Source organism: Gossypium hirsutum, chromosome A10, assembly GCF_007990345.1.
Source record: "Gossypium hirsutum isolate 1008001.06 chromosome A10, Gossypium_hirsutum_v2.1, whole genome shotgun sequence".
NCBI classification, from domain to species: Eukaryota; Viridiplantae; Streptophyta; class Magnoliopsida; order Malvales; family Malvaceae; genus Gossypium; species Gossypium hirsutum.
Genome location: NC_053433.1, coordinates 1,127,369 through 1,187,593, shown reverse-complemented (window position 1 = coordinate 1,187,593; position 60,225 = coordinate 1,127,369). Strand labels below are relative to the sequence as shown.

At 35.4% G+C, this 60,225-nt stretch overlaps 6 protein-coding genes and 1 non-coding gene across 8 annotated transcripts; 4 read left to right on the top strand and 3 right to left on the bottom strand.

Moving 5' to 3' along the window:
• Positions 1-364: 364 nt before the first annotated feature.
• LOC107925045 (phospholipase A I) lies at positions 365-12,042 on the top strand. The gene is made up of 19 exons (XM_041079469.1): positions 365-1,034; positions 1,181-1,328; positions 1,456-1,534; positions 1,625-1,778; positions 1,876-2,088; positions 2,187-2,432; positions 2,496-2,658; positions 2,748-3,008; positions 3,089-3,207; positions 3,470-3,631; positions 3,795-3,972; positions 4,063-4,199; positions 4,437-4,575; positions 4,745-4,951; positions 5,040-5,334; positions 10,684-10,866; positions 10,949-11,165; positions 11,247-11,336; positions 11,488-12,042. Exons 1-19 carry the CDS (start codon positions 543-545, stop codon positions 11,953-11,955), a joined length of 3,951 nt encoding a protein of 1,316 aa, XP_040935403.1. The 5' UTR covers positions 365-542; the 3' UTR covers positions 11,956-12,042.
• Positions 12,043-24,841: 12,799 nt separating this feature from the next.
• Positions 24,842-27,503, bottom strand: LOC107925227 (probable serine/threonine-protein kinase PBL23). The gene is made up of 5 exons (XM_016855865.2): positions 27,189-27,503; positions 26,195-26,373; positions 25,887-26,076; positions 25,415-25,806; positions 24,842-25,322 (listed from the first exon to the last, which is right to left on the bottom strand). The coding sequence occupies exons 1-5, from the start codon at positions 27,307-27,309 to the stop codon at positions 25,038-25,040; spliced, it is 1,167 nt and encodes a 388-aa protein (XP_016711354.1). The 5' UTR covers positions 27,310-27,503; the 3' UTR covers positions 24,842-25,037.
• A 2,055-nt stretch (positions 27,504-29,558) lies between these two features.
• LOC107925226 (pentatricopeptide repeat-containing protein At1g61870, mitochondrial) lies at positions 29,559-31,087 on the bottom strand. The gene has a single exon (XM_016855864.2). The coding sequence runs from the start codon at positions 30,986-30,988 to the stop codon at positions 29,798-29,800; it is 1,191 nt and encodes a 396-aa protein (XP_016711353.1). The 5' UTR covers positions 30,989-31,087; the 3' UTR covers positions 29,559-29,797.
• Positions 31,088-31,153: 66 nt separating this feature from the next.
• Positions 31,154-31,225, bottom strand: TRNAW-CCA (transfer RNA tryptophan (anticodon CCA)). Its single transcript has one exon. It is a non-coding gene; the product is annotated as a tRNA-Trp (tRNA).
• A 1,287-nt stretch (positions 31,226-32,512) lies between these two features.
• On the top strand, positions 32,513-36,019 carry LOC107925228 (tobamovirus multiplication protein 1). Of its 2 annotated transcripts, XM_016855866.2 has the most exons (11): positions 32,513-32,948; positions 33,241-33,331; positions 33,426-33,478; positions 33,662-33,754; positions 33,882-33,953; positions 34,044-34,116; positions 34,231-34,276; positions 34,370-34,433; positions 34,524-34,577; positions 35,142-35,219; positions 35,591-36,019. In XM_016855866.2, exons 1-11 carry the CDS (start codon positions 32,790-32,792, stop codon positions 35,681-35,683), a joined length of 876 nt encoding a protein of 291 aa, XP_016711355.1. In that variant the 5' UTR covers positions 32,513-32,789; the 3' UTR covers positions 35,684-36,019. The 2 variants fall into 2 exon arrangements, with proteins under 2 accessions (XP_016711355.1, XP_040935402.1); XM_041079468.1 differs by lacking the exon at positions 33,662-33,754.
• Positions 36,020-38,203: 2,184 nt separating this feature from the next.
• Positions 38,204-41,084, top strand: LOC107925118 (cytochrome P450 716B2). The gene is made up of 4 exons (XM_041079365.1): positions 38,204-38,356; positions 38,990-39,431; positions 40,100-40,311; positions 40,673-41,084. Exons 1-4 carry the CDS (start codon positions 38,204-38,206, stop codon positions 40,985-40,987), a joined length of 1,122 nt encoding a protein of 373 aa, XP_040935299.1. The 3' UTR covers positions 40,988-41,084.
• A 1,571-nt stretch (positions 41,085-42,655) lies between these two features.
• Positions 42,656-59,902, top strand: LOC107925046 (abnormal spindle-like microcephaly-associated protein homolog). Its single transcript, XM_041079364.1, is given in 25 exon segments — positions 42,656-43,370; positions 43,723-44,194; positions 44,298-44,383; positions 44,562-44,668; positions 50,334-50,492; positions 50,494-50,545; positions 50,647-50,712; positions 50,928-50,984; positions 51,151-51,267; positions 51,351-51,467; positions 51,692-51,799; positions 51,888-52,023; positions 52,395-52,532; positions 53,607-53,785; positions 53,949-54,863; positions 55,070-55,247; positions 55,363-55,604; positions 55,735-55,912; positions 56,022-56,263; positions 56,442-56,619; positions 56,734-56,975; positions 57,869-58,058; positions 58,352-58,577; positions 58,673-58,828; positions 59,515-59,902. Coding segments are annotated over 25 exon segments (5,271 nt in total). The 5' UTR covers positions 42,656-42,764; the 3' UTR covers positions 59,639-59,902.
• The last annotated feature ends 323 nt before the right edge of the window (positions 59,903-60,225 follow it).

Here is a 60,225-nt window from a genome sequence, read left to right as displayed (position 1 = left end):
TCATATTCGAGTTTAACCAAAAAACTTAGTTTTTTATTCGAATTGATTCGAATAACTTGATTAACTCAAATAACTCGAACTAGGTAATTCAAAATTTAAATTTTTTATTAAATTTTTCGAATTGAATCAGATTTTGTTTACATCTAATTATAATCACCATTGTCACTCACCATTGAAAAGAAAACTAAGCTTTGAAACGGGGTCGTTGCATCCAAATTCCAACGAACCAACCTAATTGAGCTGCGTTTCGAATTGTTCAACCAAGTAAAACGACGTCGTTCGGTATATCTCCCTTAACTATAATAACGACCCGGACAGCGGGAAATAAACAAAATGAAAAAAAAATGTCAGAGACAGAGTTCGTAGATTTCACATAATCATTATATGATAATCAGATTGTATTCCAGCTGCTATATGATAATGGGATTGAATCTCGATTAAATTTTTGAGGGAAGAAAATCAAATGTAAAATATAATAGTATTATCAACCGTTGAATCGTGATAAACAACCTTCTCCCGCGCATTTTAACCGTCGGGTCACTATGTCTTGGAGATTAGGATGGAAACGACCGTCGGAAATCTTCCGTTTATCGCTATATTACGGGTACGAAGAATCCGGGGAAGATCTTGACCGTACATCATCGCAATTGATAGGTTCATGTTCTTCCTCGTCGGCATCGTTAACTCCTCCACAAGATCAGCAAGAACCGGGGTTTAAGATTGATCTGGATTGGGTATCGGGAGATGACGTGGACCAGGTAGCGCTCCGGCTTCAATCTCAGTTAATGTTGGCGCTCCCTTCGTCACAGGATACGGTGGCGATTGAATTGAAAGAGACGGAAGAGAATGTGGTGGGGGTGGAGATGTATGTTGAGAAGAGGAGGGAACCGTTACGGGCGGTTACGGTGGTTAAGGCAACCGGGTCGAGTCAGCAGAGTGATGGAGTCGGAGTTTTGCTTCGGTTGTTACGGTCGAATTTGGATGATCATTGGAAAGGCATCACTTCGCTTAGCCTTTGCGGTTGCGGTTTAACGGTAAGGCTTAGCTTAACCTAATTTTTAACCAGTAACTGATTTTTTTTTTTAGTTAGAGAATGAAAATTTTCAAAATAAATGTTTTGAATTTCTGAACTGAGCTCAATGAAGAAACTTAGGCACTTGTAGTTTACATTTTGATACAGACACTGCCTGTTGAGTTAACTCAGTTGCCAATTCTTGAGAAATTATACCTTGATTACAACAAGCTATCACAGTTACCACCTGAGCTTGGTGATGTAAAAAACTTAAAAGTACTTAGGGCTGATTGCAACATGCTTGTTTCAGTGCCTGGTAAGAATGATCTTGTTTTTTACATCTAAATTTATGTACATATGTCGAGTGATTTTGAAGGTCAGATCATTGATGTTACTTCCCATTTGCCCATTGACTGCATTTTTTGTTGGTAATTTATGAGCAGTGGAACTGAAACAGTGTATTGGGTTGGTGGAATTATCATTAGAGCATAATAAACTTGTTCGGCTTCTTCTCGACTTCAGGTCACTTTATTGACAATGAAATCAATGTTTAAGCTTGAAAATGTATGGTACTTTTCTCCTGCCTAATGTTTTTCTCCAGTTGGATGGCAGGGCTACGATTGAGTTAGAAATTCTTAGATTGTTTGGTAATCCACTTGAATTCCTTCCTGAGATCTTGCCTTTACGCAAGCTAAGTCAGTTGTCCCTTGCAAATATCAGGATTGTGGCTGATGAAAATCTAAGATCGGTGACCGTGCAAATAGAGGTACAGGTCGACAGCTATTAGCTGTTTGTATGCTCATGCTCATGAGTTTACATGAGCATCTATGAATGAAATTGTTTTCACTTTGTTGATTTTACAGATGGAGAACAGTTCTTATTTTGGTACATCTAAACACAAGCTGAGTGCCTTACTCTCTCTAATATTCCGTTTTTCCTCTTGTCATCACCCGTTGATAGCGTCTGCACTGACGAAGATAATAATGCAAGACCAAGGGAACTGTGCACTTATTGGTAAAGATGAGAATGCATTGCGGCAGCTCATTAGCATGATAAGTAGTGACAACCGCCATGTGGTACACTGGATACACTTTCCTTTTTATGCAGTGACATCAGACATGTTGTTTTTTTAGTTCCCCTTCCTATCGTGCACTATTGTTCTGGTTTGTGTCAGGTCAGCCAAGCCTGCTCTGCTCTATCAACTCTTGCTGGAGATGTTTCTGTGGCCATGGAATTGATGAAATGTGACATCATGCAACCCATTGAGTTTGTTATGAAGTCTATTGCCCCAGAAGAACAGGTTTCTGTGCTACAAGTTGTGGGCACTTTGGCCTTTGGATCTGATATTGTAGCTCAGAAGATGCTATCAAGGGATGTTTTGAGATCATTAAAAATACTGTGCGCCCATAAAAATCCAGAGGTAACTTTCTGATTTTAAATTATTCTTATATTGAACTGTATTTAAACCCTTATATATAATTAGGTGCAAAGGCTTGCTTTGCTAGCTGTTGGAAATTTGGCCTTCTGTCTGGAGAATCGCCGCATTCTTGTCACCTCTGAAAGCTTGAGGGAACTTCTCATGCGGCTGACTTTTACATCTGAACCACGTGTGAATAAAGCTGCAGCTCGTGCTTTGGCAATTCTTGGTATATTTCTCCCATTTGATCCTTTTAACTTTCTTTAAGAACTTTTTGGAATTTGGATCATAGAGTCATCTGATAATGTTCTTTCATAGGAGAGAATGAGAACCTTCGACGTGCTATTAGAGGGAGACAGGTACCAAAACGAGGCCTACGCATACTCTCAATGGATGGAGGTGGCATGAAAGGTCTTGCAACTGTGCAAATGCTTAAAGAAATTGAGAAGGGAACTGGAAAGCGAATACATGAGTTATTTGACCTTGTATGCGGAACATCAACCGGTGGCATGCTCGCTGTTGCCCTTGGCATTAAGTTGATGACCTTGGATCAATGTGAAGAAATATACAAAAAACTTGGTCAGTATGCTGCACAAAGATTCTGTTTGACAAAACTTGTAGTCCAATTTGTTTATTCTTGCTCTATATTGGCTTTGTAGGAAAACTTGTTTTCACTGAACCTGTGCCAAAGGATGAAGCTGCAACATGGAGAGAAAAGTTTGATCAGCTTTATAAAAGTTCATCACAGAGTATCAGAGTTGCTGTACATGGATCTAAAGTATGGATTTCTCTTGTATGTAGATGAATTTGTGTTTCATTCTTCATTGCTTCTAAAATTGCTTTCTCTTGTTTTCCTTGAAAATGTGTCTATGAATTTGCATGAATTTCTCTTACTTTCCTTGAATGCATGTCTTGAATGCATGAAGAGGCATTGAACATCGTGAAAGCATAACTCGAACTAAGAAGAACCTTTTTGTGGTTCTAAAGGATATTTCCAGAGTTTTGCTTTCAACAAGACACAATAACATGTAGTGTTGCAGCACAGTGCAGATCAGTTTGAAAGGTTGCTAAAGGAAATGTGTGCTGATGAGGATGGTGACCTACTAATCGATTCTGCTGTAAGAAACATTCCAAAAGTTTTTGTTGTGTCGACATTGGTGAGCGTTATGCCAGCTCAGCCTTTTTTATTCCGCAATTATCAGGTTTGAGGTCAAGAGTTTCTTTTTCTATAATGTAATCTGAACTCTAATTGGATTTAAGTGTTACGTTGTTCATATAGATATATGTGGACTGTTTTATTATCCATTATGGTAATTTCTTTGCACCTCAATGAGTTTGTTTATAAATCTATTTCTTAATGTGCAGTACCCTGTTGGAACACCAGAGGTGCCTCTTGCAATACTTGAAGGTTCAGTAACCACTGTTCAAGGTGCTCAATTTGGCTACAAGCGAAATGCTTTTATTGGAAGTTGTAAACACCATGTATGGAAAGCTATAAGAGCATCTTCTGCTGCCCCATATTATCTTGATGACTTCTCAGATGGTATTTTTCTTCAGCTTGCTTAAATTAAGTCTTTCTTAAAGGATGTTTAAACTTCTTAACCTTTATTATATTTTATTTTACCTTATATAGATGTAAACCGCTGGCAAGATGGTGCTATAGTGGCAAATAATCCAACTTTATTTTCCATACGAGAAGCACAACTTTTATGGCCTGATACAAAAATTGACTGTTTAGTTTCAATTGGCAGTGGTTCTGTGCCTACGAAGGTAACTGCTTTGTTTTTGTGTAGTTGCAATCACCCTTTTATAAGGATATTCATGCAGAATAACAGGAAACTACATATATTCCAAAATACCGTTTTAAGCAGTTTTGATATTTTGACTGATTGGAGAATAAAAAATCAAGAGATTTAAATCTCTATCTACCTTTTCGTTACTGATCATATTGAGATTTAATATTCATCACTTCATTCCCTGCATTCATGTGCATCTCTTTGGTTCTAGGCACGAAAAGGAGGTTGGCGTTACCTGGATACTGGACAAGTGCTGATTGAGAGTTCATGCTCTGTGGAGCGAGCTGAGGAAGCATTTAGTGCAATGTTAACCATGCTCCCTGAGATCCAATACTTTCGGTTTAATCCAGGTACTTCTTGGTTCCTTGTGGCTATCGTAGATGAGAGTTTTATGTCCTTTTTACCTTGGCTGATGTCTCCATAACTAGCATCCAACCAGTTTTTATTTTGATATCCAAATTTAATCCTTGTGCAGTAGCTGCTTAGCAAAATAACTCAATTTATATGGTTGCCTTGCAGTTGATGAACGTTGTGACATGGAGCTAGATGAGACTGATCCAACAGTTTGGCTCAAGTTGGAAGCTTCTGTAAAGGACTACATCCAAAACAATACAGATGCCTTCAAGAATGCATGTGAAAGACTTCTTGTACCCTTTGCACATGATGAGAAGTGGACAGAAAAATTGAAATCTCAACATTTTGCTAGGGCTAAAACGTCAAATGTAGGTATTTGACCCTCGTTTTTGATAGTTTTCATAAGTTATAACTTTCAGGATGCTCTGCTGAACCTTTTATATTCTTTTCTCTTGTGTAGTACTAGATGAGAATACCCCTTCATTAGGTTGGAGGCGAAATGTACTACTTGTTGAAGCTTTGTCTAGTCCTGATTCAGGAAGAATAGTGCACCATGCTCGGGCACTCGAGTCATTTTGTGTACAAAATGGAATCAGATTAACTCTTTTGCATGACATATCTGGAGTTTCAAAGACAGTACCGACAACAACATTTCCGACACCATTTACCTCTCCTCTGCCCGCTGGAAGTTTCCCCTCAAACTCTCTTTCCTTCATTCCTGATGACCTGCAAAGGCTTGGCCAAATTGACATGATCTCACTATTAACATTAATGGAAGACAATTAATAATGGTTGCCATTAACATTAATGGGAGACAATAAATAATGACAACCACCAACTTTGGAAAAGTGGCAAGGGATAATTTTTTTTGGTCCTTGAGATAATGGGCTATTTATTGTTTGGTCATTGAACCTCAACTATAAATAGGCCTTCTCATTTCTCATTTCAATTCATCCCAACCAATCTTTCTCTCTTAGTTTTCTCTCTTCTCCCATTTGAGAATTCTTAAGGAATTCTATTTGTTTGTAATATTTTGGAGATAGTAAAGTTATCATCTGGTTTTAGTAGCCCGAGGACGTAGGTATAATTTACCGAACCTCATTAAAACTCTTGTGTTCTTTTTATCCTATTTTTCTTTCAATATTTGAGGGTATAATAGTAGTATTTAATTGTGCTATTAAATTACGTTAGAAGGAATATTCTGACTAAGGAAAGACTTGGTATTTAAGAGATCCTTGTGATCCACCTCTCTTCCCTGGGAATTGAACTTTGTGTGATTTTTTAGTACAATAATTTACACGCTTCCGACCCTATTGGAACTACAAGTGGTATCAAGAGCCGAAGGTTAATCGTAGTATGCTCTGTGGTTGCAGTTTAAACTGATCTTCCACATCAGAAAAGATTTCCTTAGGTATATTGAAAGATTATGGAGAAAACGGTCGGTGTAGGAGCTTCAACATCGTCCATGTGGACAAGACCGACAATTGCAAATGCAAGACTAGCCGTGGAGATCTTTGATGGCACGGGCCATTTTGGTATGTGGCAAAGTGAGGTTCTAGATGCCCTTTTTCAGCAGGGTCTAGACATTGCCATTGATGAAGAGAAACCAGATGATGTACAGGAGAAAGATTGGAAGGCGATCAATCGGTTGGCATGTGGCACAATTCGATCATGCCTTTCTCGAGAGCAGAGGTATGCTTTTTCAAAGGAGACTTCTGCAAATAAGTTGTGGGTGGCACTTGAAGAAAATTTTTTGAAGAAAAACAGTCAAAATAAGCTCCACTTAAAGAAAAGACTGTTTCGCTTCACATACGTCCCAAGTACCACAATGAATGATCACATCACCAAATTTAATCAGTTAGTCACTGATTTGCTGAATATGGATGAGACATTCAAAGATGAAGATTTGGCTTTGATGCTGTTGGGGTCACTTCCTAAGGAGTTTGAGTTCCTAGAAACTACTCTACTTCATGGCAGGAGTGATATATCTCTGAGCGAAGTCTGTGCGGCCTTATACAGTTATGAACAGAGAAAGAAGGACAAATAGAAAAACTCAATCAGAGATACAGAAGCTTTAGTAGTCCGAGGTCGTTCATACACTCGGAAGAAAACTCAAAAGGGGAGATCAAAGTTAAAGTCCAGACTTGGGAAAGATGAATGTGCTTTTTGTCATGAGAAAGGCCACTGGAAGAAAAATTGTCCAAATCTGAAGAATAAGGGAAAAGCTACTGTAGATGCTTGTGTTGCAAAGTATGATACCAGTGACTCTGAACTATCACTGGTTGCATCATTATCGTCGTTCCATTCAGATGAGTGGATATTGGATTCGGGTTGTACCTATCATATGTCCCCTAACCGGGAGTGGTTCTCTGATTTAGTAGAACTAAATGGAGGAGTTGTTTATATGGGCAATGACAATGCCTGTAAAACTGTTGGGATAGGTTCAATCCAATTAAAGAATCAAGATGGATCAACCAGAGTTCTGACTGATGTTCGGTACGTGCCCAGTTTGAAGAAAAATCTCATCTCATTGAGAGCATTGGAATCCAATGGTTCAGTTGTTACTATGAGAGATGGGATTTTGAAAGTGACATCTGACGCACTTGTGATATGGAAGGGCATCAGGAAAAATAACTTGTATTACTACCAATGTAGTACAATTATTGGAGCAGTCGCTACAGCTTCCGGTAACAAAGAATTGGACTCAATGCAGTTGTGGCATATGAAGTTGGGACATGCCAGCGAAAAATCCTTGCAAATCCTGGCAAAGCAAGGATTGTTGAAAGGTGCAAAGGCTTACAAATTAAAATTTTGCGAGCATTGTGTTCTGGGAAAGTAAAAGAGAGTGAAATTCGGTACTGCTATCCATAATACAAAAGGTATTTTGGAATATGTTCACTCAGATGTGTGGGGGCCTTCCAAGACACCTTCATTGGGAGGAAAACACTACTTTGTTACTTTTGTTGATGACTTTTCCAGAAGAGTTTGGGTGTATACCATGAGAACTAAGGGTGAAGTGCTTAGAGTTTTTCTTAAATGGAAAACTATGATCGAAAACCAGACTGGCAAGAAAATCAAGCGGCTTAGGACGGACAATGGAGGGGAATATAAAAGTGATCCGTTCTTCGATGTGTGCCAAGAGTATGGTATTGTTCGACACTTCACAGTTAGGGATACACCATAGCAGAATGGATTGGCAGAGCGTATGAATCGAACATTGCTGGAGAAAGTTCGATGTATGTTGTCCAATGCTGGGTTGGGCAAGCAATTTTGGGCTGAGGCTGTGACATACGCTGGCCATCTTGTTAATCGTTTGCCATCATCTGCATTAGAAAGAAAAACTCCTATGGAGGTATGGTCTGGAAAACCGGCTACAGATTATGATTCCTTACATGTGTTTGGAACCACTGCATATTACCATGTGAAGGAGTCAAAGTTAGATCCGAGGGCAAAGAAAGCTCTCTTTATGGGAATCACTTCTGGAGTGAAGGGATTTCGTCTTTGGTGCTTAAGCACAAAGAAAATGATCTGTAGCAGAGATGTTACCTTTGATGAATCTGCCACATTGAAAAAGGTAGCAGATAAAGATATTCAGACGAGCAATACTCCACAGCAGGTGGAGTGTACTCCAAAACAGGTGGAGTTTGAGCAGATGGGGATTTGCCCAGTTAATAAGTCTAATTCTCCAGCCACAATGGAGGAATTAGAGGTTGAAGAGGTTCTGACCCAAGAACCACTAAGTACACCAGAACCAGTTGCAAGGCCACGGAGAGAAATTCGTAAACCTGCTCGATTTACTGATATGGTGGCCTATGCCCTTCCCGTTGTTGATGATATTCCTATCACTTATCAAGAAGCAATGCAAAGCTTAGAAAGTGATAAATGGAAAAGCGCCATGGATGAAGAAATGCAGTCTCTCCGGAAGAACAATACTTGGGAGTTGGCGCAATTACCGAAAGGTAAAAGGGCAATCGGATGCAAGTGGGTATTCGCAAAGAAAGATGGATCTCCTAGCAAGAAGGATATTCGCTACAAGGCAAGATTGGTAGCTAAAGGCTACGCTCAGAAGGAGGGAATTGACTACAATGATGTATTTTCCCCTGTTGTGAAGCATTCCTCCATTAGAATTTTGTTGGCCTTGGTAGCACAGTTGAATTTGGAGCTAGCTCAACTTGATGTTAAGACGGCTTTCTTGCATGGTGAGTTAGAAGAGGAGATCTATATGACTCAGCCCGAAGGATACACAGATGCTGGTGGTAGAAATTGGGTTTGTAAGCTTAACAAATCGCTATATAGATTGAAGCAATCCCCGAGGCAGTGGTACAAGCGACTTGATAGCTTTATGAGAAGGCAGAAGTACACAAGAAGCAAATATGACAATTGTGTGTATTTGCAGAAGCTGCATGACGGATCTTTCATTTATCTACTCTTGTATGTTGATGATATGTTAATCGCTTCGAAGAGCTAAAAAGAGTTAGATAAGCTGAAGGCTCAGTTGAATCAAGAGTTCGAGATGAAAGATCTAGGTGAGGCCAAGAAGATTCTCGGCATGGAGATAAGTAGAGATAGACAGAGAGGCAAGCTTTGTTTGAATCAGAAGCAATATCTGAAAAAGGTATTACAATGTTTTGGTGTAAATGAAAACACAAAACATGTAAGTACCCCACTTGTTTCTCATTTGAAACTTAGTGCTTAATTATCTCCGAAAACTGAAGAAGAAAGAGAATATATGGCAAAAGTCCCATATGCTAATGCAGTTGGGAGTTTGATGTATGCGATGGTGTGTACGCGGCCTGACATTTCACAAGTTGTTGGAGTTGTGAGCAGGTATATGCATGATCCTGGAAAAGGACATTGGCAAGCTGTGAAATGGATTCTACGGTATCTTCGAAAAACCGTAGATGTTGGTTTAATTTTTGAACAGGATGAAGCACTTGGTCAGTTTGTAGTTGGATATGTTGATTCCGACTTTGCTGGTGATTTAGATAAATGTCGTTCAACTACGGGGTATCTGTTTACTCTTGCGAAAGCCCCAGTGAGTTGGAAGTCTACCTTACAGTCTACAGTAGCTGTGTCTACTACAGAGGCAGAATATATGGCAGTTACAGAAGCTGTTAAGGAGGCTATTTGGCTTAATGGATTGTTGAAAGACTTAGGAGTTGTTCAAAGTCACATAAGTTTATATTGTGACAGTCAGAGCGCTATTCATTTAGCAAAAAATCAAGTCTATCATTCAAGAACCAAGCATATCGGCGTAAGATATCACTTTGTGCGGGAAGTCTTTGAAAAAGGAAAAATTCTACTTCAGAAGATTCCGACAGCAGATAATCCCGCAGATATGATGACCAAGGTGGTAACAACAATCAAGTTTAATCATTGTTTGAACTTGATTAACATCTTGAGAATTTGAGCACCTTCAGGTGTATGGTGCTCGAGAGCGCATTTGTAGGCACTACAAAAGATAGCTTTATCGAATTTGGGGAGTTGAAGGAAGTGTGTGAAGATGCGATTATCCTAATCAAATCTTCAAGGTGGAGATTGTTAACATTAATGGAAGACAATTAATAATGGTTGCCATTAACATTAATGGGAGACAATCAATAATGACAACCACCAACTTTGGAAAAGTGGCAAGGGATAATTTTTTTTTGGTCCTTGAGATAATGGGCTATTTATTGTTTGGTCCTTGAACCTCAACTATAAATAGGCCTTCTCATTTCTCATTTCAATTCATCCCAACCAATCTTTCTCTCTTAGTTTTCTCTCTTCTCCCATTTGAGAATTCTTAAGGAATTCTATTTGTTTGTAATATTTTGGAGATAGTAAAGTTATCATCTGGTTTTAGTAGCCCGAGGACGTAGGTATAATTTACCAAACCTCGTTAAAACTCTTGTGTTCTTTTTGTCCTATTTTTCTTTCAATATTTGAGGGTATAATAGTAGTATTTAATTGTGCTATTAAATTACATTAGAAGGAATATTCTGACTAAGGAAAGACTTGGTATTTAAGAGATCATTGTGATCCACCTCTCTTCCCTGGGAATTGAACTTTGTGTGATTTTTTAGTACAATAATTTACACGCTTCCGACCCTATTGGAACTACACTCACCTTTTAGCTTAGATGGATTACTATCTGGAAAGAAGACAACATCTCAGCCAAAGTCTCCTACTGGACGCAGGGAACTATCTTTACCTGTACAGTCATTACATGAAAAGTTACAGAATCTACCACAAGTTGGCATTATACATTTAGCCCTTCAAAATGACTCAGTTGGCTCAATATTAAGGTACAAAATCCTTGCTTTTCGAGGCATTACTTTTATCGTAGCTTTGCCCCAATCCTTAAATGCTAACGCTTATTTTCTCTAGTTGGCAAAACGAGGTTTTTATTGTAGCTGAACCTGGAGAACTGGCTGATAGGTTTCTACAAAGTGTCAAGGTTAGCATGTTGTCAATGATGCGGAGCCAGGACCGTAAGGGTGCATCACCTTTTGCACAAGTAATAACTATTGCTAATTTGATTCGTTGTAGACCATACTTCCAAGTCGGAAACATTGGCCATAGATATATTGGACGCCAAACCCAAGTGTGCATGCTTTTCAAATGATTTCATTCTTTTAAAATTGTTAGTCTAATGTTATCAAAACTAATGAACTTTTTCTTGAAGGTTACGGAAGATGATCAAGAGATCGGGGCATACATGTTCCGCCGCACGGTCCATTCTTTGTACATTACACCTGATGATGTTCGTTGGATGGTAAGCATATTACTCTCATTTGATTTTTTTCCCATCAATGCTCAGTATACCTGATGCTGTAATCCAATGATTCGTGTTCTCCATAGATCATGAACTGCGGTGCCCCGAATTTAGCATTTAATGTGTCTGATACTTTGTTGAACAATGCTAGGTTGGAGCTTGGAGGGACAGGATCATAATCTTCACTGGAACTTATGGCCCCTCTGCAAATTTAATTAAAGCCTTCCTAGACTCTGGTGCTAAAGCTGTTTTATGCCCCACAGCTGAGCCTCAGGATGTGTTGATCAATGACTTAGGAGAGTACAACGTTTTGGGAAAGGGAAGGTTCGAGATCGGTGAGGAAGATCCAGAAGACGAAGACTCCGAAACCGAAACTGAAACTGAATCCGAACTAGAAACTATCAGTCCGTCAAGCGACTGGGATGATCATGACATGGAGAAGAACACAGACCATGGTACCAGCTTTTGGGATAAAGAAGAAGAGGAACTATCAAGGTTTGTCTGTAAATTATATGACTCAATATTTCGTGAAGGTGCAACAGTGGATGTTGCCCTAAAAAATTCTCTTGCTTGCCATAGGAAGCTGAGGTATACATGTCATCTTCCCTATCTTAAATAGCTAGTAAAATATATTAAGTGCATGAATAAGAGGCAACATTCATTTTTGTAGCTTTATAAGTAAATATTTGTTTCCAATCATTCATTTTTTAGCTTTATAAGTAAATATATGGGAATTTAAAATTTTATAATAGTTTTTATATTATGGAACAAAAAGTGCTTTTTCCCATCTTTCAAGCTCAGTACATCATAATTTGTTTCATGATCCGATCTGTCAAGTCATGTGTCAGATCTCGGGATTATCCTTTTTATTTGAACTTAGAATGCACTCCTTTCTATATGAGGTTGTGAGTTCAATTACATAGATTAATGCACTCCTTTCTGTACGAGGTTGTGAGTTCAATTACATAGATTACTAACATTCAATTTGAAAGGTGAGGTAGAGACAGTTTAGGTAAGCTTTTGCATTTTTCTTTTTTATATAATGTAGGTCTTACTACTGCCTATAATCTTCAAAACCCTTTACATACAAAAATAATAGGTACTTAAGTCAATAATGCTTAAATTGAATTGGATTGAATTGATTAGGAGAATGACATTAAATCAGTTAAAATATCAATCAAAAGAATGACATTGAATCAACAAATTGGCGGCTAGACCTGTTCAATCAGTGGTTCGATTCTAAAACATTTTTTTAAACACACTCAGACCCCTCCTTATTGTTGCAAGAACAACTATACCAACTAAATTAAAACTCAACCGATAGCTTTTGCTTTTTAAAATCAAATTTGGTCTTTGTTTCGGTGTTTCTATTAGACTATAAAACCCCTTTACCCAAGCAAGGAATACTACATTTCTAGACAAATACTTTATTCTAGAACCAAATTTATTATTCAAGTTCTTTTCATCTTTTATACCTTTTTAAAGTCATTTTAGATTTTATAGACAATTTCTAGGTTTTCTTTATAGTTTTATTGCATTCAGGATTCATTCAGGACTCTTTTGGATAAATAAGAACAAGACAAAGGAAATAGAGCTAGTGTCGCTATATCATAGGGCTAGTATTGCGACACTAGATTCTCTAATGCTCATGTTGCCACATCTTATGGCTACTGTCACGACCCTAAGTCCTCTTTCCATGAAGACTAAAATTACTAGTAAATACCGTCTTTCTATTATTTAGCCAAATAATTCGAGTGATTGGTCAAAAACTAAAATTAACTAAATTAATTATTAACAAACATGACAAAGAACAAAATAGGAAAATAACCAATTAACATAATAGGAAAATTAACTAAATTAACCCTTCTCCATTAAAAAATATTTATCTTTCAGTACAGGATTCATATAATATTTTTGTTTGTTTCTCTTTAAAATGGACTTATTAAACTTTTAAACATATAAATTTCATCTCCTGACTATATATATATTTTTTAATTTTAATAATTATTCAAAGTCAGAATAGGGAAAGCTGAAACCAATTTGTCCTTATCTCACTTAGATTTATTTAGCTTATGATCTATAATTCTATTGCTTACAACTTTTTATTATTATACAAAACTAGACTATTAAATTTAATTTCATATTGGTTCAACCTCTAACTCAATTTCTACAATTGTTGGTTAATTTTCAAAGTTGAGCTATTGTTACGATCTAAAAACTGTTTTAGTGTTTTTCAAAAAAAGGAAAAATAAAAAAGTATTGTTTTAGTGAAAATATTTACTTTTCCATGATTCTTTGCATTAATTTTCAATTGGATGTATAGAGTTATTATACTTTTGATTATTATTCAATTTAGTCATATAAATTCATATGTTAGAAGCATATTCATTTTCTTTACCTTAACGATTCTCATGATACAAATCATCCATCTTTTTTTCCATAAAAACGTAATATCTTTATATATCATTCATTCTAAAAGTACTTCCTAATTCTACTATTTTGATTAAATTAACATATATCATACATTTCTATCACAACATATTTAACTCAATTCTTTGAAATACAAATTAATATGAAAACTTAAATCTTTTATCAATAATTTCCTCCCATTTGCTTCTCTTCCCTTTTCTTCTTCAACTTTATGACTATCAATCTATCCTCGTCTTTTCTTCTAATTTTCTTCACTTCTATCTATACTTTTAAATTGATGAACATACTTTAGAGTCTCTACTTCATTTTTTTTCCTTTGGTGCCTATGAAAATTTTTAAAAAAATTGGAAGAAATAGTAGTATTACATGATAATGGACTAAATTGTAAGAAAAGTAAGGTATTCTTTGGCGGTGATGTTTGGATAAAGAAGCATGAAGAAAATCCGTCATTTTTCTATAAAAACATCTTTATTAATTAAATAATAAAATAATAAAATATTCTAACCAATCATATTTTGACACTATTTTCACTAATTATTATCGTTATTTTTATCTTCATTGAGAAATAATCATATTTCTCTTATAATTTTTGTCTTGACCTATGATTTTTGAATATTTACACTAAAATCATAACACTTTTCACATTTTTATAATTTAGTTCCTACCCTAAATGACTCCGCCATGTCATATTTCTTGATTCAACTCACTTTGGTCTCCAACAACCTTCAATTTTATAGATCTTATATCTTATTCCACTAAAAATCTATCACACATTATTTACAACCAACAATGTTTTTGGATGTTACATAGACTTCTCTCCATAAAATCACAATCCATTGTGTTTTTTTCTTAATAGACACATTCATGTTGAACAATGACATACAACCATGAAGATTTTCCTCACAAGGTTTCATTGTGTGTTAAATCTGAGTAGCACAATCTATAAAATTTACATGCTTACAGACCAAATCTCAAATATTACAATTTAGTTCTATGTTTGACACTATTGTCTCTCCCATGTATTTGAACACGATTATAACAATATGATCATCCAAATATATGTAAACCTTAAAAAAGATTATGCATACTTATATTTAAACACATACTTGTATTTGACACTTAGAGATAAACTACTTAAACAATTACACACATAAAAGAACTCAATTATCTTCACAAACAACATGCTAACATAGTTTGAGCAACTTATAGCTTGAAAACCAAGTACCAGTTTCAGTTGGTTTTCAGTTCTGAAATTTCTTCAAGTTTCAAGATTGTTAATGTAACATTCCGAAATAGGGCCTAAACGGAACAGTGGTTGTGAAACCACAAATTTGAGGTAGAAAAAAATTTATTTTATTATTATTTTGAGGTTCATGGTATGATTACATGATTGTGCGAAAATTTCGTGATAAAATTCTATGCATAAAGTGCTTAAGTTGAGGTTAGGGACTAAATCGAATAATTTGCAAAACTTGCATTCTAGAAGTTTTTAGTATGAAATTATTTTGGAATATTAATTAGGAGATCTTAAATGGTAATTTGACCAATTTTAAGTTCATGGACAAAATTAGGACATGGAAGGAATTTTTGAAAGTTTAGTAAGGAGGGGTATTTTGGTCATTTGGTTATTAACATTAATAAAAAGATAAAAAGATGATAAAATTGTATCATCTTCTTCAAGTTACCAGCCGAACCTTACCTCTCTCCATAGCTGGGGTTTCTTCAACTTTCAAGCTTTATAGTAAGTGATTCCAAGCCCCGTTTTTAATGATCTTTACGTTTTTTAAGTCACGGTAGCTCGATAAAGCTTATGCTAGCAATAATTTAAGTTAGGAATCAAATTTGGAAAAATACCCATAGGTGAAATTTGTGTATTTTGATGTTTTATGATGGAATATGAGGCTTTAAATTATGTTAGACAACTTGTGCTACTTGGTTTTAAGTGAAAACAAGTAAAAAGGCTTAATCGGTAAAAATACCTAATAGTCATAAGTACATGTTAGTGTGTGAATTTGATGTTGTCATAGAAGGGAAAAATGATCAGTATGTCATAAAACATAAGAAAATAGGATGAAGTTTAATTTACGAGCCTTGGGGAAAAGTGCAAATATGTGAAAGTTTAGGGGCAAAAATATGATTTTTCCAAAGTTTGAGTAAAGGGTTGTTTTGATAAATGTTGATATTAAATAAGCTAAATTTGCTATTATAGATCAAGAAGAGCGAAATTCGGGAGTAGATCGGAGAAAAGAAAAAGTAAAGGACTAAATTGTAAACTTTAGTCACATTTTGTATCGAGGTAAGTTTACAGTAAATAAATGCAATATTCTTTTATTTTACATTATTATTGTCAATTTCCAGCATTTATATATTTATGTTATGAAAATATTTAAAGTCGAATTTAAGGTGAAGTGATAGAGGAAAAGTGTTAGAAAGCCCCGGTTGAACCCTAGGAATGTTAGGATATTAGGGTTGACAGGACAGAACAGAAATGAGCCATGTAAGTCCATATTAGAAATATGGCTTTGGAGACAGGATTGAGCCATGTAAGTCCATATTATATATGGCATTGGAGACAGGAATAATTCATGTAAGTCCATGTCAAAGACATGACATTGGCAGGGTATTGATAGACAGGAATGACCCTAGTATCCTTAGTATTCCGAGTGGTTCAACGGGTCAAAATACGAGTTAAATTACAGTGAATTAACAGCAAAGGAAAAGTAGATTATATTTATGAAAAAGGAAAGGTCAGGTAAGAAAGAAGGTAAGGGAATAAAGAAGAAGATAGAAATTGAGAAGTAAAGAAATTTATGATGTTAGATGATATTAGATGATATTATGCATAATTATCCATTATGTTGAATGTTGTGATTTATTTGCTTGTAAGCTTACTAAGCCTAGTGCTTAATCTCTTTATTTTCTTCTTCTTATAGTACTTATCTAGCCACTCGGGGATCGAAGGAAACGTCGGAGGCCGATCACACTATCAAAGAAATAACTCAGTATAATTAGACGTTTTGTTTTGTGTATGGCATGTATAGAAACTTAGCTACTTTTGGTATAATATGAACAATGAATGATGTGTAAATACTTGCTAGTGATTAGCTAATAAAAATGGCCGATGATATGCATGTTTATTAATATGTATGATTGAATGGTGATTATCACATGAAAATTATGAAAAATGTGAAAGTAACCTAAAAACAGATTCAAGTAACAGAAATGACGTAACTTTGAAAAATCACTAAAAATTGTAGAAACATAGTTTGAAGATGAATAATATATTAAATTAAATCTTATTATGTCTATTTTTTTATGGAATAAGAAAAACAGGTAAAGGTATTATATTATATGATATATCTGAGTTTTAGTGAAACAGGGTCAGAGCGATTTCTGGATCCCCTATTTCAACTTTGTAAATTCACCATAAATTGTAAAAAACTGATTAGAATGTTTAAATTATATGGTTATAATCCTTGTTGAGTCTAGTTTTAAGAGAAACAAACGGCTTAGTGATATGAATTTTGTACAGGAAGAAACATGGTTCGTAGCAAGAAGAGGTTAGTGCAGTCGAGTTTTGAAACAAGGGAAACTTTAACTAATAAACTTTACTAATTGGCCAAGTCAAAAATCTATGAAAAAAATTAGTGGATAGATATATGAGTCTAGTTTCAGGAAAAATTTACGGATCTTAATTTTGAGTTTTGGAACTCAAGATATGAATTTTTAGGCGACTACGACGCAGAATGGCAGCACATTCCGAAAAGCTTAAATAAACAATTTAAAACTATTTAAGTGATAGATTAAGTTTAGTAATGCCTCGTGCTCAATTCTGGAAACAGTCTCGGCTAAGGAGTGTTACATTTATTGGTATCAGAGCAGGTTTAGTCGGTTCTCGGAACAGTTAGTGTGAGAAAAAGTCTAGCTATACATGCCATACTTGTATTTTGATAGTGTGACGACTCCTGACAATTTTTTTTAATAAACATTTTGTTTTATAGTAATGGATCCCGGGCGAGCTGGTGATGATGATGTAGAAAGTAATGCGCCTGCTTCCACAGAAGGGGCAGCGCCATCTGAGAATAGGCCAGTAATAGTTGATCAGGGAGGAGTGACTCAAGAAGCTCTCTTCCGAGCTTTGAATGATTTGTTTGCCGAGTTCGTTCGTACGAATCCGGCAGTTAGACCTCCACCCCCTCATGATTCTCAGGCTACCCATGCAGCTCAAGCTTCCCCAGTCACAGGTACAGTGGTAAGAGAAAAGCCACCAGTTGATAGAATCAAGAAACAAGGGGCAGAAGAGTTCCGAGCAACAAAAGATGATGATGCAGAAAGAGCAGAATTTTGGTTAGAAAATACTATCAGAGTCTTTGACGAATTATCTTGTACACCCGAGGAGTGTATGAAATGTGTAGTATCACTTCTTAGAGACTCAGCCTACTACTGGTGGAAGACACTTATATCAGTTGTACCGAAAGAGAGGGTCACTTGGGATTTCTTTCAGGAAGAATTTCGTAAAAAGTACATCAGTCAGAGGTTTATTGACCAGAAAAGAAAAGAATTCCTGGAATTGAAACAAGGCAATATGACTGTGACCGATTATGAGCGTGAATTTGTCAGGCTCAGTAAATATGCTCAAGAATGTGTGTCCACAGAGGCTATCATGTGTAAAAGGTTTGAGGATGGGTTAAATGATGATATCCGACTGTCAGTGGGTGTCCTAGAAATAAAAGAGTTCGTTATATTAGTTGAGAGAGCCTGTAAGGCAGAGGAGCTATTAAAAAGAAAAGGCAAAGTTGAGACAGAGACACAAGATACAAAGAAGAGACAGATGAGCAGATCATTTCAGGCTACATCCAAGAGGCCCAAATAGTTTTCTACCAGATCTAGCTTTTCGGCAGGGCAATCTAGTCAGAATAGAGGTAGCAGATTTAAGGATCCGAAGGCTCAGACCACCTCGACTACGAGTGTAGGTAATGTTAGACAGGGTAGATCAGGGTGTCCACGGTGTAGTAGACTTCATTATGGTCCTTGTCGAGCAGGCGAAAATGTTTGCTATAAATGTGGTGCTCCAGATCATTTTGTACGAGAATGTCTAGAAGTGGCTAGCCGAGAGGTAACACAGAGTGCTAGATCCGAAAATGCTCCTACTAGAGGCAGATCACCGAGGCAACTAGGAGTAGGAGCAAGTAACAGAGGTACCTCTAGAGATTCGGCTGTGAAACCAGATGTTAGAGCCCCTGCAAGGACTTATGCTATTCGTGCACGCGAAGAGGCATCCTCCCCCGATGTGATTACGGGTACATTTTCTCTACATGATATTAATGTCATTGCTCTGATTGATCCGGGTTCGACTCATTCTTATGTTTGTATGAAATTGATGCTTAGTATAAGTATGCCTATAGAATCTACAAAATTTGTGATTAAAGTATCGAATCCATTAGGCAAGCATGTATTAGTAGATAAAGTATGTAGAAATTGTCCTTTAATGATTAGAGGCTACTGTTTTCCGGCCGATCTCATGCTATTGCCATTTGATGAGTTTGATGTGATTCTTGGTATGGATTGGTTGACTACTCATGATGTGATAGTGAATTGTGGAAAGAAATTCATTGAGTTGAAGTGTGAAAATGGTAAAATTCTTCGGGTTAATTCAGAAGAGTCAGATAGTTCATTTCCCATAATTTCTATTATGTCTGCTCAGAAATACTTGAGAAAAGGGTATGAAGCTTATCTTGCTTTTGTGTTGAACACTAAAGATCCAGAATTGAAAATTGAATCAGTGCCTGTGGTATGTAAGTTTCCCGATGTGTTTCCGGAAGAACTACCAGGTTTGCCTCCTATTAGAGAAGTTGAGTTTGGTATTGAGTTGATTCCAGGTACCACGCCCATTTCTATTGCTCCTTATAGAATGGCTCTATTGGAATTGAAAGAATTGAAAGCTCAGTTGCAGGAATTAACATATAAAGGCTTTGTAAGACCCAGTAGTTCACCATGGGGTGCACCAGTGCTATTTGTGAAAAAAAAAGACGGATCGATGAGATTGTGCATAGATTATCGGCAACTTAACAAGGTAACAGTAAAGAACAAGTATCCATTGCCTACAATTGATGATTTGTTTGATCAATTGAAGGGAGCTACTGTGTTTTCCAAGATAGATTTGAGATCCGGATACTATCAGTTGCGAGTTAAAGAGTCAGATGTCCTGAAGACTGCTTTCCGGACTAGGTATGGTCATTATGAGTTCCTTGTGATGCCATTTGGCTTGACTAATGCTCCTGCCATTTTCATGGACTTAATGAACCGAATTTTTAGACCATACTTAGATAAGTTTGTAGTTGTGTTCATTGATGATATTTTGATTTATTCTCATGATAAGACTGAGCATGCAGAGCATTTGAGAACAGTTTTACAAATTCTGAGAGATAATCAGTTGTATGCCAAGTTCAGCAAAAGTGAGTTCTGGTTACGAGAAGTTGGACTTCTTGGACATATTATCTCAGGTGAAGGTATTAAGGTTGATACGAGTAAGATTTCAGCCATTGTTGATTGGAAGCCTCCTAGAAATGTATCAAAAGTTAGAAGTTTTCTTGGTCTTGCCGGATATTATAGACGATTTGTGGAGGGATTTTCCATGATAGCTACCCCGTTGACGAGACTGCTACGGAAGGATGTTAAGTTTGAATGGACTGAGAAGTGCCAACAAAGTTTTGACAAGTTAAAGGCATTGTTGACGGAAGCTCCTATCTTAGTACAGCCGGAACCGGGTAAAGAATTTATGATTTACAGTGATGCATCCTTGAATGGGCTTGGTTGTGTACTCATGCAGGAAGGAAAGGTAATTGCTTATGCCTTTAGACAATTGAAGCCACATGAGAAAAATTATCCGACACATGATTTAGAGCTAGCTGCTATTGTATTTGCATTGAAGATTTGGAGACATTATTTGTATGGTGAAAGGTGCCGGATATTTACCGATCATAAAAGCTTGAAATACTTGATGACTCAAAAAGACTTGAATTTGAGGCAAAGAAGATGGTTGGAATTGCTTAAAGATTATGAGTTAGTGATTGATTATCACCCAGGTAAGGCAAATGTAGTTGCTGACGTTTTAAGCAGGAAACTTTTATTTACATTGCGAGCTTTGAATACCAATTTAGCCATGTCAGATGATGGTTCTATTTTAGCTAAATTTAGAGCTAAACCGGCATTTCTTGAAGAGATTTGTGAAGCTCAGAAAGATGATAATGAGTTACAAGCTAAAAGAGTTCAATGTGAGTCAAGCATAGAATCAGATTTCTGGATTGGTTCTGATGGTTGTTTGATGTTTAGAGACAGAATTTGTGTACCAAAGAATGATGAGCTTATTCGAAAGATTTTACAGGAAGCACATAGCGGTTCTTTATCTATTCATCCAGGCAGTACAAAAATGTATAATGATTTGAAGAAATTGTATTGGTGGGTAGGAATGAAAAGAGATATTTCAGAGTTTGTTTCTAGATGCTTGATTTGTCAACAGGTAAAGGCCGAACATCAGGTACTCTCAGGATTATTGCAACCTGTGCTAGTTCCGGAATGGAAATGGGACAGAGTTACTATGGATTTTGTGACAGGATTGCCGTTAACACTGAAAAAGAAAGATGCAGTATGGGTTGTGATTGATAAGCTAACTAAGTCGGCTCATTTTATCCCAATCCGTATGGATTATTCACTTGACAAGTTGGCCGAGTTATACATTTCAGAGATAGTTAGACTACATGGAGTGCCATTATCGATCATTTCAGACAGAGATCCAAGATTTACTTCACGGTTCTGGAAGAAGTTACAAGAGGCTTTAGGTACGAAGTTGAGTTTTAGTACGGCTTTTCACCCTCAGACCGATGGTCAGTCAGAGAGAGTTATTCAGGTACTTGAAGATATGCTTAGATGTTGTGTATTAGAATTTCAAGGTAGTTGGGAAAAATACTTACCATTGGTAGAGTTTGCCTACAATAATAGTTATCAGTCAAGTTTGAAGATGGCACCTTATGAAGCTTTGTATGGATGTAAATGCCGCACACCTTTATATTGGACAGAGCTTAAAGAAAGCCAGATTTACGGGGTTGATCTAGTTAAAGAAACAGAAGAAAAAGTGAAAGTTATCAGAAATTGTTTAAAAGCAGCTTCAGACAGGCAGAAGTCGTATGCATATTTAAAAAGAAAAGAGATCGAATATCAAGTTGGTGACAAAGTTTTTTTGAAAGTATCCCCGTGGAAGAAAGTTCTCAGATTTGGCAAGAAAGGCAAACTAAGTCCACGTTTTATTGGACCGTTTGTAGTGATTGAGAGAGTCGGACCATTAGCATATCGGTTAGCCTTGCCGATTGAGTTAGAGAAGATTCATAATGTATTTCATGTGTCTATGCTACGTCGTTATCGTTCAGATCCGTCACATGTGATTTCTCAGACAGAGGTTGAGATTCAGCCAGACATGACTTACGGTGAAGAACCGGTAAAGATTCTAGCTCGAGAGGTAAAGCAATTAAGGAACAAAAGTATTGTACTTGTGAAAGTACTATGAAATAGACATGGGGTAGACGAGGCTACATGGGAACCCGAAGAGGCTATGCGAAAACAGTACCCATATCTCTTCACAGGTATGATTTTCGGGACGAAAATCCCTAAATGGGGAGAGAAATGTAACATTCCAAAATAGGGCCTAAACGGAACAGTGGTTGCGAAACCACAAATTCGAGGTAGAAAAAAATTTATTTTATTATTATTTTGAGGTTCATGGTATGATTACATGATTGTGCGAAAATTTCGTGATAAAATTCTATGCATAAAGTGCTTAAGTTGAGGTTAGGGACTAAATCGAATAATTTGCAAAACTTGCATTCTAGAAGTTTTTAGTATGAAATTATTTTGGAATATTAATTAGGAGATCTTAAATGGTAATTTGACCAATTTTAAGTTCATGGACAAAATTAGGACATGGAAGGAATTTTTGAAAGTTTAGTAAGGAGGGGTATTTTGGTCATTTGGTTATTAACATTAATAAAAAGGTAAAAAGATGATAAAATTGTATCATCTTCTTCAAGTTACCAGCCGAACCTTACCTCTCTCCATATCTGGGGTTTCTTCAACTTTCAAGCTTTATAGTAAGTGATTCCAAGCCCCGTTTTTAATGATCTTTACGTTTTTTAAGTCCCGGTAGCTCGATAAAGCTTATGCTAGCAATAATTTAAGTTAGGAATCAAATTTGGAAAAATACCCATAGGTGAAATTTGTGTATTTTGATGTTTTATGATGGAATATGAGGCTTTAAATTATGTTAGACAACTTGTGCTACTTGGTTTTAAGTGAAAACAAGTAAAAAGGCTTAATCGGTAAAAATACCTAATAGTCATAAGTACATGTTAGTGTGTGAATTTGATGTTGTCATAGAAGGGAAAAATGATCAGTATGTCATAAAACATAAGAAAATAGGATGAATTTTAATTTACGAGCCTTGGGGAAAAAGTGCAAATATGTGAAAGTTTAGGGGCAAAAATGTGATTTTTCCAAAGTTTGAGTAAAGGGTTGTTTTGATAAATGTTGATATTAAATAAGCTAAATTTGCTATTATAGATCAAGAAGAGCGAAATTCGGGAGTAGATCGGGGAAAAGAAAAAGTAAAGGACTAAATTGTAAACTTTAGTCACATTTTGTATCGAGGTAAGTTTACAGTAAATAAATGCAATATTCTTTTATTTTACATTATTATTGTCAATTTCCAGCATTTATATATTTATGTTATGAAAATAGTTAAAGTCGAATTTAAGGTGAAGTGATAAAGGAAAAGTGTTAGAAAGCCCCGGTTGAACCCTAGGAATGTTAGGATATTAGGGTTGACAGGACAGAACAGAAATGAGCCATGTAAGTCCATATTAGAAATATGACTTTGGAGACAGGATTGAGCCATGTAAGTCCATATTATATATGGCACTGGAGATAGGAATAATTCATGTAAGTCCATGTCAAAGACATGGCATTGGGAGGGTATTGATAGACAGGAATGACCCTAGTATCCTTAGTATTCCGAGTGGTTCAACGGATCAGAATACGAGTTAAATTACAGTGAATTAACAGCAAAGGAAAAGTAGATTATATTTATGAAAAAGGAAAGGTCAGGTAAGAAAGAAGGTAAGGGAATAAAGAAGAAGATAGAAATTGAGAAGTAAAAAATTTATGATGTTAGATGATATTATGCATAATTATCCATTATGTTGAATGTTGTGATTTATTTGCTTGTAAGCTTACTAAGCCTAGTGCTTAATCTCTTTATTTTCTTCTTCTTATAGTACTTATCTAGCCACTCGGGGATCGAAGGAAACGTCGGAGGCCGATCACACTATCAAAGAAATAACTCGATATAATTAGACGTTTTGTTTTGTGTATGGCATGTATAGAAACTTAGCTACTTTTGGTATAATATGAACAATGAATGATGTGTAAATACTTGCTAGTGATTAGCTAATAAAAATGGCCGATGATATGCATGTTTATTAATATGTATGATTGAATGGTGATTATCACATGAAAATTATGAAAAATGTGAAAGTAACCTAAAAACAGATTCAAGTAACAGAAATGACGTAACTTTGAAAAATCACTAAAAATTGTAGAAACATAGTTTGAAGATGAATAATATATTAAATTAAATCTTATTATGTCTATTTTTTTATGGAATAAGAAAAACAGGTAAAGGTATTATATTATATGATATATCTGAGTTTTAGTGAAACAGGGTCAGAGTGATTTCTGGATCCCCTGTTTCAACTTTGGAAATTCACCATAAATTTTAAAAACTGATTAGAAGGTTTAATTTATATGGTTATAATCCTTGTTGAGTCTAGTTTTAAGAGAAACAAACGGCTTAGTGATATGAATTTTGTACAGGAAGAAACATGGTTCGTAGCAAGAAGAGGTTAGTGCAGTCGAGTTTTGAAACAAGGGAAACTTTAACTAATAAACTGTACTAATTGGCCAAGTCAAAAATCTATGAAAAAAATTAGTGGATAGATATATGAGTCTAGTTTCAGGAAAAATTTACGGATCTTAATTTTGAGTTTTGGAACTCAAGATATGAATTTTTAGGCGACTACGACGCAGAATGGCAGCACATTCCGAAAAGCTTAAATAAACAATTTAAAACTATTTAAGTGATAGATTAAGTTTAGTAATGCCTCGTGCTCGATTCTGGAAACAGTCTCAGCTAAGGAGTGTTACAGTTAACCTCAGCTACAGTAGCTACAAATCATGGCCTCGTTTCAAACTTCGTTCTTTCACGGACTTACCATGGAAGCTGCTGTTTCTTTGTAACTCAGCTGTAACTTTTCCGTCAACCTTTGGCCTAGCAAGAAACTCAACCGCAGTTACAACATCACCGATCAATGGCCGGCTATTAGCATCCTCTTGAAGACACATTACTGCTATAGCAAGAGCTTGATAAAGACCCTTTACGGGGTAATTCTCTTCGAGCAACGGATCTATGATCTTCATGAACTTCTGCCTGTCTTTAAGTAATGGCTTTGCCTGCAATATGTGGACGATAATCGATGACAAACTTAAATTTACAAACTTAAAACAGAGCTTAAAACAAGTGATTTTGAATTCCATGAACATACCCAAAGAACCAGATTCTGTTCTTCAGCCGGTCTTTCGAGATCAATAGCTCTCCTCCCCGAGATAAGCTCCAGAAACACTACACCGAAGCTGTAAACATCGGATTTTGTCGTCAGCTGTCCTGTCATTGCATATTCAGGAGCACAATAACCATAGGTCCCCATGACCCTAGTTGATACATGGTCTTTCCCTTCAGTAGGACCTAACTTTGCAAGTCCGAAATCCGAGAGTTTGGGATTGAAGTTCTCATCTAGTAATATGTTTGAAGCTTTAAAGTCGCGATAAATTATCGGCAGATCAGCAAAATCGTGTAAATATTCTAGTCCTTTAGCCGCTCCTTCAGCTACTTTCATCCTGGTATTCCAATCCAATGGCTCCTTACCAGGGGGCAAATCTAAATAAACATCAAACAAAATGAATTAGTAATATATAAATTGGTACTAAACAAGTTTCAATGTGTCATTTTTAACATACCAAGAAGATGATGTTCCAAAGATCCATTTGCCATGTATTCATAAACTAAAATCCTTTGATCCCCATCTGCACAATAGCCGATTAGATTCACGAGGTTTTGATGGTTAACCAGACTTAGCATCAATACCTCTGAGAAGAATTCTCGAGTTCCTTGAGTTCCATTCCGATCAAGCCGCTTTACGGCCACAATCTAAGGTAAACCAAGCACAAAAGTTATCAACTTTCAGGGTCATACAAGTTACATGCATGAAACAATTCTAGAGAAAAAAGATATATATCTATATGTATGTAAATATATTTATTTATACTTGATCAAGGTTCTCAATGTATCCTTTATAGACCCTGCCAAAGCCACCTTCACCTATCAGACAATCAGGATTGAAGTTGTCTGTAGCAACTACTAGTTCTCTAAATGTGAAAATATGAGCTGAAACTTTTACTTTGCCAACTTTTTGTATTTCTTCAGCTATTTTTTGCTTGTTGGCACCTGCACATTGATTCAAATGGTCAAATAAAAGGTACCCAGAATTAAGAACATAAGTTTCGTTTATAGATCGGATTGAGAGATGTTCTTCAAGGAAGGTGAAATCAACTCGGATGCTTGCTTACGACTTTAAGCTATTTTTTCTCCATTACAATGATGTTGTATGTATTGGAAAACGTATCAAAGCACAAGTTTTATCTACCCCTGTTGAGGGGAGGTCGGTCTCGGACCCTCAAACAGTGGAGTTATTGTACTCGAGACATCAATATTTAATTTTAGCCTCGAGTTTTGTCTACATATTCACGAAGTTCGGGGAGAAGTGTTAAAAATTTTTACCTTTGTAAGATTCAAACCCATGCCTTTAGTGGGGTTCTTACCCACTAATGCCATATAAAAAATATGGATTCAAACTCCACCAAGGTTAAATGCTCATATTTATTTAGTTGTGAGGTACTCCCCAAACTCAGTAAACTCATTGGGCTTTTCTCGGAATCAAGAAACAAAACCTAGAACTAAAACTAGACTTGGACGCTCTGATCAAAATTTCTCCACCATTTGACGATCCGAGACCGAACTCCCCTCAAAAACGCCTAAGCTTCTGTTCTTCTTATAAAAACTCGAAATTATCCAAACCCATTTCACCTTTCTCGAAAAATATCAACCAATAAAGAAAAAAAGAAGAAGAAGAAGGATATATATGGTCTTTTCATTTACCTCTGGAACAAGCCCCAACGAGGCATTTTAACATAGACAAGCACTACACTTCCAATCTTTTATCTGAATTTCATTTGCATAAAAAATAAACAAAAGATTAATACCTGCTTTGCCTGACAAATTATTCACCAAAGACCTCAATGATTTGCCATTGTTGTTGCTATTGCCACCAAGGCCACCAGTACGGTGCTGCACCTCCACTCCACAACAAGAGAAGCAGCTCATTTTTTGAAAAATGGGGAGCAAAGAAACAATGGGTGTGTTTTGAAATATTAGAAAAAATAACTAAAAACTTCGTCCTTTATTCATTAAAAGAAAGGATTAACTATAAAGTTAACTCCATTTATGTTAGCTTGAGTCAGTATTATTAATTTTCTAAATATAGGAGCTTTTCAATTAGATTATGGATGGAAAGAAGATGAGATTAACACTGAGAAACTATAAAGAAGAGAAAAAATGAGTTAAAATCGTTTGAATAAAGTTTGGTAGAACAGAAAAACGAAACGCGTTTCACTTTAAATTCCATTTAAACAAATTTGAATAAGTTTCCCAACAACTTTTCTTTTTTTTCCCATTATGTAACTTGGGTATTCATGGCATGCAGTACATAGGAAGATGATGATACCTGTTTATATAAAGTAACCTTATTCCAATTCACAGGGAAGTTAAATTTTTTATATAAAACATAAAATTTTAGAGGGTCAAAATTTTCGTTACAATGCTTAAATTACATTATTCGTATTTTAAAACAGCTAAAAATTAAAAATTTCCTTTTATTCAAAAACTAAAATACTTGAATGATTTATATTTTAAGAGAAGTTAACGGACGAAAAATTTATCTTTTTGATACAATACCTAAAATTATACACTCAATCTTTTATAATGACAATAATACCAATACCCATCAAACTAAGACTCAATCGACACTTTTATAATATTATTAATAGGTCTTAGCTGATAAAAATTAATTCAAGCCATTAAAGTTATTATAACATGTAAATTCATTATTGGTTGTACATTATTAATTGGATATTCATGTGATTTTAACCATATTTGATTAATAGTAGATAAAACCAAGTCACCACTTTAATATTATTATAACTTGAATAAACTAATAACTTGATAAAAGGAGATGAATCAAATTATGTAAAATCAAAATAAAAAGACTAAATCCAAAATTTTAACATAATAGAGGGACTAAAATCCAAATTTTAGATTTATTGGTTTTTGCATTGATTAATTAAGTTAAATGAAAGATGAAAGGTGATTGTAAATAAAATGTATGGTTTTGCATTTCTGGGATTGTGTATATCTGGTGCTGGGTATGGATGACATTGTAAGACTAGTTTAACTTTCAAATTGAAAAGTGTTGTGAAAAAATTTAAATTGAGCTCAATCATGGTTTTTGGAACCAAATCGATAGTCGAGCCGATCAAATCGTCGGTTTTCAGTTTGATTATCAATCCGGTTTCAATTAAAAAAATATTAAAAATATTAAAAATATAAAATCCGGTTCAATCTGTTCGTATCAGTTCATGAGTCAACCAGTTCTTTCCCTTACTCCGTAGTCCGTACCATGTACCAGCCGGTTCTTGAACCAATCGGCTAGTCCTGTCCAGTTTCAACATCATTGAACTCAATTTATGGCATTCCATTGGCAAAAGACATCTACAGAATGCAAAAAGATCCCAAATGCTGCAGCTTGGAAAGGCTGCAGAGTACAAACTGGATGTAGAATCAAAGGAGCATATTGGCTGCTTGGTGAATTCCCTGTACCCATCTTCTAACAAAACTTTATAACCTTTGTTTTTAAGAAATTCTTTTGATTTATGTCATGTCTCTCAATCTAGCAATGTTTTGAACACTTATTGCCAAGAGTGACTTCAAACTGAAATCCATAACTTTCGGTTCCAATAATCAAGTCTAGAAACAAAGGTTCATTCATATCAGGAGATATATCATTCACAAAGCATCACCTAATTGGATAAAAACTTAATTCATACGAGATTTCTAATCTCATTGCGTTAGTAAATCAAAGCACAACCTGAACAGGCAAGAATTTTCAGTTGGGACTTAGGGCTACAATAGGCAAAAAGCATGCGGCACTCAGTTCGTTTATAAACCTTTTAAGGTTATGTACCGGTATATGCACCACAATTTTACCTAATAGCATGAGAATGTGAGGTAACACATGGGTGTTTAGCTAATTCTACAAATATACATAACTGAATACGATAGATTAGCTTACGAGGCATGACACAAAAGTTCGATATTTTGTCTCAAATCAACCTTACCTGTATACTGCATAGGATATCCAATGAACTGAACTGCTTCCCACCTCACTGACCTCAAAAATGAAAAACTTTCACTAGACTGAAATCAATGTAAAGTTGTATCAGTAAGCAGAGCCGAACCAGCAGCTTCAATTCTATTATAAATATCAACTTGATAACAGGATTTCATTCAGAAAGACATTACTGTTTAAAAGTGGTGGTTTCCACTGCTAAATAACCCAAGCAAAGCATCATTTTAGTATTCAGAAAAGACAAGCTTTTCACTAATGAACAAACAGAAGGAAAAAAGATCCGTCCCGATAATGAAAAACTGTCCAATTCATTTTCATTTCCATATAAAATGGCTAAGACCAGACCTAACTAGCTCTAATAGTTCATAATCATTATTTAAAGAACAGTCTATGCCATTGTCACCCTAGTTACAACAAACCCTTCTCGATTTCATCCCACAAATCCGCATTTTTTGAGAACTTCTTCTTAACATTCTTGATAAGTTCTTTAGCTTCCTCAACCTTAGATATGGTAACAAGTCCATTCGCGAGTGATTTCATAGTCGAAAATTTCGGAACCCATTTTTTCTCCATACTGTCCTTACAAATTTTCAGAGCAGCCTCAAAATCCCCACCTTGACACAAGAAATGAACCATATTGAAAAAACAATTACTATCAGGCTTCAAGCCTCTATTCACCATGCTATTAAACAAGCTCTTAGCTTCCTCCAAATTCCCTTCCTTACAGAACCCATGAATCAAATGGTTATAAGTAACCGAGTTCGGGTTTATCCCTTTCGATAGCATCCCATGAAGTAAGGTTTTGGCCTCATTAGATTTCTTCAATATACACAAGGTTTGAATCCTTATGTTATATGTATTGACCCCAACAGGAATCCCATATTCCTTCATCAAATTCAACACTTTCCCAACATCTTCATACTTTTCTTCTACATAAAACCCAGCTAACAAAGTCCCAAACGTTGTCGCATTGGGTTTAACCCCTCCTTTTTTCATATCAATCAAAATTGAATACACTGAATTCGAAGACCCAGATTCACAAAAAGCTTTAATAGCATTATTATAAGTTTCTAAATCGGGATCAATCTTATACCTTTGTGGAAACTCCATGAAAATTCTCTTCACTTCTACATGATCCTTGGCTATCAACCCTGCAACGAGCAAAGCGTTTAATGATTTCGTCGAACGGCAAAACCCCTCGTTATAGAATTCGTCAAAGACCGTCACGGCGCGGTTTAGCATCTTGGCTTGACCGTAGAGGATTAAAGAATGGGAGGCGAAACGATTATTTTGTAAGTCGGGACGGGAACGGAGTTCTTGGAGGAAAGTGTCGATGGATTGGAAATGATTGCCTTCGCAGAGTTTGGAGATGGCGACGGATAAAGCGATTCGGCCGATATGGGAGGATGGGGTGAGGCGGGCGGCGCGGCAGATTTCGAGGATGCAATCAGGGTCTTGCTCGGATTTTAGGCGGGAGAGGGCGGCGCGTGATTTTTTGTGGGTGGTGAGAGAGGTGGAGGAGTTTGGGGAGACGGTTGAAAAGTGGCGGAAGCGGAAAGCTGTGGTGGCCGGTGTACGGATGCGGGAGAATAAGGCCATTTTTTTTTCGGAGAGTAGATTAGTGATCACTGAGAAAGGAGTGTTATTTTACTGAAAAAATAAAAAAGCGAGGGAAGGAAGCATAAAAATTATAGGGACTAAATTCCGAATTTTCAAAAAGTACATGGATATGAACCAAAAATGGATCCAATTGGACCGGGATTTTAAACCCAACGTGAATCGAACGCGCAACCTTCTGATCTGGAGTCAGACGCGCTACCATTGCGCCACGGATCCGTTGGTGATATTGAATCTAAAGAAAAGTTTTAAAAAACCTAAGAATGTGGAAAAGTGGAGGGATGAAAAGAAAATGAAAAGATGGAAATAAATTAATTTTTAACACGCAGAAAGAAAATTTATATTTTTCATCCTACCATTTTCTTCCCACTGTTCCACGGCGTAAAAGTTTACATTCATGTAGAAGCAAACTTATTTCGAAATGATAAAAATTTGAAAATAATTCAAATCCATAATGAGTTAACTAAAAAAATCGAACTCAAATCGAAATAGAACAAATACTAAATTATATAAGTTCATTTTTTATCCAAACTTGAAAATCAAGCTTCTTTAACTTGAAATTATTTTAAAATTTTAAACTTTCATTTATCTTATTCAAAGTAATCAAATCTAAGCCAAAACTAACTCGATTCATCTAATTCTTTTGCTAACATTACTCCACTTTTACGTGGCCCGATGCAAACAATCTCATAAAGTCCTCTTCTAGGGGTGCGTTTGGTTAGATAAACTAATTATTATAATTCAATTCAGATCTTGAATTTTTCATATTAAATTTAAAATTTAAATTTTTGAACTTATTTTAACAATATAAATTTTATTTTGTGTTTTTTAAATATTATTTGTTAAAGTTTTCAAATTTTTTTAATAAACATTTCTAAAAAATTATTTTTTATATAAATAAATAATAAATAATATTTTTATTACGAAACTTTAAAATAATTTAATTGTATAATTTAAATTACATTTTAATCACAAAATTTTAAAAATTTACAGTATAATCACTAATACTGCTGATTTATGAGGTTATTATCACTAAATCATTACCATAGTCAACGGTGTGACATTAATGTAAGGTGATTATAAAAATATAAAATTACCGTGAGGTGTACGCATGGATTACACATATAATTCGACTACTCTATTTAATTAAAAAAAAACAAACTTGTAATGACTGAAATCTTAATTTCAAATCGAAATGATCTTAGGAAAGAAAGAGTGAAAATTGACAGCAGTTGTGGTGGTAGCCATCGTAACAGTTGCATCTGCTTCTGCTACTGCTACTTCATCATTTCATGGCCGGAACAGAGAATCCATATGGAAGACAAAAAATTTTGTTTGCATTTTTTGAGTTGGAAAATGGGGACAAAAAACACTTAAACATTAGATAAGGATTAAAAAGAATGATTGAATTGATTGACTAGAGAAACTGATATTTCCTACAATTAATGACACCAAACAAAATCTAAAATTAAAAAAAAAATCCTTACTTTTGACACATTCTATAATCAAAACAACGTTGCAAATTGCAACCAACCACCACATTTCATCGCTGAACTCTGTTGAAGCTTAGGTTGGACTTTAGTGAACCCAACATAAGGAAAAGCGCATAATAAAGGCTTCATCACTTCATCATCATCCCTTTCGGCTTGGACCCATTGTTATACTTAAATACAAAATTCTTTCTTCTTCTTTTTTCTCTTTCCAAGTTGTATTCTTTCTGGGTGTTCTGTTTGGGTTCTGGGGATTTTGACTTTCCCGGGGAAGTTCGGGAAAAATAAGAGAGATGGTTAGAATAAGGAAAATACCACTGGACTTAACGCTTACTGAGTTTCCAGCTCTGGTTTCTAGCTGGTGGGACGAAGTCAATGAATCGACTCACTGGCAAGATGGCATATTTTACCCACTTTGCGCCGCTTATGCCTTAGTTTCCTCCATTGCTCTGGTCAATTTTCTCAATTTTTCCACTGTTTGTGCGTTTTTATTTCATTCACTCGACTGTTTTATTTCGTTTTGCTCGGATCAGTGTTGTTATTTATTTTCATTTTAATGATTTCCAGTAGTTTAGGAATCCAACTGATTTGGTTTGCTTATTTACCGAGTTATATTAGAACGATTGAAGTATAAACGTCTGTGTGAAATTAAAGCTTTAAACTGTCAATATCATTGTTAATGATTTCAATTTCCAGAAGCTATACTAGTTTGCTTGTAATAATTAGGGGTTAATGATTTTGCAGATGCAATTAATAAGGATCGAATTGAGAGTACCCGAATACGGTTGGACTACGCAAAAGGTTTTCCATCTTATGAATGTCATTGTGAATGGAGGTGATATATGATATCCTATGTCCTGTATTGCATTGTAATGAGGATTGAGGATGTAACTTTCAGTATCTGAATACGAGTTTTCTCGTTGTTGCAGTGCGCGCCGTCGTGTTCGGGTTTCACAAACAAGTATTTTTATTGCATCCCAAGGTTAGTCTGCTATGTAATTCGGAGATATCTGTTCGGTTTCGTATACGAAAAGTTCTTAAGTTTGCATTGGCTTATGTATGCAATAGGTTCTTCAAGAACACTTTTCAATTGCAGCAACAATACTAAAACTAGCCTTAACAACAAGGGTTTTATATTGACACGAGCCGTTTCTTCTTTAACTAGGTACTTATATTCGTACTCTTGGATCTTCCAAGCCTTCTGTTTTTCTCCACGTATACGTTACTAGCCCTGTTTTGGGCAGAGATTTATCACCAGGCAAGTGATTTCTCGTTCCGTTAAACGATGTATGCCTTGTCCTTGATCTATAAACCGAGTTAGAAACTTGTGCACTCGGTTCTTTCTCCTAATGTTGCGAGAAACTTTACCTTGCCATTATGAACAGGCAAGAAGCTTACCAACGGATAAACTCAGAATTTCTTATGCGGCAATCAATGGTGTTATTTACGTCATACAGGTGAGCCGTTTACTGAGTTTCCTACTACAACTAGCTTTGATACATGATACTGAAGTGAAGTTAGAATGAAGTTTTGACATTTGACTTCAGGTCTGCATTTGGTTGTATCTTTGGATAGACGACAACAGCGTGGTGGAATTCATCGGAAATGCATTTATTGCCGGTAAGCATAATAATGATCCATCAAAACTAGTTATTTATCTCGGGATATTATGCACGTTAAATGTTACTTCTTCTGTTTAACTGTGCCGCGTATTTTCCATATTCTTTTCTCCAGCGGTCTCGTTTATAGCTGCATTAGGATTCTTGTTGTATGGAGGAAGGTAATCGTTGTTTGTTAACGCGATTTTAATGGCTATTGTGCTTAGAGTTAAAATTTCTAATGATACCAATTCCACAAACTCAAATCCTCTCAGATTATTTTTCATGCTAAAACGTTTCCCCATCGAGTCAAAAGGAAGAAGGAAGAAGCTTAACGAGGTATTTTCGTCCCTATATAGTTCACCTAGCTACACTGCATAGTTAATCATTCTTGGCGTGACTATTTCATACTTGATGTCCTTCTTGTAGGTTGGATCAGTTACTGCCATTTGTTTCACCTGCTTCCTTATTAGATGCTCTGTGGTAAGTTTTTCTTTTTCCGACCAAACCCGAGTGTATCTTCTTTCGAGTCCTCTTCCTAGGTTGGGTTTAAGATTATCTTCGCAAAGACAATTTGGTTAAGATTATCCGGTGCTTATAAAATGGTAAAAGTATCACAAAAGCCCTTATACTAAGAATTAGATTGCATTTTACTCTTGTACTTAAAAAATAAGAAAATTCCCTGTATATTAGATCAAAGAGCAAACTGATCATTCGATTAAAAATTTTATCTATCTTTGCTGTTAAAAATTAATTCTGTCTTGGAATGAGGCATATGTGGCAAGCCACGTGTAATTGTTTAGTTATTGTTAACGGTGCTACTTTTTAATAGTAGAAATGAATAAAAGTTTTAATAGAAATAATTAGTTTACTTTTTGATCTTAGGTAAACGAATAAATTGCTATTTTTTAGTAAAAGAGGCAAATGACTCTTAATACAAGGACTTCTATAGTACTTTTACCCTCATAAAATGCGTTATAACAATCATACTTTTTGATGCTGCTTTCTTCATTTGGTTGCGAAATCTTCCGATTTCTCGATGTGCAGGTAGTTTTATCGGCCTTTGATTCAGATGCATCGCTTGATGTTTTAGACCATCCAGTTTTGAACTTGATCTATTACATGGTATTTTAAGAACCCTTTTTTTAATAGGTAAACTACAAATAAGGTCACTAACCTGCTGATAAATTTATGTTTTCGTCACTCAATTTTAAAAAGTTACAAAATAGTCATTGAATTATTCGAAACTTTTTATTTAAGTCACTACACTGTTAAGGGTTTTTTTTTAAGTATGTCTAGCGAGTTTCAAACGAATGACTTAAATGAAAACTTTCAAATAATTCAATGACTATTTTATAACTTTTTCAAGTTGACTGATCAAATGTGAATTTACTAATAATTTAGTGACTTTTGGTGTATTTTACTTCTTTTTTATTTGCAGCATCCTATTTATATGTTCCTAAGCATGTAAATTTCTATATTTCATCAAATTACAGCTTGTTGAGATCTTACCTTCAGCTCTAGTGTTGTACATCCTTCGTATGTTGCCTCCGAAGAGAATATCCGCTCAATATCACCCGATCCGTTAGTCGGGATGCGTCTTTGTTCATTGGATTGTTCCAGTCGAATGAGGGAAGCAAACCTCGAAAACCATCCAGACGTAGAACTCGACCTAGTCAAGATGCCGAAAAAACCTTTTAAGGGAAACCATTGTTGATTTCTTCATCGGTTACGTGATCGAATAGTCGGTTTATCGACACCCTCCTCATTATTGGTCGACAACAAGTAGAAGGAAAATATCTTCCTTGTAGATTCAATTTTGTACTTGTTTGCATCAGTTTGTTCTTACAAATACTTGGTCCAACTGATATCAGTTTTCTTAACCCATGTATTTGATAATATTACTAAGGGATAATTTCGCTAAACTCATTAAGTTATTGTTTATATTCTTAAATTGGTCCTTCAAGTAGACTTCAAAACATTATAATTGAGCCTTTAAAGTATTAGTATTTTATCTGTTAGGTTCTTCCATTAATGTAATTATCAATTTAGACGTTAAATGAGGTTTAGATTTGATGTAGAGTGTATTTAAAACACGGGCATTAAATTATAAAAATATGTGTGCTTACAATATGTATGTATATGTTTACATATAAAACGTGTTTTAAATATAATTCACTTTCCATTTGAGATGGCATTTAATACTATTGTAAATTTAAACTAGTTCAATATTACCAAAAAAAAAAAAACTCAGGTTTTCTTTCTGTTTTCCGACATATTATACTTAATCACCTTGTATGGTATAATAGCATAATGAGAACTCTCATGTGCTCACATCAGAGTTCACTTAGAGACTTTTCTTATCATATTTTTCTTTCTAATATTTTATGTTATTTTTATAAATCATAATTAGATCATATCTTATTACATTTAAATAAAACACTCGACAAAACTACCATCCAAAAAGACTTTTGTAAAGCTCACAACTTTACCTCAAATATGCTCACAACTTTCTAGACTCTTTTAATTAACACTAAATCTTATATCAACGATAAAAAGACTACCTCGTAAAAAAGTTTTAATATGAATTTCAGTACATTTACTTTTCTGCTAGGAAAGAATCTTCTGGTATTAATCTTTGTATTTTTGGAATGGTGTTCTTCATAAATGTTTAGCTATCAAATACTATGTAGCTTTTGGAGCTATTAATTTGACTTTTTTGTAAAATTCAATTAGCAAGAGCCTCTAATTTGACGATATAAAATAAACTTATATGTAGCTTGAAGCAACTTATCGAAAACGCATAAAAGAAAAATGGCATTCACTAATGTTCATGTTGGAAAGGCACCCAAATGCAAAAGGACAATAAACAGTAGGTTTAAAACAAGAAATAGAACAACACCACTCAGAAAAATTAATTATAAAAACTCTATTTTTAGAGTTTAATTGCAGTTTTAGTCCTTTTACTTTGTTAAAATTAGATATTCATTTTTTTTAATTTAATTTATTATAATTTAATCATTCAACTTTTATAATAAACCTAGACTAATAACACTGTTAATGTTTTTCCTTTTAAGAATATAAAACTTACATGTTAAAAGAACTAAATCTCAAATTCCAACAAAATAAGGACTAAAATTAAATTTAGATCGAAGAAACCAATGTTTTTTAAAACGGACCAATTGTCAAATCACTCAGACCAATTCAATTAAAAAAATTAAAAACCCAATTTAACTGGTTCATATCGGTTTTTGACTTAACCATTTCAAAATTATTCTCTAGACTAATACTCAATCAATTCTTGACCCGACCGGCTGGTCTGATCTGATTCAAATAACATTGCGAATAACTATCAATCATATATATATAGTGACTAACAAAAAGGGATAAAGTAACATTTAGTCCTTGATTTTGATAACTTTTCCCACACTAGTCTCCAAACTTTTTATTAGTTTATATTAGTCTTGAACTTATATCTCATTAAGATAGTCATCACCTAAATTATTTTAAACAATAAAGAAATTATAAAAAAAATTCAAGTGATGATGTGACACAATCTTAAAATATCATGTTATCATATCTTATCTAAATTTGAATACCAATGGGAAAAACTAGTTGTCAAGTTTCGGAATGTAGACTAATAAAAAGTTTAGGGATTAGGGACTCAATATTAATTTATTCTTGACAAAAATACCACAACTTTTTCCTACAAATAGAACAACCATCTTCAATCCCCTCGTATCACACTTTCGGTTTCAACTTTCAACAATGGATCTTACAAACTGTTTCATCTTCTTCCTTTTACTCACTTCTCTTTACTTTGCCTTAACAAGAAAGACACCAACCAAAAAGCATCCACCAGGTTCCATGGGGTTTCCCCTCATAGGCCAAACCCTTAGTTTCCTACATGCAATGCGAACCAACAGCATCGAGCAATGGCTTCTACAAAGAACAAGCAAATACGGTCCCGTTTCTAAACTCAGCCTCTTCGGTACCCCGATGGTTTTCGTACACGGGCAGAATGCTAAAAGTTCATCTTCAGTTGCGACGGTAACGTACTCGGAAACCACCAACCGCCGTTGTTTAAAAGGATCTGTGGAGAGAGAAATATGACCGCGTTGATCGGCGATGATCACAAGCGTGTGAGGGGAGCCCTTGTTTCGTTTTTGAAGCCTGAAATGTTGAAACAATATGTTGGGAACATGGATGAAGAAGTTAGAAATCATGTAGAGATGCATTGGCATGGGAATCAAAAGGTTATGGTAAGTTCTGATACAATTGGTCAAATTTTAGTTTTTCTCCTTAAATTTGAACTTTAATTTATTGAGGTAGATTTCGACTCATGATGCTGATATGGGTTATTTTTTTCCTTGTGTGTGTTGGGATGGGTATTATTAATAGATTTATATCGATATTTTAATCAAAATAATTAATGGTATTGATTATGTAAGTTAATTAACGGCATATAGGAGGATACTACGCTTCAACGCACTTGAACTTGCGTCCTTCTATACCGCAGTAATGTCAATGTCAATCGAACTTAGATTCAATTGGCAACCGTCTTATCAATTTAAATTTACTGATCATTATAAAAGTAAAGGGATCAAAATATTCAAAATGAAATTAGGGAGATTAAATTCAAAATTTTAGCAATGTAGAGAGACTAAATCCATAGACATTTTTTCCCTTTCTTATAACTACCTACGTAAAGGGGCATAGATAAAAGGGTAGGTAATGGCTTGACCCTCAAAATTGATAAATCTATGATTTAATCCTTTTAGAATTTATGGAATTACAAATTAGTATAACAGTAGAATTTCACTTTGCCTTCCAAAAGATTTATAATTCATCTTTTGCTCCCTTAAAGCAATTTTGTGACTCGGTGTTCCTGATAGGTAATGCCATTGATGAAGACTCTCACTTTCAACATAATGAGCTCACTCATATTTGGCATTGAAAAAGGAGAAACAAGAAACAATCTTATAGAGCTTCTTCAACATATGATGAACGGCTTAATGTCGTTACCAATAAACCTTCCCTTCACACGGTTAAACCGTGGCCTTAAAGCTAGTGCACAACTCAGAGCATTCATCAAGAATCTTATTAGTGAAAGGAAGGCTGCATTGGAGCAAAGGGTTGCTGATACTCGAAAAGATCTCATCGCTTGCTTGCTCGGTATCGGAAAAACTGAGCCTTCGATCCGTATGTCCAATGAAGAAATCGTGGACAACGTAATAGGTGTGATGATAGCGGGGTATGATACATCCTCCGTTCTCATTACTTTCTTGGTCAGGCTTTTGGGTATGGATCGATCCGTTTATGATAAAATCGTGCAAGGTAAGCGAATGATTCAAGTTCCAAACATGTTTGATTACAGGAAGATGGGAAAATGTTGATTTTGGTCCTTCTACTATGCTCAAATTTGGGATTTGGTATGGTTCTTATATTTTTACTATATAATTAGCTAATCTAAATAATTAACACCATTTTCAACCACTATGTAAAATGGATTTTCTTTTTTGTGGGAAGGATGCTTTTTAAGAAAAATTCACACGATTAGTTAATGGTGTTAATTATTTGAGTTAACTAATGACATTATAAAAATAGTGAGATTAACTTATGCAAAAAATTACAAGTATTAATCCTAGAATTGAGCATAGTAGAGGGACCAAATTAAAGAAATTGTGATCGAATTTGTTAGAACACTAATCCCTGGTTCAACCATTGTAAAAAAAATCAAAAATTTCTAAAAAAAATCATTAAAAAATAGAAAAAAAAAACACAAATAAATAATGCTAGAAACATAAACATCATTATATAAATTTTAAAAAAATTAAATATTTAAATTAACTTAAATATGATTCAAACAGTTTTAAATTGATTTTAATATGATTCGATTAATTTTTTCACCAATTTAATTTTCTTTCAATTTTATGGTACCGATTGAATTGATTGTATCATCAATTTTTAATTCAAACAGCTGATTCTATTAACCATGCTTGTAGTATTTCTAATTAAGCTTGAAATTATAGAACAAGAAGAGATAGCCAAGACCAAAACTTCGGAGCTTTTAACGTGGGATGACCTTTCCAAGATGAAATACACATGGAGAGTAGCAATGGAGACTTTAAGGATGAACCCTCCATTGTTAGGTTCTTTTAGGAAAGTCCTCAAAGACTTTGAATATGAAGGATACACTATCCCCGAAGGATGGCAAGTAAGAATTTATATCGTTTAATACAGTAGTGGCACGTAGCATTAAGTTCTAGTAGCTTAATTAAAATTTTTAAAAATTTTAAATGGTTTAATTAAAATTTTAAAATTTTTGAAAAAATAAATAAAAAATTGAGAAAGTTTTAGAGGGTTTAATTAAAAATTTTAAAACTTTTTGTAGAGCTCGATTAGAATTTTAAAAAAAATTGGAGAAATTTTAAGTAAAAAATTCAAAAACTTTGGAGGCTAAAGGCCCTTTGGCTCCCTTTTATGTTCGTCCTTAGTTTAATAATTTGGTTTCTTTTAGGTAGCTTTAGTATCATAATTATCTCTAAACCGAATATGCAAACTTTTGAGAATTTTAGGTGATTTGGGCTGCAAACATGACACATATGGATGAGAGAATTTTCTCGGACCCGTCGACGTTTCATCCAGCGCGGTTCGAGAAACAAGCGTCGATCCCGCCATATTGCTTTGTGGCATTTGGAGGTGGAGCGCGGATTTGCCCCGGGAACGAGTTTGCGAGGATCGAAACGTTGGTTACAATTCATTACTTGGTGACTCGATTTAAATGGAAGCTTTGTTGCTTGGACAATTCATTTTCGAGAAACCATTTTCCAGTTTTCAGTGATGGAATGCTGATAGAAATTGAGCCTAAGGACTCAGTTAGAATCCATTAAAACTTAAAGCACCTTGTAGCATTATAGTGTAATTGTGTTGCTGAATAATTGATGTACAATATCTCTAATCTCTTTCAACCTTTAAATTGGATGAAATACGGACTTAATCATACTCGAACTTATTTATTTTTGATTGTTGCAATAACAACTATTTTAACCTAGTTAAGTCAGAAAAAATTGTTATAATTACATTATTAATTGTGGCCCATATGTGTTCCTAGAATTAAAGCCAGTGACGAATCAAAATTTTTTTGGGGGCGGAATTAAATAATAAATTTTTGAGAGATCAAAAGATAATTTTATAATGTATTAATTTATTATTTCATCATTTTTGAAGAGATTAAACATGTTTTTCTTCATTTTTTAGAGTCAATGTGTAATTTTACCATAAGATAATTTTTAATTTAATTATTTTATAAGGGACTTAAATAATAATTTTTCATTTAAGGGACCAGTTGCAGGGTGTGGCAACTCTGATGCTAACTAAAACATTCATTAACTTGGAAAAGGAGAAAATGAAGGAGTTGATAGGCATGGGTCAAACCTAAAATCAGTGGTGCTGGAAGCAAGGTAGTTAGTATTGTATCGATGGATGTATCAATTTTTTACTAGTACTAATACATAACGGTATCGATCCATTTCAGTGTACTATTTTGGGTTTATTACTATTTTTGAAAAACATTTGATATATGTATATAAAAATTATTTACAAATATCAAACAATGAAATTAAATAAATATCAAATATAAAATACTTATAAAAAATAAAGTTTTTGTTGAAGTGGTAAGGAAAATATTTTAAAAATATTGATGATATAAGTTCAAATCTCACCGCATGTAAATTTTAAGATATAAAAAAAAACTCATCAATTATATAAATTTATTCTTTAATAAACTATACGAATATAATCTATCATTAAATAAATTCAAAATAAACAATCAAAAATATTATTTAATAAATTAAACAATAAGATCATCTCATACTATGCATATAACAATTTATAATTCAATAAATTTAAAATAAATAATTAAAAAAATATAGTATTGAATTATGAATTTAATTTTTTTGTTACTAATACCATATTCTGACTGATACGAGTGAAAACAACCAATATGCATCGATACGATCACTACCGATTAAAATTTGCATTGGAACGTAACTTAAGGTTTATTGTTTCAATTTACTACTAGAATATCAATACAAGCGATACTAGAATGGAACCGACTACCATGGCTAGAAGAAGATGTGGCTCAAGCGACTTTGTATTTAACTACTACGTCATGAAAGGAAGAGGGGTTTTAGATGTGATGAACAAATGTGAAAAGAGTGAAAAAAGATGCATAAGTCCAACTATAGAGAAGTAATAAGGAATGTTACGAATCTTTTAGTGGAAAATGAATTACTGTACCGAGAGTGATTAGTCTGAGCAATTAGTTCAATAGGGTGATTAAATTGAGAAAAAACAAATCCCAACTATTTTAGAATGTAATTTCTTTTTAATTTTTTTTTAAAGACATGTAAACACGTGTGAAATTTTTTATCAGACTCCATCACGTGCCTGAGCACCTGGCTTCATCATATCAATAGTATCACTTCGCGCTCCAAATTTCAAATTCAAATCAAGAAGTACTAAATTTCCCCTTCTTCTCCCTCTCAATTAACTTTCTTCTATAACTAGCTCAAAAAAAAAAAAAAAGAAAGCTCCATCAAAAATACCAGCACCAGCTGAACTGTATGTAAGTCACCGATCAAATTAAACAAAAAAAAAAGGAAAAAAATGGAGGAAGAAGAGCGTTTCCCTCCATTATCTTCTTCTTTCGTTCTTAAAGACATCTCCAATCTCAAAACCCCAAAACGCATTACCAAGAATCCTCAATTCTTCACCGCTTGTAATGAAACTCCGAGGTCATCCTCGTCATTTCGTTACCGTTCTCGGCCTTCCCTTGTCCCTTCCTCTTCCCGCTCCAAAGCCAAAGCCAAGCTCAAAGCCTTCCAGTTGGAGCGATCTCAGTCCGCTTGCAAAGAGCAACTCAAGAAGGACCGATCGCTAAAGTCTTTGGCTAAATCTCTCACCGCTTGGCTCAATTTCCTCTTTCAGAATCCGGAGTTTTGCGGCTGTGATTTGTCAATTAATGGATGCAATGAGAGTAATGTTGTGCGAGTGGACAGTGCCTGGAGAAGTCCAAAAAGGATGAGAGCGTTGTGGTGGAGAGGGGAGGAATCTGAAAATGTTGTTGCGGATGTTTCAAGTTTGAAGTACTCGAGTTTGAGGTCTTCGTTGAAGGACGTATGTAGTTTCGATGAATTGAAGCAGCGGATGCAGGTTTATTTGAGTTTGGTGAGCTGCAAAGAGGTTTTCAATGTCATGACTCAAGTAGCTAAGGTTGAATTCTCTAAATTTTTGTGAACGTGAATTGATTTCATTTGCTGTATAAATTATGAGATTGAAATGCGTGGTTTGTGAAATTCATAAATTCCGAAGGAATTTCAAATTCAATAATAAGTACGCATCCAAAAAAAAATTATGGATTTGAGAAATAATTATGAGTATCATATTTGTATGTATTTTTAAAATTCAAATCCAAAATCTGAAATTCAAGTACCCAAACACTACCTTTTTAACTTTTTGTCTGTAGGAATGATGGCTTTTGCTACAGATTTTAAGTATTCTTGTTGGTTATAATTTGTTAATGGTATAACATTGAAGTTTATTTTTGTTTCTGATTAATTGGCAGAATATAGATGGAGGGAGGTTAACGATGAAAGCAAATTGTCCTATAGTTACAGATGTTGGAATTAAGGAAAAGGCTACTAAAATTCTAATGTCCTACAACCCAATTTGGCTTCGAATTGGGTTGTATATTATTTTTGGTGGTGATTCCCTGATATCACCCGAGGGAGATCTTAGTTCTGTGAAAGATATTTCATTTTTGAAGATGATAATAGAAAAACAATTCTTCTCGCACACTGGACTTGCAAAGGCTTATGCCTATAACAAGAAGTTGGAAGGTTTGTACAGGCCGGGATTCTACGAGAATCTGGGGAATATTATATTGAAGAGAACTTTTTTGCTTGTTCTTATCCTTGACCGAGCTAAATCTCAGACCAGTCTTCCTCTTAACTACGGTATTGATGGAGTCGATGGAGGTTCTCCTCTTCTGTTCACAGTTTCGTCTGGTATAAAATCAAGTCGTCAAGTCCTTAATAGTAATTCTCCGACTTCTTACTTCAATGTTTTTATTCCTTAGTTTTATCCTACAAGTGCTATGTTTGTATGGGCTAACGTTATCTTTTTATTATATGAAACTAGATTTCTTATCATCTGATGTTATGCATGGAGAAGGTGACCTTCTTGCACATCTAGTGACTGTAGGGTATAAAGTTTCTCATCAGCAGGTATGTTGGTTACATTTTAATCCATGTACAGTGCTTAACACTAATCTTATACTCTAGCAACTTAATTTTTAGGCATTGTTCCTATGGTTATACATCAATTTTATTTACCTTCCCTGAAGTATGAAATTTTAATTTTAATTTTTCTTCTTTTTACCGTCCAAATATTTACTTGGTACAGTCTGCCCTTGTGGAGTTTGATTTCCAAGTATCAGATTTATTCTTGGATCTTTAAGATGGTGTGCGGCTCTGTAGAGTTATTCAGCTTTTGCGACATGATTCTGTTGGGTATACAGATTCAGACATGGCCGGAGACATTGACTCGAGGAGATCTACTTCAGGTTACTTAATCACTTATGCAGGGGGAGCTGTGGCATGGCAATTGAGACTGCAAAAGTGTGTTGCATTGTCCATCACCGAATTAGAGTTCATTGCAGCAACCGAAGCGTGTAAGGAGATGCTTTGGATGAAGAAGTTTGTGCATGAGCTTGGTTTTACTCAGGAGAAGTATGTCCTGTACTGTGATAGCTAGAGTGCTATTCATCTTGGTAAGAACTCAACTTTTCATGCTAGATCTAAGCATATTGATGTGAGGTACCATTGGATACGAGATGTTCTTGAAGCTAAGCTGTTAGAGCTTGAGAAGATACACACTAATGATAATGGTGCTGATATGTTGACGAAGGCCTTACCAAGAGGAAAGTTTGAAGCATGTTGTTTGACCTCCGGTATGGAGGCATTCCCCACATAGTTGGAGGGGGAAATTTGTTAGGTGTGGGTCCCACTATGTGGGAAACCCATAATTTCTGCCACATTTTATTGTCTCTCTTTTTTTGGTTTTGTCAAAAGCCATTTTTTGGGGGGCTTTTAACGGGTGATGTGGGCAGAAATTTTTGCAGAGCTAAACCAAAAAAAAAGAGACAATAAAATGTGGCAGAAATTATGGGTATTTCTGCCACATTTTATTGTCTCTTTTTTTTTGGTTTAGCTCTGCAAAAATTTCTGCCCACATCACCCGTTAAAAGCCCCCCAAAAAATGGCTTTTGACAAAACCAAAAAAAGAGACAATAAAATGTGGCAGAAATTATGGGTTTCCCACATAGTGGGACCCACACCTAACAAATTTCCCCCTCCAACTATGTGGGGAATGCCTCCATACCGGAGGTCAAACAACATGCTTTAAACTTTCCTTTTGGTAAGGCATTCGTCAACATATTAGCACCATTATCATTAGTGTGTATCTTCTCAAGCTCTAACAGCTTAGCTTCAAGAACATCTCGTATCCAATGGTACCTCACATCAATAGGCTTAGATCTAGCATGAAAAGTTGAGTTCTTACCAAGATGAATAGCACTCTGGCTATCACAGTACAGGACATACTTCTCCTGAGTAAAACCAAGCTCATGCACAAACTTCTTCATCTCCTTACACGCTTCGGTTGCTGCAATGAACTCTGATTCGGTGGTGGACAATGCAACACACTTTTGCAGTCTCGATTGCCATGCCACAGCTCCTCCTGCATAAGTGATTAAGTAACCTGAAGTAGATCTCCTCGAGTCAATGTCTCCGGCCATGTCTGAATCTGTATACCCAACAAGAACAGGTTTCTCATTGCCGAAACAAAGTTTCATGTTGGAAGTGCCACGAAGATATCTCATAATCCACTTCACTGCATTCCAATGCTCTCTGCCTGGATTAGAAAGAAACCGACTAACTGTACCAACGGCATAAGCCAAGTTTGGTCTCGTGCAAACCATTGCGTACATCAAACTACCCACAGCTGAAGAGTAAGGAATTTTTTGCATCTCTTCCTTCTCCTTTTCTGTGGAAGGACTATGCTTAACACTCAATCTAAAGTGCATAGCATAAGGAGTATTCACCGCTTTAGCTTTGTTCATACTAAACCTTTGAAGTACTTTCTCAATGTACCTCTCTTGTGATAACCATAATTTCTTGGCCTTTCTATCATGTTTCTATCATGTGTCAGTCTTATGCCAAGAATTTGCTTTCCTGGCCCCAAATCTTTCATTGCAAAGGATTTACTCAACTTTTGTTTCAACTTCTCAATTCTAGAAGAATTCTGACCAACAATAAGCATATCATCAACATAGAGCAAAAGAATAATAAAATCATCACCAGAGAATCTCTTAACAAACACACAATGATCAGAAGTAATCTTCTTGTAGCCTTGCTCTCCTATAACAGACTCAAACTTCTTGTACCATTGCCTTGGAGCTTGCTTCAAACCATACAAGCTCTTCTTCAATCTGCACACATAGTCCTCTTTCCCTTGTGCAACAAAACCCTCTGGCTGCTCCATGTAAAGCTCTTCTTCCAAGTCACCATGAAGAAAAGCAGTTTTCACATCCATTTGTTCAACCTCTAGGTCATAACAAGCTACCAAACTCAGTATAGTTCTGATAGAGGCCATCTTCACAACCGGAGAAAATATTTCTTCAAAATCAACCTTTTTTTTTCTGAGTATAACCCTTGACGACCAATCTAGCTTTGTATCGTAGAGATGAAGACTTCTCTTCTTGCTTCAACCTGTAAACCCACCGATTATTCAAAGCTCTTTTGCCCTTAGGCATTTTCACCAATTCAAAAGTATGGTTCTCATGTAAGGATTGAAGTTCGTCTTTCATCGCTTCAACCCACTGATCTTTGCATTCACTCTCCATAGCCTCTTCATAACATTCAGGTTCTCCCCCGTCAGTCAAAAGAACATATTCATCAGGAGAATACCTGACAGAAGATCGTCGATCTCTGGAAGACCTTCGAAGTGGAATTGCTGGTGGAGCTATAGGTGCTTGTTGATCATTCACAACATCATCCATGGGAGTATCAAAGTCACCTATAGTCTGATGGTCACCACTAACATCACCATGCACATCATCCTGAATAGGATCTGGTGAAGAGTCTAGGGGAATCGGATTCACATCGATCAAGTCACCACTACCTTGTGAATCCACTTTCTCCGTCTTATCAATGTCATCAATGGTCTGATCCTCAATGAAGACAACATCTCTGCTTCTCACGAGTTTCTTCTGAACTGGATCATAGAGTCTATAACCAAACTCACCGTCTAGACCATAACCAATAAAAATGCATTGTCGAGCCTTGGCATCCAACTTGGATCTTTCATCCTTTGGAACATGAACAAATGCTTTACAATCGAACACACGTAGGTGATCATATGACACGTCTTTACCAAACCAAACTCTATCTGGCACATCACCTTTCAAAGGAACACTAGGAGACAGATTTATCACATGTGTCACTGTATTCAAAGCTTCAGCCCGAAACGATCTTGGTAACTTTGCATCTGACAACAAACATCTGACTCTCTCAATCAATGTTCGGTTCATTCTTTCAGCTAACTCATTTAACTGTGGAGTCTTTGGTGGTGTTCTCTGATGTCTGATTCCCTGTCGCAGACAATACTCATGAAATGACCCTGTGTACTCGCCACCATTATCAGTACGAATGCACTTCAACTTCTTCCCAGTTTCTCTTTCAACTGATGCTTGAAACTGTTTAAACACCTCAAAGACTTGATTTTTAGACTTCAAAGTGTAAACCCATAGCTTTCTTGAACAATCATCAATGAAAGTCACAAAGTAAAGTGCACCACCATGTGATCTTACTTTTATCGGACCACAAACATTTGAATGGAACAACTTTAGCAACTCTGATTTCCTATGAGGAGGATGGCTTCTAAATGAAACTCTTCTCTGCTTTCCTGCTAGACAATGAGCACAATTCTTCAGTGTAGCATTCTTTAAACCCGAAAGTTGATTCTTCTTCGCTAAACAGCTAAGCCCCTTCTCACTTATGTGACTGAGTCGTTTATGCCACAACTCAATTGAGCTGTCATTCAGTGTCACATTTACCGTCTCTCGAGAAGTCAAAGCTTGCATCAAGTACAAATTTGAGCTCTTCTTTCCTCGAGCCACAACCAAGGAGCCTTTAGTCAGCTTCCACTGCCCTTCATTGAAGGTGTTACAGAATCCCTCATCATCAAGCTTTCCTGTAGAAATCAAATTCAAACGGACATCCGGTGCATGTCTGACATCCTTGAGAGTTAACTTTGTTCCATTGTTACTTACCAAGCTAACATCTCCCATACCAATAACCGAAACCAAACCATCATTACCCATCTTCAATACCCCAAAATCACCAGGAGTATAAGATGTGAAGAATTCCTTCCTCGACGTGACATGAAGTGATGCACCAGTATCAATCACCCAACTAGTCTCGTCGCATGCTAGGTTGACCAAATTCTCATCACAAATAACTAACAGATCTTCACGAGTAACAGTAGCAACACGCTCGGATTTTTCATCGTCATTCCGATCGTGTTTATCACCACCACCTTTGTTCTCTTTCTTCCACTTAAAGCAATATTTCTTGATATGACATTTCTTACCACAATGATGACACTCAAGATTCTTGTATCTCGATCTTGACTTGCTTCGGCTTTTATCTCTACCCTTTCCATCTTTGTCTCTGTTTCTCCCCCTGTTCTCGATAACCAACACCTCGGACTGTGATGTAGAACCCTGAGATCTTCTTCTAACCTCTTTATTTAACACACCACTCTTAACCAAATCCAAAGTAATAATACCCTGTGGGGCAAAATTAATGAGTGAGACTCGAAAGGTCTCCCAAGAGTCTGGTAGAGTAGCAAGCAACCAAAGTCTTAAAATCTCGTCATCAAATTTGACACCCATACCAAGCAACTAATTCATCACACTCTGAAATTCACTAACATGGTCAGCTATAGACATTCCTTCTTCATATTTCAGCGCCATCATTTTCTTCAGCAAAAATAACTTGTTATTGCCCGACCTCGAAGCATACAAGCTTTCAAGCTTCTCCCACAATGTTCGAGCATGTGTCTCCTGATCAATGTGGTTGTAAACATTTTCTTGAACAAATTACCGAATAAATCCACACACTTGTTGATGCTCAAATTCCCATTCTTCATCACTTTTCGAATTGGGTTTTTGAGTAGTAAAGACCGGAAGATGCAAAGCCTTCACAAACAACAAGTCTTTCATTTTATTCCGCCAAAGTTGATAATTTGTGCCATTCAACATAATCATCTTGCTCGTATTAATTTCCATAATTATCTGACACAATAACCAAGCTCTGGTACCAGTTTGTTGGGAAGAAACCGAACAACCGAAACAAAGCGAAAGCACAACCGGTGTTCTTTCTCTCCTTATAACTCCTGTCAAAAATTATGGCAAGCACAATAGCACAAGATATGTTCTCTAGCAACCTTAATCAACCACAAATCAACTAATGCAACCACAACAAAAATAAATAGAGACACCGGTATTTTGACGTGGAAAACCCCTTTAAATCAAGGGTAAAAACCACGGGACTTTAGAGTCTGATCAAGAGTTCCACTATCATCAAATGTTCAACTACAAGATCACAATATCAAGCCTACAACAAGCATTCAACTCCGACAAGGCTAACAATATGTAATCTTTAGCAAAAGAGAGAAAAATGAGAGAACATCACCAAAAACGTAGCTGCTGAAAAATGGGTATTTCCGACGCTACAAGTCTCGGATGAAAAATCCGACCGTACAAAGTCAAGAACACCTTATCACCTAGCTGCTGTCCAAAAATCAGCTCAATCGAACCACGGATGAATCTTCGATCGAAGAGTTGATCACTGCTGCACCAAACTTGAAAAACTGAAATTTTCTTTTCTCTTTCTCTCTGTTTTAATTTGAGATTTTTTTTTTTGATTTAGCTCTGCAAAAATTTCTACCCACATCACCCGTTAAAAACCCAAAAAATAGCTTTTGACATAGTGGGACCCACACCTAACAGATTCCTCTATCCTCATGGTTGCTATTTTTCTCTTATCGTCTTGAAGTTTACACAACAGGATCAACTGATAACAATTAAGCAGTGCATGGAATGTAGTTTTAACTTAATAGCTTGTTGCATGAGCAGAAAATAGTAGTTCCTTCAGACACCCATAAAAAGAATTTGGCCAATTGTGGTGTTGCCCTGCAATATTTGAGAGAGGCTGGTGTCATGCTATGTGATGAAGATGGATTGAAGATTACAAGAGATGATGTTGCTGACAGATACGGAACTCACTCTATCCTTGCTCTGGAATATATTTGTTCGTTTACAGGTCTGCTAATCTCGTCTTTGTTTGAATTTTTCAGATGTTTATAAGAGTTCTTTCCATTGTTAGTCCTTTAGCTGTGACTCATGATTTCATTGATCTTGCAGTTGCCACTTCTGATTGACAGAACAACCATTGCTAGTGAAATATCCAAAATACGTGGCTTTAATATGGTATGCTTCATATTTTCCTCGAGTTCTGGTGAACGATGGATAAATGTTTAGTTTTTCTATTCTTTACAGAATAAAGAAGTGCGTGAAGTTTTAGCAACCAGTTATATATTTAAATACTAGAAAACTTAGCTAAGTTCTTTTTATATTCCTTTCTGTTGTTTATTAAGATTTCCTGGTGTTCGTAAATTATTTTTCATTTTTTCCAATTATGACAGGATAAGTTGAATGTAATAAATTCCACGAATTTGGGAATGCTTTTAAACTGGATCCAGGTATTCTGTTATATCATCACCACCCTAGTTTTTCCTCTTCTCCACTTTTAGATAACTTTTGTCGGGTATATTTGTTTGTGTTTTTCTTTCATTTTATGCATGTTCACTCTTAAATTTGCATCTTTATGATTTTACTGCTGTTAATAAGTTGAATGAATATTTGTAGGCAATTTGTGAAAATTATGGTCTTAAGGTTGACAGTTTTTCTTCACTGGTTAATAGAAAAGCCATATGGTGCTTGCTTGATTATTACTTCCGCAGAGAGCTTTCTTGTTCTAACAAGGTGGTACACATTTTTTCCTGTCCCAATGTTTTTCTTCTTTTTCTGTTGTGATTTGTATTAATCTCTTATTGTTGTCTTAACAGGACTCTCATGAAACAAGAGATGAGAAATCAATCATGTCCACTACTGATTACACAGATGCAGTTCACAATTTTGTATTATCACAGAAACTAACAGCAATATTGGGAAAGTTTCCTGAGGTAATGTTTAGTTTAATGCTCATTGATTGGATATGTGCTATAAACAGTGAGGTTTGAGAGAAGCTGCTAATTTTATAAAAGCTTATGGGGGTTTTGAGGTACAACGGTGTTCACAATACATTGTGGTTATGATTGTCATAATTGAAAAGTGAAGTTTTAACATATCTTTATTTCTCAATACAATATTATTGTATGTCTTACTCTTTGCCTATTTTGTTGTATAGGTTCTGCAAATAAGTGACTTACTTGAGCATAATGGTGCAGTTAGTGAGAAGAGTGTGGTAGTTTTGCTGACTTTCATTCTGTCCCAGCTTATCGTCAAGAAAAATGTGGTAATGCCTGATAGCGGAATTATTTTTGAACCACTTGATTGTGCCACAGTTATGCAACTACTTCAAGAACTCTTCTAACTTTTGCCAGGATCAGTTGAATTTCCATAAAATGTTGGGTTGTAATTGCCAAACCCTAGAGAGGAGGAGACATTCATTAACTCGAAGGCGGTCAGCAAGTACTGAAGCAATTGTGCGAACGGACAGAGACTTAGATATCACTGAAGGTCCTTCTTTATTTAGTGATAATCCTCATTTTAGTGAGTTATGTATGTTGCATGTGTCTTTTCTCATGCAGCTAAATGTTGTTGACAGTGCACTTTAAATTCTGAAAATAATCACATGATACGTAAATGCATGAAATTCGGACTGCATATGAATTGCTCTCATCGAACCTAGTTTCCTGGGGTTAAAAAGCCAGCAAATAAGTTGGTAGTGGCTGGCAGAGAACAATTTAATAGACCTGGGTCTTTGATACCATGTTAAGTGTCCAACCTAAAACCAATTGGCATTTTCTAGTTTACCGTATGTTCAAGCCCTTAGATTGAGCACTAAAATCTAATCTTTGTTTGCTCCCTCTTCCATTTCATTTATGCAGATGCTACTAAAAAGTTTAAGATCATTCAGGCTTGGTGGCGAGATATGACAGAACGAAACTACAAAAGTGTTGTAAGACCTGCTGCTTCTACTTCATCTTGCTTTCCAGCTCGGAAGACAAGCATTGACATTTTAAGAGGTTATTGTGAACCTTCTCTAGTTAGCTTTTTGTAATAGTTTTCCTTTTATTTTTCTTTGTCCTTTGTCTGTTTTGTTATAATTTGATGCATTTTTAACACTGACTAGGAGTTCTATACCTTTTGCTCTAAAATTTTCTCCTTATTAATTAGTTGATGTTTCTTCTTAAGAAATTTATTTTTGATATTTTTGGTTTTATTGATACAAGAAATAAATAAGGGAAGATAAAGTGGTGGGGTTAGAATAGTTCACCTTTGTATGGCGGAGAGCCATCAATGATGGAAAAATGATGGAAATGAGAGGGAGAAGCAATGGAGAGTCTAGGGGTGTAAATGAGACACTGATGCTCGCAAATTGCTTGAGTTCGACTCGAAAAAATTCGAATTTGATTTGGTAATCGAGTTGAATTTGAGTATAGTAATACTTGGCTTGAACGGCTTGCGAGTCTTATCGAGCTTTTCATATTTTTATATTATTAAATTATGTTATTACCCTTAATATATATTATTAACCCTAAGATTAATTATTGAGTTGAGCTTGAGTACAAAAATGACGAAATGAGCATAATTGAGCTTAAGTAGCTCGATTATATCTTGAGCTGAGTATCGAGCTCTGAATTTCGAGTCAAGCTTGAGCTTGGCAGTATTCAGACTTGGCTCAATTTCACATTCAACTCCTTTTCGATCTCAATCTTGGGAACTTGTGTTTCCGTGCTTCTAAGTGCATGTTTGTAATGACGGTAAATGTTGAGCAATACCGTATAACAAAAGTACAATGATAGTTATTATCTCATTCTAGAGTATTGGTACATTGAATAAAGCACCGGATTGGTACCCCACTTATTCCACCAACCCAATAATTTACCATATATTTTCAGAGTTAGTTAAAACGTGCTGGTGAATCACACTTTATCTAAATTTAAGATCATATTGGAATTGGAAAATTCAGTTGACAAATTATACATTCCCTCTAAGGTTGTATGGGTTTTTGGCTTTCTCACTTTTAGCTTAATATGGCACCTTTATGGTAAGTAATTTTTTTCTTCTAACCTTGCACTCCCTGCATAATGCTTCAGAAAAGGCCGCAATAGTCATACAGTCTCATTTCAGGCGATTCATAGAGCGTCATAATTTTCTTAAGATGACAAAAGCTATTGGCTTAATCCAAACTGTTACGCGTGCATGGTTGACTGTGAAGAAAAATTCAGCGCTCAATAAATTCAGATTTGCCGGAGTTCCGGAAGTTCCATCTGGTGTTTACTCTTATCTGAGTATTTTGGCTATACGCATATTTCATATTACCTGTTTCTCACTTCACTTTTTTGATCTTTGCTTCACAAGAAGTTGGGAGACTTGTCAAGTTTATCGGTGAGAGACACAGTTTTGTTAATTTAAGAAGATCAGTGTTACTCATGTAGCATGTTGCAAGAATTTGGGTAGCTCAAAGACGTGATGCATCCTGTCCAATCCTCATCAAAGCTGCCATTGTAATTCAGAAATGTTTTCGTGGTTGGGTGGTAAGATCACTTCACATGATTGAGAATGCTTCTCGTAAATGCCAGCAGAAGGGTCTAAGTAATAGTGAAATAGAAGCAGCAACCGGGATTCAGATTGCATGGAAGAATTTTGTTAGCAGATCTCTGCACAAACACACTTTTGCTGCAACAAAAATTCAGAGTCATTTCCGTGGCTGGCAGTTAAAAAGGAATTTTATGAAGCAGAAGCAAGCAATAATCACAATTCAAAGTAATTTTCGACAGTTCAAATGTTCGAGTACTTTTCAACAATATAAAACTGCTCGTATTGAGAATGCTTCGTTCAAGTACGAAGAGAAGAGTCTAAGTATTGGTGAAACAGAAGCAGCAAGCAAGATTCAGATTGCATGGAAGAACTTTGTTTGCAGATATCTACAAAAACAGACTTATGCTGCAACTAAAATTCAGAGCCATTACCGAGCTTGGCAATTAAGGAGAAGTTTTATAAAGCAGAAGCAAGAAATAATAAAAATTCAAAGTAATTTTCGACGGCTGAAGTGTTGGTGGGCCTTTCAGATTGCTCAGAAGGAATTTGTCTGTAGATCTCTTCAAAATCAGACATTTGCTGCAACAAAAATTCAAAGTCATTTCCGTGGTTGGCAGTTAAGGAGGAGTTTTGTCAAGCAGAAGCAAGCAATAATAGCAATTCAAAGCAAATTACGACAGCTAAAATGTTCAAATGCTTTTCAGCAATATAAGATGGCTGCCAGATCAGCAATCATCATTCAATCTTGTGTTCGTAGATGGATAGCTCAGAGAAGAGCTTTGAGATGTAGGTATCTTACTGTTGCAATCCAAGTAAGTTGTCTCTTCCATTGCTGATTAGATCATAGTGCTTCCTTATGTTTTCTTCATTGCCATGATATCATGGTCCATTTGATATCTTGACATTTTAGATAATAATCACCTCTATTTCAAATCTATTTCCATTCTTTAGCATATATTCTTATTAGATGTTTACTTTCAGCAATACATAACCACCTATCTTTTTCCTTAAAAATCAGAGACATTGCCGCGGTTGGCTTGCAAGGAAGGATCTTTTGAAGCAAAGGAATGCTGTAATAAAGATCCAAAGAGCAATACGGTGTGTAATATGTCAGAAGGCGTTTCATCTTCAGAAATTGGCAGCTATTGAGATTCAAAGGGCTATCAGAGGGCAAATTTCTCGAAAAAAGCTTTTAGGTACTTAGTTTTCTCCTGAAAATTCACTTACTTGATTACAAAAAGTTCTCATTTGTATGCTTCAGTTGCGGTTCCATCTGAGAATTTACAAAGAATATGGTTTGAGAAATTGCAGGAGCATCTTCCTTTTGTGCGGCTAGTGCTTCCAGTTACGGTTGTAATATGTCAAAGGGCTTCTTCCAGAGTTTTGAACTAAAATTAGTGATTACTTCAGTTTTGAAACTGCAAAGGTGGTGGAGAAGTGTTCTGTTACTTAAATTAAGAACGAAATCAGCAATCATTATTCAGAGTCATTCACGGGGATGGATTGCTAAGCAAAAAGCATATATAGAGAGGCATTGTATTGTTTTACTACAAGTAAGATATTTCCATATTGAGCTACGCTTTATATAGTTGGATTAAATAATGCAACGACTAAACGTGCATAAGGTGTCCACGTGCTGCAATACATAAATCACTGATTTTTTTATTTTTTTTTACATGTCAGAGACATTGCCGTGGTTGGCTCGTAAGGAAGGATTTTTCGTTGAAAAGGGATTCTGTAATAAAGATCCAAAGAGCGATACGGTGCCTAATATGTCAGAAGGCATTCCATTTACATAAACTGGCAGCTATTGATATTCAAAGGGTTATCAGGGGTCAACTGTCTCGAAGTAGGCTTTTAGGTACTTGGTTCTTTCCTCGATATCCACTTATTTGTTTACTAGCAGTTCCCATTTGTATGCTTAAGTCGTGGTTCCTTCTCAAAATAGCATATGGTTTGAGCAATTGCAGGAGCATCTTCCTTTCATGTAGCTACTGCTGGCAGTTACAATTGTAAGATGTCAAAAGGCTTCTTCCAGAGTTTTGAACTAAAATTAGTGATTACTTCAGTTCTGAAACTGCAAAGGTGGTGGAGAGGTGTTATGTTACTTAAATTAAGAACAAAATCAGCAATAATTATTCAGAGTCATGCACGGGGATGGATTGCTAAGCGAGAAACTTGCAGACAGAAGCATTGTATTGTTGTAATACAAGTAAGATAATCTCCATATTGAGCTCTGCTTTATATAGTTGCATTAAATGATGCCTTTCTGATTCTTAGTATCCACTTAGCCTTATTAGTCATACCCGTTGGCATTCTTCAGCATATATTTCCATAAGGTGTTTACTTGCAGCAATACATAGATCATTGACCCTTTTTTCTTACAACAGAGACAGAGCCGTGGTTGGCTTGTAAGGAAGGATGTTTTGTTGAGAAGGGATGCTGTAATAAAGATCCAAAGAGCAATAAGGAGCCTAATATGTCAGAAGGCCTTTCATTTACAGAAACTGGCAGCTATAGATATTCAGAGTGTTATCAGGGGCCAAATTGCTCGAAGTAGGCTTTTAGGTACTTACTTTTCCCTTGAATATCCACTTATTTTATTTCTAGAAGTTATTTGTTTGCTTCAGTTGTGGTTCCATCTGAGAATTTACAAAAATATATGGCTTTGAGCAATTGCAGGGGCAACTTCTGTTCAGGCAGCTGGTGGTGGTGCCTGCAATTGTAACATGGCAGGAGGCTTCTTCCGGAGTTTTGAATTAACATTAGTGATTATTTCAGTTCTGAAACTGCAAAGGTGGTGGATAGGTGTTCTGTTACTTAAATCAAGAGCAAGGTCAGTTATCATTATCCAGACTCACGCACGGGGCTGGATTGCTAGGCAAAAAGTGTATAGAAAGAGGACTTGTATTGTTGTAATACAAGTAAGATGTCTCCACATTGAGCTATGCTTTATATAATTGCATTATTTTTGTTCAATTTACGTGATTGCATTTGATGATGCCTTTTACAAACATTTAGAGTTACAATTTTTTTGCTTCATAGAATCTGCTTACACTAATATCAACTTAATTTTGAATTGGAATCATGACTGCTGAGGGTCCAAAATCCTCAATAAAGCTAGCTCAAATGGTAGTAGTTTTACCCATTAATGTCCTATAAGTTACTGAGCACTGGTTTAAGTCTAACGATGCATAACAAGCATGGTGCCTTTCTCAGGCACCTGATGAGATGCTCCCACTTTGAACCCTTCACCTTCTGACTTTTAGAACTCATAATGCCAATAGCTTATAGGGCTAGGGCATTAGTGGGTGAGCTACCACTTGAGCTAGCAGTTTTTTTATTGAGGATTTCTAACTCTCAACGACCCCAGTGAGCATCTAAAGACACTACAAGTTCAGAGTTAGAGTGCTTTGTCAGGTGACTGAACAGGAAAACCATGCGCATTGTTGGACTTGAACTCATTTAATGGGTGAGAATGCTATCGCTTGGGCTAGCGCTATAAGCTATAGGGCATCACGGATTCTAGTTGCGCATGGTTCACCTTCTCATGCACTTGACGAGATACTCCCGTTATGTGAACTAGTTGTCTCTTCAGACATTTGAACTCTTAGGAGACAAAAACCCTAGTGAAGATAATACCTGAAGTGTTGAGCGTCCGACCCATGCCACATTTGGTTAATATTGCTCACTGATCAGTCCTCATCCTTTTGCTAGTTGTCTTAATACATATTTTGAATGATGAACTTGACTATCCAACACAATTTTAAATTCTAAGTATGTTCTCCTAATTTCCTTTTTCTTATGGATTTGGTAGTCATATTGGAAAGGTTATGTTGCTCGGAAAGAATCAAGAGAGCAGCTATTGAATTTGCGCTTGAGAATGCAAAAGTCTGCTATGAATGTTGATGATAGCAGACGTCTTATTAACCGCCTTTTGTCAGCACTTTCGGAACTACTGAGCATGAAAAGCATCCGTGGCATTCTTCACAACTGTGAGACCTTAGGTGAGCATGCTATGTTCTACATCAGCCATACTTTCTTCGTATTCTCATGCCTCAGAAAAAGTGACCCTTGCTTTATTTATTTCTAATCTTATATTTTCTGATTTTCTTTTGCCTGTCTATTTAGTTAATGAAATTAAAATGTTTGGATAACCTTACCTGCGTTAGGGAATAGTGCATTGGCATAATATGGTCCCCATAAAAAGGAAACATAAGTACTGAGCATAGTCTAATTTGATGAGCTAAAATGACAATGAATCTACATTACAAGCTTGTAAAAAACACTTCGATTGCAGATATGGCTACAGCTCATTCTCTGAAATGCTGCGAAGAACTTGTGGCTGCCGGTGCAATCACCATTCTCCTAAAGCTGATTCGTGCCGCCAGTCGTAGCATACCCGATCAACAGGTTCTAAAGCATGCACTCTCAACACTTCGAAACCTTGCACGTTATCCGCATTTGACACAAGTGTTAATCGACACTCCTGCATCTGTAGAGACAATCTTATGGGAGTTGCACAGGTTTTAACATTTTCTGCTGTATTACAAGTCAAGATAAATGGCACATCATATGTTATTTATTACTTGTTTCATATTTTGTCAATAACTCATTCCAGGAACAAGGAAGAAGGATATTTTATTGCTTCACAAATCCTGAAGAAGATATGTTCAAATGAGAATGGTGTGATAACTGTACACAAGTTTCCCGCTCTTTTGAAGAGACTATACAATCTTGTTGAAGAACTCACAAGGAAAGCATACAATGAAAAAAGGTTAGGCTTCGGTTACTAAATCTCGGGGAGACCAATCGGTCGGTTCGGTTGGTGCAATTAAAAAATATTTAAAGAAAATCAATTTAACTGACCAATTTCATAATTTAATCAACTAATAGGTTAAGGTAGGCCTTAATTGATTTAACCGAAAGGATTTAACATTTGTCATTAAATGAGTACATATTGAATTGGGTAGGATTTGGGATTTGGTTAAAAATTATATTATAAATTTCTTATAATAATATAATTTTTAGTCTTCGACAATTAGGTTTTTTTATTATCTATATATATTAGTTTATTTTAGTACTGAATTTAGTAATTAAGTCTATTTTAGTCTTTAAACTTGACAAATGTAAAAGTTTGATGACGTGGTATAATTTCATAATTTCATACCATGTAAACTAACTTCAAGAATTAAAATGAATTTAGTTGTCAAGCTTAGATATCAAAATGGACAAAAAAAATAACAAAAATATTAAAAGTCAATTAATTTGATTCATTTAATAATAAAAATTCATAAGCGATAAATAAAGCAGATAACCTAATTTTAATCCTTACAAAACCACTCTAATCACTCACAACTGATTTGACTGAACTAAAAATCAACTGTTAAATAAATTTTAATTGACTTTTACTCACTCTCATCATCGTAATTTTGTTACCCCACAAATTATGTTACCTTTCAGGAATCCCCGTGCTGTTGCTGTAAGAGACAACACAGATAGAAGATTGAAGGAGGCCGTGGAACTTCTTAAACTAATAACAAATGGTTACAAATCCAGCAAATTGCCAATCGCTTTTGCGATGTGAAAGAAATTTTATTTACACTTTAGTTAGGATCTAAATAACTCTCCAGATTTTCCATATATAGTGTGCCAGACTGCCATTGATGTGCTTAAATTGGTGGTGCATGATCCGTGCTCAATTGTGCATGTTTTAACATAGGCAATTTAATTTGATCTTTTTAGTTTAAGCAACTGTAGAGATGAAAATGTAGTGTCAATCTGTAGTTGAATATTAGAAACAGAAATCATTTAACTATCCCCAACTTGGAAGATAGAAGGTTAAAACTAATTTGACTCGGTTGAAAAATATTACTCTATTTTGTAAAGGTCAAATTACGGTTTTAGTCCCTTAGTTTGCTCAAATTTGAAATTTAGGTTTTATATTTTAATTTGAGATAAGTTTTTTGATACAATGATGATTCAAACTTAGGTTATTCCTAAAGAGTAATACTATTATTATTAAATTTAAATAGTTAATATCTTTAATTATTTAGGTTAAAATGTCAATGTAATTTTTTATAAAACACTCCTAATACAAAAAATATATATATCATGTTAGTATTATAAGTGTTAGGTTGGGTTGGTATTACTTAATAATTGGATCTCAACTCC

Excerpts from the sequence above, each read along its gene's own strand:
- LOC107925045 (XM_041079469.1), top strand. The coding sequence starts at position 543 with ATGTCTTGGAGATTAGGATGGAAACGACCGTCGGAAATCTTCCGTTTA. Across the intron at positions 1,779-1,875 it reads CGGTGACCGTGCAAATAGAG|ATGGAGAACAGTTCTTATTT; the intron begins GTACAGGTCGAC and ends TTGATTTTACAG. Across the intron at positions 4,952-5,039 it reads GGCTAAAACGTCAAATGTAG|TACTAGATGAGAATACCCCT; the intron begins GTATTTGACCCT and ends TCTCTTGTGTAG.
- LOC107925227 (XM_016855865.2), bottom strand. The coding sequence starts at position 27,309 with ATGAGCTGCTTCTCTTGTTGTGGAGTGGAGGTGCAGCACCGTACTGGT. Across the intron at positions 25,807-25,886 it reads TTTGGAACATCATCTTCTTG|ATTTGCCCCCTGGTAAGGAG; the intron begins GTATGTTAAAAA and ends ATGTTTATTTAG. Across the intron at positions 25,323-25,414 it reads AACAGAATCTGGTTCTTTGG|GCAAAGCCATTACTTAAAGA; the intron begins GTATGTTCATGG and ends CACATATTGCAG.
- LOC107925226 (XM_016855864.2), bottom strand. The coding sequence starts at position 30,988 with ATGGCCTTATTCTCCCGCATCCGTACACCGGCCACCACAGCTTTCCGC.
- LOC107925228 (XM_016855866.2), top strand. The coding sequence starts at position 32,790 with ATGGTTAGAATAAGGAAAATACCACTGGACTTAACGCTTACTGAGTTT. Across the intron at positions 33,332-33,425 it reads GAATGTCATTGTGAATGGAG|TGCGCGCCGTCGTGTTCGGG; the intron begins GTGATATATGAT and ends TCGTTGTTGCAG. Across the intron at positions 33,954-34,043 it reads GTGTTATTTACGTCATACAG|GTCTGCATTTGGTTGTATCT; the intron begins GTGAGCCGTTTA and ends ATTTGACTTCAG.
- LOC107925118 (XM_041079365.1), top strand. The coding sequence starts at position 38,204 with ATGACCGCGTTGATCGGCGATGATCACAAGCGTGTGAGGGGAGCCCTT. Across the intron at positions 39,432-40,099 it reads TTATGATAAAATCGTGCAAG|TATTTCTAATTAAGCTTGAA; the intron begins GTAAGCGAATGA and ends CCATGCTTGTAG. Across the intron at positions 40,312-40,672 it reads CTATCCCCGAAGGATGGCAA|GTGATTTGGGCTGCAAACAT; the intron begins GTAAGAATTTAT and ends TGAGAATTTTAG.